Below are 65,659 nucleotides of genomic sequence, written 5' to 3'. Positions count from 1 at the left end.
ACTTGGGATTTTAGCTCCATAACACACCTATTTGAGCTGACTCAGCTGCAACAACCACAGTCTCTAAGACAGCGGTTCCCAAACTTTTTAGGCCGCGCACCCCCTTCTACATCCCGACTGGGTTCGCGCACCCCCCCCCCCCCTTAATAAAAATCAGAACAAAGCAAACGAACTGAAGGTGTGAAAACGCCCTGAAACACTGCAACAAAGTTTCAATAACTTTCAGTGACACAAGGCGTCACTTTTAAAGGGCAATACGGATCGCGAGCACACACGCACAGGCTCAGAGGCAGATTATCACATTTAATTTACAATTAATGAGCGACTAATGTAGCCAGGATGTCTTCGGACAAAGCATCGATGCGGCGACACAGTGTTGTTGGACACCGGGATCATGTCCAACTTTTTTGCTTCTTTCTCCCCAATCATACATTCCACCATCTCTCTGGCAGCTGGTGAGCTCACGTCTTCGGCGATTGTGTGCGGTAGCCCCTTTCTCGCTATTCTGTAACAGATATGAAGCCCGTAGTGCGTCATTTATAGACCCAACACATGAATGAGACTGCAGTTGTTTTTGGCTGTTTTGTAACTCCTCCAATTTGGATATAAAGAATGTAAGGGGCTTTTGACTTGCACTGGCATGCTTGGTGTTCAGGTGGCGACGTAAATAAGAGCTTCAGACTGTTAGCCAGAACCTCACTGCACACCACGCACTGTGGCTTTGGGGAATCTGTGTTGCCAATCCAAGTGAAGCCCAGACACACATACTTTTCATCATATTTCCTCTTTTTTTTCCCAGTCTGATGCTCACTCTCGTTTCCTCTTTTTCACCTTGACTCCGCGATGGGCCGATGTGCTCCCGATTTGTCTGTGCTGCACCTCTCCGTTCCCCTCGCCTCCGATTCCTCTCTCTCTCTCTGTCCCTCTCCTCTTTTACGACTGATAGCTTCACATGTCCCACCTGACAGTTTTTAAATTAAAATTACATTTTTTTTAAATATTTAATATTATTACACCATCAGACCGCCATTACACTTTTCCTCTCGCGCACCCCCTAGAGGCAGCTCGCGCACCCCCAGGGGTGCGCGCACCCCACTTTGGGAATCCCTGCTCTAAGACACAGGCTGCGGTCGAAAAGTCCAAAAATGACGACCTAACGTCTATGAACCACTTTTCCTTGACCTCTATGGAAAACGTCATGGGGTCAAGGAAAGATGTGAAGGAGAATTCATGAGGAGTTAGGAAAAGACAATTGTAATAGCTGGTGAGTGCAACTGTCAAAGAAAGTTAAAAGGAATATTGGACCATACTCTTTTCCAAATAAGTTTTGGGAGAATGAATAGTTCGTTCATGTTTTAATAAATGGACAAATAAATAGATCTCACTCTACATGAACATACTGTACATGAGACTGTGCACAATATACTGTCGAAATATCTGCATCACTCCTCTGTTCATGCTCTCTGTGGACAGATGCTAACAGATGACTGAAATAAACACCAACTTTGTCCTGGTAGATTTAGCAGAGTAAACACCACCAAACAACCACACCTCCATAGAGCTACCAGAATTTGGCTTCAAATATTTGAACAAGTCTGAGGTGTGTTCGACTCCCTCAGCCAGACTCAACTGACTGAACACAACCTGTCTTCAAATCAGCTCAAAGGATAAGGCAGGTGTTACTCCATATTCTTCTTTTTGTGTCCAGTAATCCCACGAACAGACCAAACCAACAAAGACTTAGTGCGTCTCTCAATACTTTCTGACTTCCCTTTGCTCCACAAGCGCATTACTTCTTACCAGTGGCGGCTGGTGGAAAATGTTCTCGGTAGGACCATCCTATCAATTTCAGCAAACATCCCAGTATGATTTAATGCAAAAAAATGTAAGTATCAAACACGCATTATTACTTGGCAGTTAAATATTTAACATGTATTCCAACTAATAATTCCAAAAATTATCAGTAAATAACACTTATATAATATAATATAACATGTTTATTTATTGAGATGCCCCTATGGACCTTGTTATAGGAGGTAAAGATCAGGAGAAGTAAACATGAAGTGTAATTATGAATACTGATGTTAAACTAGAAAATGCATTTCCTGCTGAAAATGCGTTGGAATGCTGAAAGCTGAAATGAATCTCAAAAACATTGCTGAAAATAGATATCCAATTTTTTTTTAAATTGCAAAAAGCTGAATAATTCAAAAAGTTGAAAGATTACAAATATGAAGTTATGTCACCCCTCTCCTGAAAGCTGAATATTTTGATATTCGAACAGTTTCTGTAGCTTAAAAGAATTCCAGCAGTAGTGATATTTGTTGTAGTAGTAGTAGAAGTATTATTCGCAGTATAAGTATGAGTAGCATTTGAATAAGTACTAGTTGTAACAGTCGTGATATTTGTAGTAGCAGTAGTAGTAGAAGTTGTCGTCGAAGTATTTGTAATTAGAAGAAGTAGTAGAAGTAGTAATATCAGCAGTCGTACTAATAGCTGTAGTAGTATTAGTACTGGTTATTAGTACTGGTAGTAGCAGGAATAGCAGTATTAGCAGTTGTGGTATCAGTAATAATAGTAGTGGTAGTAATAGCAGTAGTGGTAGTAATAATATTTATGGTAGCAGTAATAGCAGTAGCAGTAGTAGTAATAGTAGCAACAGCAAAAGTTGTAGTAGTAGTGGTAATACTAGAAATATTAGCAGTAGCAGTAGTTGTCGCAGTATTAGTAAGAGCATTCATTATTTCAAACAAAAAAGCCAAATTTTGAGCAAAACGTTTAAATACAGTGAATCCATGAGGCTTTTATTTTGAAAGGGTGGTACTGTGTGGGGGAGGGAGGTAGAGAGGAGACATAATCATCATGTTTGACACATAAACAGAGGTTATTAAATGACAGGCTTCATCACAAGCAGTTCAGTTAGAATTCACTCTCTGGGGCTTTTATTTTTAAATGGGGTGTGGGGGAGAAGGGGAGAGGAGACAGAATCATAATGTTAGATAAACACAAACCGGTTATTAAATGACAGGCTCATCACAAGCATTTCAGTTAGGATTCATTCTGTGGGGCTTTTATTTTAAAATGGCGTGTGTGTGTGTGGGTGTATGGGGGGGGGGGGGGGAGGAGGGGGGAAAGACCTCTAAAGATCCCTAAGACCTGAATGTATGAGACACACATAGAGAGAGAAGGAGAGGAGTGTATGTGCACGTGTGTCTGTGAGTCTGTGTGTTTATCAACATCACTAATTGGCTCAATCGCGAACACCTGTGTGCCTGAAGCCATTTCATGGAGATGAAACAGGGAAACACCTCTCAAACAAATCATCAAAACTCCCATAACCGTATATCCTATTGCTCCGATATTAATAGTTGAGAGGGAGGATGACTTGAGAAACAGATCTTGTAAAAATTGTGTCTGTAGTGTAAAAAATGTGGCTTAACTGGCGATCTAGAAATGGGGTACCGTGTTCTGTGGAAGATGTTTTTGAAGCAAAATTTAACATTGATCTCTTTGGAGCAGAAAGTTGGTTTTCCTCTCAATTAACGGCTTCCGTGTCAAATGTGGAAATCTGTGGGATTCCACAGTAATTTTTCTACGACAAGGACAATATTAGCTACTTCTACATCCAGAAATTATGCATGAAGAGTGAAGATTGTGGACACAATGGAAAAATACAAATGTTTTTTTTCTCAGGAATCTCAAGCTGCTCTTCACTCTAGCGGTGACATCACGCACTCTAAGCTGCGCAATACACACCCATTATAAAGTCAGAAAAGGGCTGAAAAATCATAAAAGTTAAATTGCTGCAGTTCAAAAAGTTTAAAAGATATCAAAAAGCTGTTTTCTCAACATTTGAAAGTTGAAATGGTGTCTGTAGCTGAAAGTATGAGGAAGTTGAAGGATTTGAAAGTTGAAGAAGTTTAAGAGGATTTGTAAATATTCTCCATAGAGATCCCATTGAAAATAAAAAGCTTAATCATTCAAAAAGTTTAAAGGTTAGAAATATAAAAAGTCATAGCAGACCTCTGGTGAAAGAGCTGAACATTTTAATAGTTGAACGGTTTCTGTAGCTTAAAAAATGAAGGAGAAGAAGAGGTGCGATGGAAGAAATAGAAGTTGAATAAAGAAACAGGATTGTTTATTGTTGAATTGAATTGTTGGAATGCTTAACAGCACTCCAACAATTAAGCTATGATGAGTTTTCACTGTTAATTGAACATCTCTATTACATGTTGATGCCTCCATGACCAAGTTAAGCAGATGAGACTGAGGACATCTATGTAGAAGAAAAGATGTTCACTTTGTCTAATATGTAGCTTGACAGAGTTCTCATGTGTGTCCTGGTGTTCTCATGTTTCCTTACCTCCTCATCCCTCACTCCCTACCCTGGTGTTCGCATGTTTCCTTACCTCCTCATTCCTCACTCCCGTAACTGTCCGTGCTGGATCCGTCCCCGTTGTTTTAAAAAGCTAAATAAATGATTAGCATGACGTCATCCAGCTAGCCAAACCTGTCTGGTGTACAGCTAGTACAGAAGCTCCGCATGTACTGCTTCCCTTTCCCGCGAGTCTGCTGTCTGATTGTGAGGTCAGGCTGATCTGATATCAGCTCTTTGGCTGCAGAATCTCCGCCAAAGTTCTCCTCTCAAACGGGTCTTGGAGGAGGAGTGCTCGCGCTGGCGCCTGTAGAGACTTCTCCTGACGAGAACGCGCAGCGAGGGAGGCCTGATCGTTCTGGCCCCACGCTGAATCTATTTGAGGGCGCTGATTGGCTAAATTGTATGTCACTCATTTATATCTTGAATCAGCGATTGGCTAAACTGCTTCATAGACCCGCCTCTTTTGGGCCAAAACGATCAGGCCCCCCAAGCTGCCGTTCTCAGAGTGTCGTGCACACAGACAGAGAGCACGAGCAGACAGCACACCGACGGAGAGGACGAGCAGGAAAAGCATATATTTTGCGCAGATATCATATTTTACACACATTACTGGGTACATTCCATAATTTAAAAACACAAATATTGACAATTTGTATAATTTATGATTATTATAATTTTTTTTTGTTTTTTGTGTGGCTCATGGTGGGGGCCATGCCCCATGGCCCTCTATTGACCATCCGCCACTGCTTCTTACTGAAGACATACATCTTTAAATACAGCTCACAAATGGATCATTTCATTTTTAAAGAAGGCTCAGCAATTTCCCAAAACAACGGGGGCACTGTAGTTTTTATCAATTGTCATTGTTGTTCAAGTCCAGTTCAGACGTTGCTGTGGTGTTGTGAGTTTATGAAAGCATGCCGGCAAACTGGTGACCTCACAGACCCAGAGCAGATCTGAGCCGGTGAGTTGACCCAGAACAAATGAAAAAGAAACATTTTATACAGGGGGCGAGAGCAGTGTGTTTATGTAAATACTGAAAAACAAAGGTAAGGGGAGACGATGACAAAGGGCAGGAAGGGGGGCATTCACATTCAGACCTGCAGGAAGGACACACAGTTGGCATTTGGTCATTCAAGGGGCCGACACAGCTGGGAGCCTGAAGTAGCACCTAGGCGTCATTTGGTTAGAAAGTCTTCAAATTATTCAAACAGGAGGAATTGGTGCGTTTGTTGGGGACTATTTTCAGCGACGGATTAATCCGCATTTGGTGCTAGTTCATGGTAATGAATACAATACTTGGTAGAAGGATACATTAATGATTAACAACAATAAAAACATAGAATATGATCAGAAATAATGATTGATTCTGTTTCTTTTGGTTCACAAGTAGAAAAAAAACTCCATTCGTTGTTTTTAGTAAGTCAGTGTTGTAGTTTATTGTTGCTTTACAGTAACAGGCATCAATTCTCACAGTTTATTTCAGCTCAGTATGTACCTTAAATATTGGCCCATTCACACCTGGTATTAAAATGTGTTCTTTTTTATCTTGTTTGTGGCCGCATTGTGATCAAATGGATGTAGTTTATGTCTGAATCACTTTTGCTAGCTACTGCTACTTGTAGCTTCTACTGGGCTTTTTTTCCCATAAACTGTAGAACATGTGGACTTGGTCTCCATGACGTCACCCACAGGTTTCTGAGGAGCCGTTGTGAAGCTCAAAGTATAGCTCAACAAATGGACAAACGGGTGGATCGTCGGTGGAGCTGAGGCGGCCCTAGTGTCACGGCTAGCAGCCTGAAACGGCACCACCCTGTCACTCAAAGCAGCCACGCCCTCAATTATGCCCAACTTTAAACCTTTGTGTAATTTAAACAGATGAGTTTTATAAAAATTCACTCCCATGTCATGAACATGGAAGTTATCTATAGAGAACAAAACAGTTTTTTGTACCAGGCTGTAAACATGTTTACTGTAAACGTGTCTACAGCCTGGTAGTGCCTGAGTGATGTAGAGACGCTGGCCGCGTCTGGTAGCAGCAGCGACCTGTCAATCACAGTGAGCCCGTCCTAAAGCATACCCTGCTTTATGGTCTATTTGACTCTAAATGGACCATAATTTACGAAATGAACATCATGCTGTATTGAAGAAGACTTAAACTAGAGATTGAGACCATAAACTCATGTTTACAATGTTTACTGAGGTAATAAATCAAGAGAGAAGTAGAGTCATTTTCTCATAGACTTCTATACAACCAGAATCTTTGCAACAGGAGGAGTCACCCCCTGCTGGTCAGCAGAGAGAATGCAAGACACTTACGCATTGGTTTCACTCAGCAGAACTGGAGGTTGCCGCCTGTTATTAACATGGAGGTCTGCGGGGATTGACTCTCTTTTGGAGCCTCAAGTGGCCATTTGAGGGATTCACACTTTTTGACTTAATTTATCAGCACCAGAGGGTACTGCTTGGTTTTTCCTTATCCAGAAAACGTTGTCCAGAATCAGATCACATTATAATGCCAGGTGGGAATGGGGTAATATAACCTACACACACACACACACACACACACACACACAAAAGCAGTGCTTGTAACCCTCCCCGCTACTGAAACAATACGAAGGGGGTGACGAGAGTAGTGTTCGATTGATGTCAATGCCATTTAAAGCTGCTATTAGTCCAACGTTTGTGAAGAACTGTTTTTATTTAAAAAAGGAGAAAAGTGTTCAATACTACATTCTTAAGACAATAAACTGGCTCAGGGACTATCAACACTGTCATGGAGAATCTGGAGGGGGAGCCTAGAGGATAAAGCCACTAAAAAGACACCAGTTTGAACAGATGTCCGGTGGACTAGTCTTTACATACTTATCGCCAATGATGAGAACAGCACGAGGTAAGCGGGTGAGGTAAGTGTGAAATATGAGAGTTTGAAGGACTTCATTACCCCGAGGACACGTAATGTAATGTGAGTTTGGCTGAATAAAGCTGTTGTGTGCGGTGAGATGAAGATGTGGAGGAGCTGGAGTTAGATCTCACACACCAGAATACAACCTAACCGAGCAGTCTTATCAAGCTAATTAAGAGGTATCGATTACACCTTATTGGACGCGTTAAAGGAGCAGTGTGTAGGATTTAGTGGTAACTGGTGGTGAGGTTGGCAAAATGGCTTAAAAAGGGGGAAAAGTATGACATACTGTATGTTATATAACTTTTCAAACCAAGGTCAGCGCTTATATGCAGTTTGTATTTTACGCAGGAAAACCAGCAAAAATTGGCGACAGACTCCTTTCTATTCTTTTTCTGGTGCCACGTTCAATGACACAAAACAGGGTTAGTAAATAGTGAAAATGTTAGTTGTTACTTATTCAGTCTCTCTTTCAAACTAATTTGGGACAATGTTTGAGTGCTGATTGAACGAAGATGAACGTAATTTTCCGGCACATTAATGGCAATTTTGTGGACTATAACTATGATTCGTAAATGTATTTTAATATAAACACGTTTCCCTTTCATCGAAACAAAATATTCAGATTAGAAAAACAGTGTGTAAACTGTGTGTTGTAGCAGCTTTACTGCAACACATTTAGTCTGGAGCACATAGCGACAGCCTGGTGGATCCACGTAACGTGGATGCAGCTGAGCAGGTGTGTTAGTCTGTCTCACGGTACATTGAGTTTTTGAATGTGTGTGTGTGTGTGTGTGTTCAGATACATCTGTGGTTCATGCTTCCTCTTGTTTTGACAGCAGAGATGGCTGTAAAGCCTCCTATCATCTAATCAGGACACACCGAGACACATAGGGAGGATGTTACACATATACAGTAAGAATAAGAGGGGGAGAGAGGTGATGCAGAAAAGGACACACACACAAAAGTCAATCAATAGTTTCTTTGTCCACCTTCAGTCTCCCTCTAGTTCCATTCCTCTCCTCACATCTCGTCTTCCTGCTCCCCTGTAGTGAAAGGGAAATATGGATCAGATCAAAAGAAAACAGGGAGAGAAACCAGATGTGCTCCACAGCTGAGTGAAACCTCTTTTATTGCTCTTGGGTTTTGTTAAATATGTAGTTTTTCAACTTTCACACTTACTTCAGACTGGTGGGAAAGAAAAGAGTTCAAAGCTCCTCAAGAGAAACGTGTTCAAAACTATGAAAGTTGATGATATTTCCATCTGCAGCGCTATATATGAAGTCACTCGACCACCAGTCAAATGAAGTGTGATATACTGTATACGTATATACATCCTAACTAAGGTTCCACTATCTTCTCAGCCTCAGTGAAATTACTGTAATATTATATATTGCATATTAGCCTGGTGCCTATGAATTGAGACCACTTACAGGAATTATTCTACGGGACTGGATGGTTGACAAAACAATGAACGGTTGTCCCTCAAAAAGCCTGAATTAGCCCTAAAACTGACGTAAATAATGTTCTATAAAGTTGTACAACCTTGCAGTGAAAGCTTCACACAGAAAAAGTATTTATGGAATGTATTTTTGGTTGAGAAACGTCAACGTATCCCGTGGTTTTTAAAAATGTACAATGCCAACATGTTTTCTGGGGTGTCACATGCTGAGCTGGGCCAGCTCTCTTAGAAGATGTCTGCTGATAGTGTAGCAAGACTTTTAGACTCAATGTTGCTCTGGTCTGTCAATCAATGGATCTCCACCTTGATCCAGACTGAAATGTTTCAACAACTATTGAGTCTATTGACATTTTGTACAGATATCCATGGTCCTCTGAAGACATATCCAACTGAATTAGGTGATTGCTGGACATTTTTCTTCTAGCGCCAGCATGAGGTTAACATTTGAGGCTTTTGGTAAAATATCTCAACAAGTATAGGATGGATTGCCATGAAATCTGGTAGAGACATTCATGTTCCCCTCAGGATGATTTATCGTAACTTTTTATCCAGAGCCATCATCGGGTTAAAGTTTCAATTTGCCGAATACTATGACCAAACAGAGTGGTGCAGGGGTGATGTATTTTTGTAGGCCAACCCTGGAAGTTAGCATCGCATTGGTTCCGTTTCGACAAAAAGTCAATGGGATCTTGGATCATTGCAGAAAATAAACTGTGTGGCGAACAAATGGCAATGATACTTGCACTTTTTGTTTAGCAAGATAATCTTCACAAATGAACACCACATTTGTGATTTTTTGAATCGGCAGAAGTTGAAAGCTAACGTTAAAGTTTCTTAAGCTTGTGTTAACCCCACACCTTATTTGAAGACCAAAAACAAATTTAAAAAAAACATTGACTTCGAGACAAGGGAACCGGACGTGTAAAAATGCTGAGTCATTTCTAGGGTTCAGGTCTCATTCCTGCACCACACTATACCATTAAAAACTAATGACTAATGCCTCAGCTGTAATGTGTATTTATTGCTAATTGGCTAATGTTAGCATGCTAACACACTTATGAACATGGTAAACAGTATACCTACTTTGCATTAGCATTTAACCTTGCTATTGTCAGCATTCTACTATTAGCATTTAGCTTAAACCACATTTAGGGCAGCCAGATGGACAAGCACAGTTGCAAGACAGGTTATTTTATTTCCACAACAACATTTGCTCTTTTCAGCTGGTGATAGTCGTTTTTTACTCCTTTTTTAATGCTAGTTTTCTGTCCGACCTCCAGCTTCCTCTCCTCTCTGCTTGTCTTCGTCCTCTCTCTCCTTCACAGGTCTTGTCTCAGGTGGGTTTGTGCTGGTGGGACCAGATCGGTATCCGTTTACACTATATACAATAGTCCTCTGTCTCCTCCTCTTTCATCCCTCTGGCATTCTCACCTCCCCTTCACCACAGCGCCCCTATTCCTCCCTCCTCTCAACACACTTCTTCCCTCACTTTTCCCTCTTTCCCCAAAAGCTTCCTGTTACTCTGGCCCTTTACTATGAGCTGCGTTGAGGTCAGCTCAGATATTCACTCGCATCACGTCATAAAAACGATGTCGGCCTGCTCTTCATGGATATAGTTAGTTAGTATAGTGGACATCATAATGTTTGCAATGAGGTTGGCGAACCTCTAAGTGAAGGGGTCATTTGTTTAAAGAAGCAAGAAGCATGAAGTTTACTCCTGACTTGTATTTCCATTTAATCCTCCCTGGCAGCATCTGACTACTTCGCCCGTCCTGTTCCTTCAACGTGACCTCTACAGGTACAAGTGGTATTACGAGGCAGGACGGGCCGGGGCTAGCTGGTTAGCATACTCATTTCAGTACAAATCTCTGCAACACAATACACAGACGTCTTTGACATAACGCCTACACTGTAATCATGTTCTGTTGACACCAAAAACATTTTTTAATAAAGTTCTCGCTTTACACATTGCACCTTTTAATGTCCTCAACAACAGAAGATGCCACTGAGTTAAATTACGGTAAATAGAGTTGTTTTTGGAGCTTGACCCATAGTAAGGATTAAAATATCTCCGCTCCTGCTAATTCGATTTTTGGACTCCCTTTTTTTCGTCTGTCTCTTGCAAGCCTGCCAACATTTAGGAAGTGCAATACTAAATTTAGATCACCTTTTAAAGAAAGCGGACATGGTTTGTTGAAGTCAGTTGCTACAGCAAGGTCAAATGAGATGATTTACTGCATGAAAAATACTGTGTTCCTCCTGTCGCTGATGATGTTGTGTACCGAGGCCAACTGATAGTAATGTGAAAGCGTCACACTGTGAAGAAGAATAAGCGATAAAAACAACACCAGCATTTCTTTGCAGGCTCATCTGTTTTTATACATCTTACCATGCTGACATGTAGAAATAACCACAAAGTTTTACGATCTGCAAAAGTTCAGAAAGTCTTTTCTGTCTCTGAGCTCCAAACGTTCTGCTCTGTCTTCCTGCCGCAGTGCTGCTGAGCTGAATCTGGGACCCGTCCGTACACTACACACTGTATATAGGCTTGTCCCAGATTAGTAACTGAACCGGGTTAGTTCTTCCAGGGCTTGACCCACTCCACTGTAGTTTCAGAGGACCCAGATACCTCAGGGACAGAATGCCTAGTTCCATTAAAAGACTGTCCCTTGAGAGGAAATGTGCTGAACTAACTAAAATCACAGAAAACAGTGTTTTTTATTCATCATACATTTATTTTACTCGTATCTTAAGATTTAGTCTCATGTAGGTGGTGAATTAAAGCTGCACTAATACGTGCTTTATATTAACAATGGACTAAGTGACTGCTGTGTCGACCTTTATGAGAGAGTGCAGTCGCTTTGCTGCTTGCTCTTGCCTCTGCTTGCATTTTCTTGCATTTTCTTGCTTCAATTTGCCAGATATATCACATATATCTTGCCAGATATATCACATATATCACTCTTCAACATTTGAGTGAAGACAAATCCAGAAAGTCGTCGAGCTATTTGGATTGTTGGCTAATGCTAACTAGCAGCTAAGTTAAAGCTAAGTAGCAGCAAGATGCCTCCCTCCACGGATGACTACTACAAACTCCTACAGAAGATTGCAGTCTTGGAAACAAAAATCTACCGACTAGAAGTAAACGCGGAAGTAAATGGACTGTGTGGGAATGATACCACTCTACCATGGATTCAAAACACTGGACAAATGCAAGCTAAGACACAGCTAACTAGCATAACCAGGCCTACCAAGAAACAGGAGGAGAGAGCAGATAATGAATCTTATGCGACTGACTGGCCTGCACTAGCACACGGGCAGAATTCCTCCTCAACCCCTGCACCCAGACGGACAAAGCCAAGGACAGCTAAGGAAAGTAAAACCTGCAAAATACCTCCACAACAACCAAGCCTACAACTCCAAAACAGATTTGCTCCATTGTCGCAGGATCATAAATCTCCATCTGATGACCTGGATAAGCAGCTATCAAAGCAGGGTAAGAACTGAGAGTAAATGTGAGAAAAGGCCGCAGGCAAAGCTAATGACTGGGCCTGAGACTCTGATTGTTGGCGACTATGCTGTAAAAGATGTCAGAAAACTGTGCAGCAAGAACACCAAAATACTCTCCTTTCCGAAAGATATGGTCTCTGACATGAGAGACAAATTCCTGGACATCGTGGCTGACTATCCCACAGCGAAAAACATCATCGTGCATACAGGAAGCTGTGATATTGTGAAACGACAGTCTGAAGTTCTAAAGCGAGACTTTATTGATCTGTTAAACACAGTCAGCTCTGTCAAGGCTGAGGTGTTTATCAGTGGCCCTCTTCCACCAGTCAGAGGAGGAGATGAAGGATTCAGCAGGCTGTTTGCACTGAACAGATGGCTGTCAACTGCATGTGCTGACCATTCAGTACATTTTATCAACAATTTCTACCTTTTCTGGGAGCGCAGACATCTTTTTGCAGCGCATGGAATTTGCCTGAACACGTCAGGGGTAAAACTGTTTACCTCTAACCTGTTTTTCTCCCTGCGTCACCCGTCTGTCCCTACTGCCAAGGACAAGATACAAGAGGAGTCTAAACAAGAGATAACCACACAGCATCGCCATGGAGACCTTACGGGAAGGATGCCCGCGCCTAATGACAGTCAAAAGGAGGAGTCTCCAACCTCATCATCAGGGACCGCCTTCGCCTCCGATCTCCCACTTTCCCCACCCTTCCTAGACAAGGAGTCTTTACCTCCCTCCCCAGCACCTACTTCCACCCCCCAAATTCCATCCAGGTCCCTTTCCTCTCTCACACTCTCCCCATCCTCCCCCCACCTGGAGTTCACTGACCACATGGAAAAGCTGGTCATTGCTGGGACCAAACACACTCCTCGCCACACTCCTCGACGGTTCCACAACCATCTTCTGTCTCCCCTACATGATAACGGAAATAATTGATATCTTCTGGGTCCAGGCTACAAGGCTAATGACACCAATGACTCTCTCCAGGAAAAGTCGGGGCCCTGTATGCAGCTAGCCGCTTCAATTCCTGTCCTGCAAGTTTATAGAAAAAGAAAGGTGAGGCTGCGAAGAAACAATAGTAAACATGCTAACTTATCAAACTTAGCATACATTCCTCATCAGCCTGTCCAAATAAATTGGGCAAAGAAAGCTTTAACCACATTAAACTTAGCTTTATTAAATGTCAGGTCTCTGTCAGGAAAAACATTTTAAATTAATGATTTTATTGTTGGGCACAAACTGGACATTTTGTTTTTAACTGAAACTTGGTTAAATCAAGATAACAGTGCAGCTGTTCTTATTGAATCAACACCTCCCAACTTCAGTTTCATGAGTGAAACAAGAGCGCATAAGAAAGGAGGTGGAGTTGCTGTTTTATTTAATGATTCTCTTCAATGCAAGCAGATGTCCTTTGGTCATTTTGGTTCTTTTGAATATGTGGCTCTGAATTCCACTCAAGCTTTATTCCTAAACATTTACAGACTGCCTAAATACTGTGCAACCTTCTTTTATGAGTTTACTGAACTGCTGTCTGTAATCTGTATTGATTTTGACTGTGTTGTTATTGTTGGTGATTTTAATATCCATGTTGATAATCCCCAGGACAGAGAGTCTATAGAACTATGTGGTGTCCTTGATAACTATGATCTGACTCAGCATGTGACAGGACCCACCCACAACAAGGGGCACACTCTGGACCTAATCATCACCAAAGGTGTAAACATTTCCAAGGTTGCTGTGACTGATGTTGCACTCTCTGATCATTTCTGTGTTTCCTTTGAGAGTGCAATCTCCTTGCACACAAATGTCCAAACCAAGGTTGTGACAAAGCGTTACATCTCTGAAAACACCAGTGAACTATTTATTCAGAAGTTCTCCTCCACACCAGCCCTCTCTTGACTCTCAGTCAATGAGCTTGTAGATGGCTTCAATTTTAAAGTTAAAAATATTATTGATGCCATTACACCCAATAAAGTGAAGGTTGTCTCGGGTAAGCAAAGATCTCCTTGGAGAAATGCTACGCTGGTCAAAATAGAGAAACGAGAGTGTCGGAAAGCTGAGCGCAGGTGGCGAAAACCTAATCTCCAGGTTCACTGTGACATCTATAAAGAGAGACTTTGGAACTTAGAAATGCAAGGCAGTCATTCTTCTCTGACATCATAACCAAAAACAAGAACAATACACGCGCCTTATTTGCTACCGTCGACAGGCTAACAAACCCTCCAGTGTCGGTAGCTGCTGAGCTCCAATCCACCTGGGCATGCAATCAATTTGCCTCCTTTTTTACTGACAAAATTCAGAAAATTAGACAAGCAGTCAGTGCCTCCACACCAACCACAGGATATGTGTTGTCCCGATCTCTGAATAACATCCATTCAAATATCATGACACAATTTCATTCAATCGACCGTAGAAGCCTAGAAGACATTATACAACATCTGAAGTCATCCTCCTGCTGCTTGGATATTCTACCAACACACTTTTTCAAAAATATTTCAAACTGCATGACCACTGATCTCTTACATATTGTAAACACATCCCTTCTCTCAGGTGTATTCCCACAAGCCCTAAAAACTGCAGTTATTAAACCGCTCCTAAAGAAGGCTAGTTTAGACTCCGCAACGATGAAAAATTATAGGCCAATATCAAACCTCCCATTTTTAAGTAAAATAATTGAAAAAGCGGTTTTCCAACAGCTGACCAACTTCTTGGCCGTAAATAACTGCTTTGATGTTTTCCAGTCAGGCTTTCGATAGCACCACAGTACTGAAACTGCTCTTGTTAAGGTTTTCAACGACATCCACTTAAACATAGACAATGGCAGAAGTTCAGTCTTAGTGTTACTAGATCTCAGTGCTGCATTCGACACGGTCGACCATGCCATACTCCTAGAAAGACTAAACATCTGGGTGGGACTCTCTGGCACAGCACTTAACTGGTTTGAATCCTACTTGAAGGACTGAGAATACTTTGTGTCTGTGGCTGATTACACATCAGAGCTGACTAAAATGACATGTGGTGTTCCCCAAGGTTCAATACTGGGGCCTCTTCTGTTCAACATCTACATGCTTCCACTAGCTCAGATTATGGAAAGCAACAAAGTGTGTTATCATAATTATGCAGACGACACACAAATCTACATAACTATGTCACCAGGGGACTATCATCCCATACAAGGGCTGGGTAACTGCATTGAACAAATCAACATCTGGATGTGCCAGAATTTTCTTCAATTAAACAAAGATAAAACAGAAGTAATTATTTTTGGTACCAAGGATGAACAATTGAAAATCACCGCTCAGCTTCAGTCACTGATGTTAAAACCCACAAACCAAGCCAGAAATCTAGGTGTAGTTATGGATTCAGACCTCAACCTGAACAGCCATATCAAGACAATTACAAAATCAGCCTACTATCACCTGAAGAATATATCAAGGATTAGAGGACTTATGTCTCAACAGGATTTGGAAAAACTTGTCCACGCATTTATCTTCAGCAGACTGGACTACTGTAATGGTGTGTTTACAGGTCTCTGTAAAAAGTCTGTCAGAAAGCTGCAGCTGAGTTAGAACGCTGCAGCTCGAGTCCTCACTAAGACCAGGAGGGTGGATCATATCACCCCAGTTCTGATGTCTTTGCACTGGCTTCCTGTCCAACAAAGAATTGACTTTAAAATCCTACCGTTGGTTTACAAAGCACTGAATGGTTTAGGGCCAAAATACATCTCTGATCTGCTGCTACCTTACGAACCATCCCGACCCCTCAGGTCGTCTGGGACCGGTCTACTATCTGTTCCCAGAGTCAGAACTAAACATGGAGAAGCAGCATTCAGTTTTTCTGCTCCACATATCTGGAACAAAGTCCCAGAAAGCTGCAGGTCTGCTGAGACCCTCAGCTCATTTAAATCAAGATTGAAGACCTTTCTGTTTGCTGCTGCCTTTAATTGAACCACATTCAATTAATATATTAATCAATTTCCTGCATTTCTGCATTTTACTACTGTATTTTATTTCTTACACTGTTCTTAATTGCTGTTAAATCTCCTTTTCTTTTGTCTTATGTTTTGATGCTTTTAATGGTTTTAAAAGGACTGCACAATATATCGCCATTTCCTCCGGGATCGAGTTCGTGCAAGGCGTACACTATAAAACGCAGATCGGCAGAGATCTTTTCCAGACGTGGTTTGTGTGCGAGTAATTGCAGAATTGCGGCAGTGTATGGTTGATTGCGTGCAGCGCAATGTCTCAGGGAGACATCGATTCAAATTTAGAAAGTGTACAATATGTCGCCATTTCCTCCGGGACCGAGTTCGTGCAAGGCGTACACTATAAAACGCAGATCGGCAGAGATCTTTTCCAGACGTGGTTTGTGTGCGAGTAATTGCAGAATTGCGGCAGTGTATGGTTGATTGCGTGCAGCATAATGTCTCAGGGAGACATCAATTATTGTTTCAATGTATGTTTTAAATCTCCTTTACTTTTTACTACTGAATTTTATTTCTTACACTGTTTCTTTAATTGTTTTTAAATCTCGAGCAATCAGTGCGCAGGATCTGTTTAGGCAACAAAATTACTTGGTGAAGTTAAGAAAAAGATGTTTGGGTTAAAAACAGGATGTTTGCTTCTTAGCTAACACCACATACGTACGTTACGTAAGAAAAGTGAGTTGAAATGAATCAACATTGACTTCGTTTTGTGCGGGACTCAAACAGCAATCTCCTTGATGACAGTTCTGTGTTGGTTTGACCCGTCCATCCACCCAACCTTGCCCTTTAGCAGACTTCTACACTCTTTATACTACCTCACCTGACTTCCACAGAGGCAGCCCTGCAGATCATGTGCGTTGGACCTTATCCTCAGGATACTTTTTTGTCAAAGTGGGCTGAAGCTACTCCAGCTGATGCACTGCATGTTAAAAACAGCACAGAGCAGAACTCATTGTGACACTGTTACCTTCTGTACTTGTATTTCTAGGTGCCACAGTTCTTCTGAGTCAGCAGTGGGAAGCGAAGATCACTGGAAGGCAGCACGAACCGTCCGGTCACTGAGCGGCTGGGTGGGACGGAAGTTGTCCCCCAACATCCCATCGTTCCCTTCTAGTAGCTCCGCCCCTTTGTAATGGGACCGCAGCCTCCGAAACTCCTCGATCTGCAGAGGAGGAAAGATTTTATTTGAGAGGCCGAACTATTGGTGGCAGCTCCATATGTCAAGGCTCCACACATACAGTATCAGGATTGATGTGGTGATTACTGATATCCCTGGACTGGATTTATTCACTAGTTTGCTTCAAACTTCAAACATCCAGTGCACCCTGTGTGCACCCCGGCAGAGTGAGGAGGTGTCTGAAACTTGTGGAGTAATTTCAAATACAGTCTGGTCCCTAAATAAGCCTGTTTGCACTCCCAAATACGGCAACTTAGTCAATGGCCCTCCTCGTCACACTGAGTCTCTACGTGGCCGTAGTTATGGCAGGAATAAATGAGGAAGTCAGTGGTATTAGGAGTTTTAGGACGTTTCTCTCGTTTTTTGTGTCCTGTGTGAAACTAACCTTATTTGGTTTGGTTTGAAGGGAACTTATGCTCATCAGGTTCGTAGTTGTGTTTTGGGCTTCTAATACCTCTTGCACACAACGCCCCCAAATTTGGGGGCTCTCGGGCTTAGGGGAGGTAGAAAATATCGTCCAAAAATTGGTCATATTGATAGCGAATATTGTGCATGTGTACATTTTATATACCGGATTAAACATCAACGTATGGGCAACACTATCATATAAGTGACTTTTTACACACTCCAAACACAACTATACACTACTAATATAAGCAACTATAAAATGTGTCATAATACCACGTATTTCTGGCCAAGAATCTGCATTTAATTTACTGCGCTTCGATATTTGAACAACAAGCTAACGACTACACGGCTAATCAATACATCGCCAAGGATTAGAATTCGACGCAGAACCCATAAATGCCTTCGGTTTTTCTCTCCGTGAAACCATTACAAAGCTGTGAGCCAACAACGCCAACACAACACTTCCCTTCACCGGAAAAAATCAGAGACATCTGCTTACCTTTATGAAGAATCACGGAAAGGACAGCGATAATTATCCGGTTCAAAGCTAGAAACATTGTTGGCAACTACATCCTGTCTGTTTCCTGTAGAAGGGGGGTCAATCTGGACCCGAGGGTGGGTGGTCAGACTTTTGGCGAATGGAATATTACGTTCGGGGATGCGCGGCAGTTTTTGCATCTTTTTACTCGCTGAAAGTTCTGTCAATCAGCACCCGGCTTTGACGACCGCCTTCCTGAGACTCTGACGCGTCGAAGGCGGCTCATTGACTGAAATCGACCGATGATAGGCTGAGCTAGACTCCCATACACACACAGCAACTGGAATTCAGATGAGAAAATCCCATGGATGAGAGCCAGAAACAGGCTCTGAGAGGACCCTGGCTCTCAAAATGATGCCAAAGAGCTGTATTTGGATGTATTGAATAATATGAGTGATAAAAAAAGTGAAGTATATAATTATATAGTATCTAAAAGTTCAATGTAAGAGCTGCAACAGCTGGTTCCAAAATGCCGACCTTGCATGACCTCTCTGTACTAAAAGCCTCTATAACCTTCTTGTTCTTCACTTTATCCCAGCCAAACTTTATTCTAGGACTACTGATCGGTTGTGCTATGATTTGGGGGAGTTTTTAGGCTCTCATCTGCATTATTTCAAAAACACAATATTAATAAAAGTGCTTTTTTTTCAGGTGAACCTGAATATTTTCAATTTGAGCTGGGTAATATCTTCATGTACTACATTAACCAGCAACATATACACAATATTTACCCATCTGAACAATCTCACAAGTGTTATCTGAATTATAGCATCAAAACTTATTGAAATAGACCTTGTAGTTACAGAATTGAAGTCTCTTTAGTATGGGTATGCCATTTTCGAGCAGAGGCCTAAAAATAGGGCTAGAGTTTAAAAGGTCTTGGATCTATTAGATTGAATGGACTCCTGGTGTTTTTAATACCCTGTTTAAAATATTTGATGTAATAAGTTTTGTAATCTTGGGGGAATCCTGTCTCAGGCCATCATTTACCGCCACATGTACCAATAGAGGCTCTGTGGGCTTTTAGTTGGTTTGAGCCAGTATAAAGGGTCGGTGTACCCTAAAAATTGTAAACCAAAGCCGGGCCTTGCCGTGGTCGCATATAGATACACAGGATCATTCAAGTCCTCCGTATGACTTCAAACATTTGCTCTACACTCAGGGTTTCCTCGGGCTGTCAAAAGGAACCTGCATGGGGGAGAATTAGCAGACTAGGACCCATGTGGAGTCTCTCATGGCGGATAAAGACCCTTTAATGATATAATGATAGTGTGGGAAAGAAATGTGAGAATGTGACAGCTTTCAGAGCTGTGAAAGCTCAGTGAATGTGTTGTCAGTCTATTATTTCTGGTGATTTCAGCTCCTGATGTTTGCCTAAAGAAAGCGTGGCAGATGGCTGAGCAAGCAGCCTATATTTACCCAGCGCTACAAGAAACAACTCTTGTTTTCATACTCACACCAGAATGTTGTGATCAGAACTGTGACGGAAAGGATTCACTATCTGACTTCCCGTTCACGTGTAAACCACCGCTGATACTAGTGGCTGGCCAAGACAAACGACAGTTCCTGTGCTGTCGGGCTGTTGGCTTACAGAAACCAGATTTATAGCCCGCTGTCAAAGTGCAAAAGCCTGTTGGCATAGAAACACTTGAATACCTGCATGCACTGTGCACACACACACACACACACACACACACTCTTTTAGCAGCCAATGATAGCCGGATGTTTGGAGACGTGTATTCTAGGTAAGCAGGACCTGCTGTTTTACAACTCTTCTGCTGTTTGTGTTCATTCAGCAGCTGGTGCTCCGATTAAACAAATGATGTATTTTATAATTTGACATGCTGCAGTGACATAGCTCAAAGAGGCAATTAATGTATTAATGAATAACTCTGAACATACAGACATGATGCACATACTTTAAGTTTAATTCTGACTTGCGCTTCCTGATTATATCAGATTCATCACAAATAAAAGTCCATAAAGCCAGAACTTGCCTGAAAATCATTCTGTTTTTAAGTTTACTTTAGTATTGAAGTAATCCAGTGATAGTTGTCTGTACTTCCATGGGTACACTGCAAACAGGAACTGCCAATAGCGAATTCTATGTACTAAATGGTGCCAGTTTGACAAAATAAAGGCTAAGAAACGGGCTCAAGTTGTTGCCAGCAGTGGAACTCACTGCCTGCATGGCCACATGGTGCTTCCTGTTTACATCCCCTAAAGTCCTCAGGTTAAGAGGGAGTAGATGTTGGGTGTCTGGGGGTTGCAGATGTCTCAGTTTTGTCCGAGGAGTGTCAGACTTTGACGTAGAAAAATGCAAAAAACTTTCTTGCTGAAGTAGTTTTTCTCTACTTTGGGCCTCTCAAGTGGTTTCAACTCAACAATTATGTTGTTGAAATAATTTTTTTAATAATTGAGCGGCTAACCTGTAACCTGTGACCATGACAATTAGCATCTCAACCGTTTTAATCAAAAATAATTCTCATGGCTAAAGCTTGCCGATGATGTGCATCATCTCCGTACAAAACCTTGTGGAATGTTGTAAAGTCCTCCACATTTGAATGGACACAGCCTGAGGCAGGAGGACAGCCGGGAGTCATTGTCCCTGTTAGCATTTCAAAGGGTCAGCGTGCCAGAGGGCAGCACGGATGAAAGACTGAAATAAATGTCAGAGGATTAACCATCATCATCCTCGAAGAGAACCATGAGTCAGGCAGAGGCTGAATCCAAGGCAGTGTGACAGGCTCATTGATTGTCGGTGGGTGTAGAGGCTTCATGTTCTGTGTTGAATGCTAGAGGGCTTCAGGTCAGCGCTCCTGTGTTTTATGAAGGCCACTAACGGGCCCGGCATTGATCACATGTACAGCCTGTTGATAAAAACTAGCTTATATGCAGCTTTAATCAGCAACTAGCTTATATACAGCTTAATCAGCAACTAGCTTATATACAGTTTAATTAATCACCAGCATATTTGTAGTTTTAATAACCATTAGCTTATGCAGCTATATTAACCACTCATACAGTGCCCACAGCACACACTAGGGCCAGGAAGAAGCAGGAGGGAGATTACTGACTTAACTGCGCCACAAGGAACAGGCAGCCATCTTTTGAGAAGATAAGGAAGGAACAATAGATAGTGAGATGCAGGGACAACGCCCTAAGTAGTCTCTCCTCTCTTCACAACTTGCTTCACAGGTCCGCTCTCATGCAACATTTCACTCACACTGATAGAAGAAACGCCTTCTGGGAGGGGCCAAGTTGAACGGACGTTCAAGGTCTCCACCCAGGTGTCATACACATACAAATGTGCCACGCCTGCATCTTTGATTTTGACAAATGGACATCAAGGGGAGGAGCCCTATATTAAGCTTCACACTGCCGTGTTCAAGTGTGTCTCATGGTGAATCTCTGCGAGGTTCAACCATTAGAACCCATGCATGTTTAATTGTTTGGGCTGAATAACTCTGTTGATAAATAAATCTATTGCTTTGATATAACTATACGCCTCTTGAGAGCTTCTGTTTCATTCTTAAATCCGCTCTAAGTGTGAAAGATAGCTTTATTTTCACAACAAGCCTGAACTGAGGAAAAAGAGAGAGCAGCGCTCAAGCCAGGCTGACTGCTGCATGCTTGTATAAAATAGTCATGTGAGTGACGACCTTACTGTTGCTATGGTGAGCAGTTATGATCCTTGATTACGTCACTTTTACTGCTCGCTACTTTTTCCCTCAGGGATATTGGAAAAGACAACTATATCTTCATCTCACTGTACACAGCTGATGTAGTATATATGTTGGCATGTACTGTACTTTTGTACAAATTTGAAGAATTTATACTTGTTTCTATTTTCTGTTACTTTCTATTCCTACTCCAAATCTCGGAGGCAGATATTGTACTTTTTACTGCACTAACATCTTTAGTTACTTTACAGATCTTCGATCAAAACTATATTATAAACTATTCTAAATGATATCAATAAGGCTTTATTGGTCTTAAGTGGGGGATTGGTAAGCTACCCAGCAGTATGTAAAGTAATATATAAAATATGTTCGTTCATTCAAATTACCGGTAGCTCCACTTTAACCATCTGCAACAGTAAAGTGCTGAACACATTAATGGATCAATAATAATTTACTTCATGTACTTTGAGTATATCTTGTGCAAATGCTATTTTTTATTAGAGTAAGATTTGTAAGGCAGGACTTTTACGTGTAACAGAGTATTTCTAGTGTCACATTACTACTTCTAATTAAGTAAAAGATCTGACTACTGTGCAAGTGTGTGTCCACCTGATGAACGTCTCCTTTCAGCTGCTAAATGCTGCACTTTGTTCACCAGCTGGTCTATAACCTGGTCTGTCTGTCTGTTTGCTGCTGAGCAGGTGGAGCACAGTGGTTCTATCAGAGCTTCATCACTGAACACAGAGAACCAACACAATGAGTTTAGAGACGCTCAAATACCAAAGGCTGAGGTGAACAGAGTCTGTTGCAACAATGGGTCATTTAAACCCATTGTTAATGAAATATATATTAATTAGGTAGGAATGAAAGACAGGATGCAGTCATGAGTAACCCCTTTACAAGCTGATTATAACACTCCTAATACGGGAAGAGGAACCAAAGAGTACTTTTGTAACTTTAACATAGCTGGTAGTAATATCAGCATTGATGCCGTCAAACCAGAGATATGGCCTTTTTCATGTGTCATGCAGCATGCTAGCAGCAGCTACATCTAGCCTCAGCCAGAGATGAGCAGCAGGCTAATACAGAGGTCTGGTAACTACCGGTAGCTCACTTCTCTCTGACTCAAGACATTTATCAGATTTCACACAGCTCCTTCTGGAACCACAAAATGCTTAATACATACAACTTTAAAAAAAATATGTACAGTGTTGTGGAAAAAAAAAAGTGTCTGCTTTCACAACTTGAAACAGCAAACGCTGTGAATTTAAGAACTAACCCTCTTCCCACAAAAGGCTGGGAACCTGGCCCTGGGGGGTGCAGCGGCCGACGGAGGACGACATGTGTCTGTTCATTCAATATGTTTTTATATTTTAAGAAGTTTCCATCGCGACTATTTCTCACAGGGAGGCTAAAAAGATTTTTCTCCACCACATACAGCAGTACTTTGTTTTGTATTTATGTTTACCTGTAACTGTGAGATGGTGAGAGGGTAGCGGTAGAGGATCCAGGTCACAGTTTCGCTACAAGGTGGTGTGGTCAGAGATCCTTCATACACCCAGTAGTCTCTCAGTAAAGGGTCTGGAGGCAGATTAAACAACTTATGTCAAATAAAACGCTTCAAAAATCAGTTGGTGGTAGCAGCTTTTATTCTCCAGATGTGCATTTTAATAAACAATCCAATTTTCTGAAATGGTGAGACTAGCTTACATGTTAGCACTGATACAATTGGAAATTAAAAGGTGGGTAGAGTAGGTGCTCCACTTAGCACAATGTACAGAAATGATCAAATGTCCAGAAATGCACCATTTTGTTGTACTATGTTTGGGGATTCTGGCGATTCGGGAACCCCTTTTCTTGAAATTAGCCACCGTCCTTCAAAATGTGGTGTTGGCATAATGACTAGGGATGGACTCTACTCGCAGGTTCTGTTTTAAATTCGGTAAAATACCTAGATTCATTAATGTGGCTAATTTAGAAACTCAGAGGATATCTATGATTAAGGGATTGCTTCCATGTGACTCTCAATATGTCAATGGCTGAGCCAGCGGCTAGCAGTGAACTGTGCTAACAGTGAAAACAATGGCAACAGTACTGACAGAGCCAACACTGTTTACCTGGTGCAGGTCGGCGTTATGTGTGGATGCACTTCGCCAAACAACTGCCGAATGCAATATTTGCAGGAGGGTTCTCACGAAAAAGGGAGGAACAACAAGTCCCTGCTTAAATATCTACCGTTCATCATTTTAAAGTCATAACCGTTTAATGTGATGGACGGAGGTGAGTTTTCATTACTTGATGAGGACGTTTGTGCTGTCTCACGGTTCTACTCCTTGTTCTGTGACACGTCAGAATCACGTTGTAAAAACTGGCATTAAGGATGAATGAATTGATGAGAGGATGATTGAGACCCAGCAGGCTGCCAGCTTGGGTCAACTATGGCGGTATAATCTAAAACGTCTGTTTATATATTCATTATGCATTTGAAATAAAAAACGGTTTTCTGCTCACCAGGTAACAGAGTGTTGGGGTTGAAGCAGGGGATTATCTTGCTCTTTCCCTGATGGTGTGACAGCAACACAACAGAAATGATTGTATTAATGTATCATGCATGTTTAACAGTGGCGTTATTCATCTGATGTAAAAACGTGTCCTTGTTTTTTCAGGTTTAATCTCACCTTGTACTGCAGGTCCTGTAGAACTTCAGTGATGGCCTTCAGACCCAGGTGCTCCTTACCGATCTGATAAAAACAAAGCGTTACGGGTTTCAGTGGGCGGACTTTGCGACGTATCTTATCAGTAACAGCCTAAAAGACGTCAACAGAGTTTTAAGAAGATCTTAGTTTGTATCTGCCGTATCCGTACAGGAAGTAAGCAGGAAGTAGAAACTAAAGGAGCTGTCAAAAACAGGACGTGTGCGGTTGACTGTGGCATCGGGAGGTCAGGGCCGTCTGGGGTGAAACCAGACGGTGACTTCTGGAAGGTGTCTTCTCACTGGGCTGGTGCCTCAGATCTCTCTCAAAGTGATGTTGTTCTCTGAGGTTTGATGGAGTTAAAGTTCCCATCTTGTTTAAAGAAGTTTTTCCGAGCAGAGAAACTAAGGATCATTTCAACAGCAAAGTCCTCATTTCATAGGAATATTACAGGAGGTGTTTTGCAACTCCTTTCACAGACCGACTTATATTATCACACTGGATGGTTCAAGTTCATCTGGAATAAACCTGTTTGCTCATTTAGCAAAACAACTCTTACAATCCCAGGAAGGAAAAACACTTAAAGGCCACACTGACGTGCTGAAAGAGTCAATCTTTTTAAAACTGAGGGACATGGAGGGGGAAAAGCCTGCAGATAGGCCTACTTTCAAAAAGTTCAAAATCTTTTTACAACGACATTGTGTCAAGCACAGATGGGTGGTTCTTCTCAAATATATTCCACTCAGTGGCAGTTGTATTTACATTGATTCTACCCTCCTTGATAAAAACAGGGTAGGAAATAGAAATGTTCATGATATTAAATGTCATATATATAATACAATATATGGTAATATTCATCATGATTAATTGCTGGACTGTTGTATTGAACTGCTTTAGTTACAGTTAGTTGTACCTAATGAAATCACAATCACAATTGGAGGCTACATTACACTGACATTGAATAAATGTAGCGTTAGTTCTTTTCTTCAAATTAGTTTGTCTCGAATGTATTCTGATGATAAACTGTAGTGAAATGTATCTTATGTAGAGAGGGTCGTCTGGTAACCGCAAGGTTGGCAGTTCGATCCTTGGCTACCACGTGTCCTGTGCTGAAGTGTCCCTGAGCAAGACACTGAAGCCCTAACTGCTCCCCGGGCGCTTCTCAGCACCCCACTGCTCCCTATATATACTAGGGATGGGTTGAATGCAGAGAACTTCCCCACTGCGGGACTAATAAAGGATTATAAAAAAATGTTTTAAAGTAAATTACATTACAGTCATTTAGCAGACGCTTTTATCCAAAGCGACTTACAATTCAGAGTCTATCACATTTCTACACCGTAGGCAAAACTACAGGAACAACTTTGGGGTTAAGTGTCTTGCTCAAGGACACATCGACATGCGACTAGCAGAGCCAGAGCCGGGGATTGAAAGGCGGCCCTGCTATCCACTTAGCCAGAGCCATCCCCAAATAAATATCTTAATTTATTTCGGGATATATTAATATATTGTTTCAACACTTTTCTTATTCTCATGACAATTTCTTTAACCTTTTTTCCCTGTCAAACTGAAGGATTTTGACACATGTATGTTGTAGATAAACATATGTTTAATATTAAGTAGCTTACATTTAAAGTGTTTCAGGCATTGTCAGAATTTGTTTTTTTTTACTTTTTTATGACCTGGTATGAAAATAATCGAGGAAAAATGTAAGACCCAATAAACACTGATGCTTGCATCACTTCAATACTGTTGATAAAATTAGCTTATATTAGCTTATATACAGCTTTACTCAGCAATTAGCTTATATGCAGCTTTAAGTAGCAATTGACTTATATACAGTTTAATTAATCACTAGCATATTTGTAGTTTTAATAACCATTAGCTTATGCAGCTCTATTAACCACTTATACAGTGCTCACAGCATACACTAAGGCCAGAGAGAAGCAGGAGGAAGGTTACTTATTTAACTGCGTCACAAGGAACAGGCAGCCATCTTCAGATAGATAAGACAGTGAGATTCAAGCGAGGGCCAACGCCCCAGCTGAGCCCGGCTTCTTCCCACACTCTTTCTGTAGGTCCTCTCTCATGCAACACCTCACTCACACTGATGGAAACCAACGCCTATTGGGAGGGGCCAAGGTGAATGGACATTCACGGCCTCCATCCAGGCGCCATAACGTACAAACGTGCCACGCCTGCATCTTTGACTTTGGCCAATGTGTATCAAGGGGCGGACCCCCTATATTAAGATTCACGCTGATGTGTTCAAGCGTGTCTCATGGTGAATCTCTGCGAAGTTCATCCATTAGCACCCAAGCTTGTTTGATGGCTGGGCTGAATAACTCTGTTGATAAATAAATCTATTGCTTTGATTTAACTATACGCCTCTGAGAGCTTCTGTTTCATTCTTAAACCTGCTCTAAGTGTGAAAGACAGCTACACATTTTTTCACAACAATACAAACTACACTCAAATAATACCAACGACAATTCAATTCCTAAAAAGCAAGTGAAGGCAGCATGCTAGTCAGCTTAACATGTTGTTAGCTGTTATTAGCTCGTAACATTAGACAGCTGTGTGTGCTTTGTTCATTGGTAAGATGAGGTAGCTCTATTTGTTGGCTCAGGCAGCATGCTAGTTAGCTGAACTGTTCTTGGCTGTTTCTTTTGTTGGCTAGCATGTTGTTAGCTGACGTGTAGACAGGATGCTTTGTAGCTTTCTAAGGTGGAGTAGCAAAGGATAATTGTGTGGTTTGTTGATTGGTGGGTTGAGCAGAGTGCTCCTCGTGGTAGCAACATGCTAGCTAGCTTATGTCGTTAGCAGGTGGACATTAACCAGCATACTGTAGCTTGTGATGTTATAAATACAATAGAAAGAAATGAATAGCTTGCTATAGAGGAGGGTGGTTCTGGGACACATATACATAGACAATACATTCTCAGTACATTCTCGCACAAATTTATATTGAAACAATATTACTTTTTTCTATGCAAGACAGGTGTAGGCTACATTATTACATACATTTACTGTATATTGGTAAAGATATATATATTTATATATATATTGGGGAAAGAAATCTAGGACCCAATATGCGCACATTCAGGTTACATGTGTATATTTTGTCAAATGTGAATTTTGATCTGGCAGTGTTTAACTGTGTTAAAACCAACCCCTTATCTGGTTACTATGCCAGCCTACTGGTTCTTGATGTGGATGTTTTACCTGCACGAAAAGAGCTATGATGAGGACTCCGTTCTTCTTCCCAAGAGCGTCCTCCAAAGTGTTGAACAGAGTGCTGTTCCAGTGAATCAGATGTAGCTAAAGATGGACACAGAGACAACAGAACACAAGCTGTGTTTGAGAGGCCATTGTTATTAACAGGTGTATAGAACAGTGGTAAGTGAGGAGAGTGAGAGACCATCAGCTGGGGGTGAATGACGGCTTTGTATGTGGACTCTTATGTCAAGTTAATGTGACCGTGGAGAATCGATTGGAAAACTTCTACCCTGAAACACATTATCAGACCAGACCACAGAGCTATACTTGATTAGACTGAAAGCTGCCTTGGGACTTATCTTAAAATATATATATATATATATATATATATATATATATATATATATACAATCTCAGCAATCGCTGAGCTGTCAGCCTCTTTGTCAGTAGTTTAAGCACAGACTTTCTGTTGAACTCTGGTTTTGTGGTTTGCGAAAGAGGTCAAAAGCTGTCTTGCTCTTTAAATATATCATGATTGAAATACTACGAAATTTGTATCCTTGAATTTTCAAGCAAATTCAACCCACTTTTAAATAATAAGGCTGGTGATATTTTAAAAGGACTAGAACTACAGTGTCTGTGGCTCTCAGCTCCAAATCACTCAAAAATGTTTTCCACTGAAGATGGTTCGCGAATACATTGTTTAATTTTTCTTAAAAAAAAGACTACCGGTAAATCGTTTTCTGAAACAGTTGGACACTGTCATTTTACATAACAAAAGTAACTCATACAGCAGGAAGTTTGACTGTACTTGTTAAGAGGATAGATTAATTTTTTGGTTAAAATGTCGCCAGACTTCTCCTTTGATCTAGATGTCTTAAACAGTACTCCAACCTAAACGACAAAATGTATTGTTTGTCATTGCCCTAACAGTCTGATGCTTCGTATGTCCAACCATCCACCCTGACCTCATCCCTAACAGGGATTTTTGCATAATCCCGAAATACGTTTAATGAACCAAAATACATTCAATGACAATATGGTTGTTTTGTATGTCCAATGCACAATCTGCACATAACATCTACAAAATGGTTAATACCAGGGAAAGATCATGGTTATGGATCTTGTTAAGGTTTGTCAACTGAACTACCTGTAACATGCACACCCATCCACCACTTTAACCTCCACCCCTTTACTTTACAAAGTAAGCACAAAATAACACAGAGAAGAGTCATAAAGTCAGCAAGCTGACTCAGTAAAATCACATATTTTAAGTTTAGTTAATTGAGCAAGGGTAATTTATATTTATCCGATTGTGTTAATTATTCTTTCAAAAGTTACATAATCTCGCTCTAGGCTTAAGAACTGTATGGTTGACATGTTAAGCTGACCCCATGACTGAAGCAATGAGGAGGATCAGGAGGTTAGTGCCAGGACATGCGGTCTGACAGATGGCAGCTCTGTTAATCATTTTTACTTTTAAAGAAAGTCTTGTTCACTTTCCCTCTGAGAAAGAGTGAGATGAGGATATCGATACTGTGCTCATTTTAGTGCTATAAGAACTTCTCCTCACTGTGTTGTTGCCAGGTTTGGTACTTGGTATACTAAACTCAGTGCGTCTGAGTGCACTGAACTGTGGTTCCTCAAGAAATAGTTACGTAAACCACAAAATGTAACTTTAACATTTCTGTTTGTGTATTAAAAACTAACTAGATACACTGTTCATTTTTGTGAACTTTAGAGACTTCAACTTCAGTTGATACTATGTGTCGTTTTACATTTTTGAGAGAGCAGGCTAGCTTTTCCCCTCTGCTCCCAGTGTTTATGCTAAGCTAGGCTAATCGCCTCCCACCTCCATACTAGCTGCACAGACATGAGAGCGGTATTGATTTTTTCATTTAACTCTCGGTCAGAAAGTTAACAAGTGTATCTCCCTCAAATGTTGAGCAACGTATTTAAGGACAGCTGGCTTTGCATAGCAAGTTATGTGTTAGTGGGACCTAAAGAGTTCGCCTTCAAAAATGTCTTTCATCCAATTTTAACGTAACGTAATTTTACCTAATTTATTTGAGCTTTTTTTTCGAGGCTATAGGTGTAAAGTTTTCAGACATATAGATGGGTACAACCTAGGGCTGGGCGATAAATCGATTTAATCGATTAATTCGAATGTGTGCTTTAAGGCGATGTGTTTTATTGAAAATCGAGAAAATCGCCCCCACCCCTTTTTCCCGTAGTAGAGTGCGCGCGCATTGTTTACAAACTAAAACAATGGCGGCCAGCAGCTTCACTGCTGCCGCCGCCACCTCACAAAAACAACCCAGCATTTTGGAGACATTCACCAACTGTACTCCGCATGAGAAGAAGAGTGCCCGGTGGAAAGCCATCACGGATGCAGTCGCGATGTATATCGCAAAAGATATGGTGCCCATATACACCGTGGAAAAGCCGGGGTTTATTCACCGTCTCAAAGCTTTGGACCCCAGGTACGTGCTACCAAGCCGTAAACATTTTTCTGACGTTGCCTTGCCTCGGCTGTACAATAGTACACGCCAAAGGATCTCTGCGGAGCTGGAGGGGATGTCATTCTACTCCGCAACAACTGACCTGTGGTCCAGCAGGTTGACCCAGACACCGATCCACTTGACTGGTGGAAGCGTCACCAACTTAACTTTCCAAGGCTAAGTACTTTAGCAAAGAAATACCTCTCTGTGCCAGCTACAAGTGCCCCCTCTGAGAGGCTTTTCAGTGTGTGGGGGGGGCATTGTTACATGCCACCGTGCATGCCTGAAGCCAGAGGTAGTAGACAGGCTTGTCTTCCTGGCAAAAAATATTTAGAAAAAACATGCACTACTGTTTAATACTGTTGGTTATGTTGTGAATGCACTTGATTTTGTTTACATGCACTTATTTACTGTGCAAAATATGTTATGTTGATGTTAGATCAGATGTTGCACTTTTGAAAATGTGAATGTTAAAGGGTCATATACATTTTATTTCATGCTGTGTTTGTATCAGTGTATTCAGTTAGAAAAGCTTACTGTAAAAAGTTACATTTGCACAGTTGTTTACAATGGAAGGCTACTATTTAATGCCATTTAATGTTATGTTTAATTTAATTTTATATTTAAATGATTCAGGCAAACAAAAGAGTGACCAAATACTTTTTGTATACTACAGGCACCTTTCTACAATGTTCAGGTTTTGTTTGCACTTTATTTTTATCAACCTACTTGGGAAAATCATCACAAAATAAAAGAAAAAATTGTTTTCAACAGCTTCTGTCATCTGCAAAAAATTTTGGGGGAAAAAAATCGATTTAAATCGTGAATCGGATTTTTTGTAAAAAAATCGGAGATTTTTTTTTTAGGCCATATCGCCCAGCCCTAGTACAACCCCAATCTAAATGTTCCCTAGACACATATAAAGACATTGATTTCAGCCTGTGAAAAACAGTAGAATCAAAAGTGTTACTTGTTAGAGAAGATTAAACAGGTTCTGTGTACAAGGACTCAACAAGCTACGATGTTATCTGAAGGACAAATGTCAATGCCACAAGGCCAAACATGTGAACACTGTATTCCTTTCGTCTCTAAGAGGCTGTTGGTCTGCTTTCAATGTACGTGAGGCCCACTCAACGGGCATGGCCTTAATTGTGTGTGTGTGTGTGTGTGTGTGTGTGTGTGTGTGTGTGTGTGTGCGCGTGTCCTTGCTCTACCTCCATAGGGAAAGCCTTGAAGTTGACAGTGTGCTCTGATCCTCTCTGGTTCTCCTTGCCCCAGTGGAACCGAACCTCGTGAAGCTCGTATTCATGATCACTAGGCAACGGACCGCCGGTAACCACTGACAATGGCACAGAAAACCCAGAGCATTGTGGGCAAGCATACACAGGAAGTAGAACAGAAATCAATTCTCGGTCATTACATCTCTTAACAGAGATGAGAAGGAAGCGAGATGGCTCACTCGTCAGCTACTTCCATCATCAGCTCCGGGAAAAACAATGTGTTTAATTCAGAATGTTAATGATTGGACACAGTTGGAAATGGTCTATAATGTGTGTTCATGTATGTCTCGCACATATATGCTTGTAGATGTGATGTACATAGAAGTAACCATAAATACTCATATCATACTGTACCTCATCAGACTACATCGAGAAGACATTAAAACTTAACAAGTATAATCAACATTCTAAAGAGGGTTGTTGACAGTGGGCTAAATTCATTCTTGTTTTCACACATCACATAAAAATGGATGAATGTGTCTCCAACCAATAACCCACAATGACTGACGGCAAAAACTAAGTATCATCTCATCACTTTTTAAACAATAAGTAGAGTTTTGACAGGTCGTCTCCTGGAAGTTACCTGACTTGGACTTGAGAATGATGTGGACAGTGTGTCCGTCATTGATGACCTCACAGTCTCGACACACCACGTAGTTTGGTGATAAGCCCACATCCAGGAGAGACGGGTCATACTGAGCCTCCCTGGAGTTTAAGTTAATGGGAGACTGGTACTCGCCGTTGGCTGATGGGAAATGGAGTCCCCATTCTACACCTATAAGTGAAAACAGGCACACGAACAAACACATTACATGGACCATATCTATCAAGGTCATCGGTGAAAGTATGTAAGTATTATCAAAAAATATCCTGACAGTATCAAAAGTAAATGTCCTCAATGCAGAGCAAGTCTACCTGTGAGTGTTTATATACTACATATATTATCTATATACATATACTGTATATATTATATTATACTAGAAGTATATCATCATTAGATTATTACTCTGACGTAAAAGTAGCATTTCACTCTTGTAGTTGGTTGAAGTGAAGCAAATATTTGACTGCTTAATTTTGGGCTGTAATTTATGATTAATATTTCTGTCAGGAGGATCATGCGATTGCTCACGTGTGAATGTGTGTGTGTGTGTGTGTGTGTGTGTGTGTGTGTGTGTGTGTGTGTGTGTGTGTGTGTGTGTGTGTGTGTCCCAGAGTGAGTGTCCACCTCTGTGTCCGTCTTTGGCTGATCTCGCATTCTGCTGCAGCAGACTGCATAATATTTTGGCTGGCCGGTTATGGCTCCATGCTCAAGGACCTCTCGTAGTTGCGCTGACTCACACTTTCTGAAAACAACTTTATTGCTTGTTTTATACTGCCATTGACTGCCTGTTGACTCCTCACTCACTACTCTTAACAAGCCCCTCGGCCCACTGTTTGTCTGAAAACAGTGTGCTCACTTTTAGTGTTTTGTACAGAGGGTTTGGCTAACAGCTAACAGAACTACCAGTTCATAATACTAAATTAATAATGTAGTATCTGTGTGTTTAATAGAGAAATAGCTCTGTGAGTTTGTTGTGTTTTAGGTCTGTAGCTTACCAGAAAGACATGCAGGTGGAAACAGCTTGCTTCTGTCAAAAGTGAGAAAGAGGATGTTCTAAGGAAAGCTAACCAACTAGCTAACAGCTCTAAAACTGCCTCAATTATGTTGCATCATGTTAGCAAGAACACCTGTCAGGCTACAATGACAACAGTCACCTGGGTCACGAAGGTACACATGGCCCAGTTATTGCTAGCTTAATAACGGTTTACCGCTTGTTAAAGCACTGTCTCATTTTGTATTTCTAAATAAATGTTAAATACACACAATGTCTACATTCAGTGACAACGTTTTGTAGTCGCTAACAAGCCAGCTGGCTATTTCCACCTGCCTCAAGTCTGTGTGTTAAGCTAGTCTAAACATATCACAGAGCCATGCTGCTGCATTAAACACACGGATTAGATTGATATTGTTTCTATGATTTTACTCAGAAAAACAGGAAAGTTAGTCAAGTGTTGAGTTTCTGCAAACACAGGGTTTCTTTGTTTAACTATGTTGTGTAGTGCTGCAGAGGTTCCTCCTCTATTTAATCTTTAAAATAAGAAGTACACCATTATCTGTCCTGTTCCATGACCTGGATGATGAATCAATAAATGTGATATGTGAGTACTTGACAACAACAGAGTTGAATTATTGTTGTGCATTTAAGTTTCCTGTGAAGTAAAGGTGAAAGCGGTTTATTCGTGACCTTTGAGAAATTATTTTTGGCATAGCCTAATGGAAAAGGCCGAGAAGGAAAAGAAGCAAGTTGAAAGTGCTTGAAAACAAATGTAAACAGGTTGTGGTTGCAGAAAGAGGGTCAGCCTGTCTAACTGGGACAGTTAGTTGCATGTATATTTGTATGAGAGATTGAGATATTGCAATATCTTTTTAAATAATGGGTGAACACCGTCTCGGTTTATGAGTCTAGAATGGTTGCTATCAACTTAAAGTCTGTTGCGCTGGCAGAGTGAAGAAGCACAGCAGAGTAGAGAAAGTGATACTATGTGACGCCTCAGGTGTCCACTGGTCTAGATTCCCTTCAGCTTTTTGCTGACCACAATCAGCACAATGAGAACATTGTGAGGTGTGTGGTGTCTTTAAAAAGAGGAAGCGAACACTTTTGGTATCGCGTTCAAGAAAGCCCAGTACACCAGTAAATCCGAAAATGTACTCGACTCCTCCCGGTAGGCCTCTCTACTGCAGACAGGCTGACTACTCTCTCCATAGCAGAGAGGGGTGAGGGGGCCTCTTTCCTCAGCAACTAGAGCCATGACAACACTTGACTCAAAGCAGTGAGGGGTTCAGTGCAGCTACAGTACTGTGCTGTGTGTGTACGTGCTTGTAGGGACATAGAAATTAGTTTTATTTGGGATGGTGCTAGATCACATTGCTAAACCATATACAGCTACTGACTACCTGGTTGACTGATTGTGAGTCAGTTAATGTACTTGCCAGCATGATGGTGTGACATCACAAAAAACATGATTTAATACTGCATTTAGCAAATGAAGTCAGGTTGTTGAGACGTAGCCCCAACCTACATCAGGTATGTTTCTGTTCCGTAGCTTTTGATTCTTCATGTATTTGTGCATCTACAAGTCTTCGCCATAGGAGTGCTGAAAAAACCTCATTGGATGTCAGGTTTTATAGACCTTTCCTTTATCTTTTTCATTCATATTAGCACAAATTGCCAAAATCCTAGATAACCTTATTGTCACATGAAAAATATATTTTGTTTGCCTCCTAGCAAGAATGTCATCACCCTGAGATAGCTGCGAGACAAACCAACCAGCAAAGGACGACTGACCTGCAATTGAAAAATAAATAAACTGTGTGTTTTTGACCTTTATCCTATGACTACAATAACTGGTCTTCTAAAAATGACGTTCCCATAAAACTAAAATGACATTGTCAATTATTTTTCGAGATAAACGTATTTTTGTCCAATTTTAGATATATTTCTTATTATTGTATAACCTTTTAAAGTCTGCGTAGGGAGGAAGACTCTCACCCAGGAGACCACTCTTTGTATCCCATGTGGAACCAAAAGACAACATTGACTGATTTAACTTACGTCTGTAACTTAAACAACGTAACAAACGTGCTTATTTTAAGCCAAACCCTGATCTTTTACTAAACCTAACCAAGTACTTTTGGTGTCGAAACATAGCCAAGTAACTTTTTTGCTTTGTTTCGTTTTAATCTACACGTTAATTATGTGTTTAAAACTGCGACTGTAATCCGGAAGAAAATATGTTGTCCTCAAAACTGAGAATATCGTATGGGAAGATAAAGTCATTTTGTAGGAGACAGGGTTGCACAGTGTCCAATATGCAAAACACTGAAATAAATGGACTCCTCTGCCCTGCTGTTATTACAGACATGTTGGAGGTTTTCGGTTAGCTTGTGTTAGTTCTGGTCCACACAGTTTTGTAGGAGTGGCTTTGTTCCAGCTTTGTTGTTGGTCCAGAGAACCAAAACAATGAACTGAGTTTGCAGTCACGGCTATTTCATTCAGTTAATAGCCATATTATTCATCCATACATCTTAAAAAAAAAAGAAGGAAAAATACATTTTCGAAATGATACCAATGCAATGAGTAAAGTGGGGACTTAAATACCAGACTAACTTTGGACAACACTGACTCATGCCCTGTGGCCACATCAAACCAACGCAGCTGACTGAGCAACCTTTGTCATGTTCGTTTGTCTGTTGGTTAGCAGTATACCTGAAGAGGACAGCACTTGACGGGCACGAGTCAATTCTATTCATATATTCCAATGTCACAAATCAATAATTCAGGGGGCAGAAGCAAAATTCTGTTTTCAGTCAGTCAGTGGTCAGATTCGCTTGAAGTTTCAGCGTGAAACTCGGATACTTACAGGATTTAGACATTCTCCAAAAAATCAACATGACTTTTCCATCACGAAGTATTTTGTTGCAGATCCAGTTTCACATGCAGATTACTGCAAAAGCTTCCAAATACTTTTTTTTATAAAAAGAGAAAGAAACATTGTCCAGCCTTGGTGGAGCTGTGTCGTCTCACTGAACTTTAGTTGATAATTCATATCATATCATTGTGTGGAGTTTTTACGATTACTTAACGATTGCCACAGGAATTTGTTTTATTAGGAATTTAAATGCACAACTTTAACATGTATTCCAAATTTATTTCCATAAATAGTATGTATGGTCTTTTCAAAAAATCATAAATTATTCATTGTGTTCTGTCATTATTTGCTTTTATCTTCAATGGCAACTCATTGTTTGTAAGTCAGTTCTTCCAACATTCTAATGAAGACCTTGTAATATCAAGTGTCCTGCAGAAAGCTTTTAACCTCCCACGCACAATATGACTCTCTGCACAATAGCATGTAAGGAGTAACCAATTCAAATCATTTAAAAACTTTAAACATATTATCTGTGTCAATGGAACATCCCATTACTTTCCCCTGTAGTTAGGATATAGATTTCTTTCCGTACAAAAGGTTTCCACAGGACACGGATGTGATATTTGCAAGCCATACATGAGTGTCTATCTTATGCCTACAAAGTATACTCACAGTGAGAATGTCATAGCTCAATATCACAGTGCATCCCTCCATGCTCAGTAAATGCAGCAGCAGAAAGAAGACAGAACAAACCAGCACAATGTATATTTACTCATCACTTTGAACTTTCACATGTACTTATGTGTCAGTGAACATCTTGGAACCCAGATTATCTTTCCCTGTGTGGAAAAGTTGAATTTGACGAAGGCTGGCCACTACTGGACGTGTCTCCTTTCACTCTGATCTTGTATCTCGTAAAGATAAGCTTATGTGTCATGTGGAGTATTACTCAGCCTGTGAAAACAGTTGAAAAATGTCTTCTGTGGTTCTGGAGGAGCTTTTAGAGCTGTCTAAGAAAGAGCGTGGCGTTTGAACGACATGACAGCGAGGTCCTTACAGAGTCACAAAGTGAGAGGAGCTGTTTCAGAAAGCCTTGGTCCCACAGGTAAAGGTCCCACAATGTCATGTGACTGATGGGGAGCATTGCCACGGCTTGGATGGGCATGAAGCTCTCCTGGCTGAATAATCAGCACAAGAGATGTGTTAAAAAATATCTGGCTCTTGGACGGAAAAGGGTAGAAGCCTGGGTAAATGTAAAGTGAGAAGGTAACTACCACTCCGGCACGAAACTCCCAATCACGGAGCTTAAACTTTGACACTATCCTCAACCAGAATCTACTGGCAGTCTGTGATACCATCGGAGTTCTGGGGGTTACCGTCCACATTCACTTGCGTTGGGTCAGTCAAGAGGACCGCATGCTGACTTTAGGAAGCTTTTTGCTCTGCGTCGCCTGGATTTATTTGGTGTTGGAGACCCTGAACTGGCCTGTATACCTCAACAGGCTTTACGCGTGTCCAGTGCTGCAGGCTGAGGTCTGTCTGGCACACTTCCTTGACTGTAAAACAGGCTAAACGGCTGGAGAGTAAGCAGAAGCAGGCTTACCCTGAGACTCTGTGTTCTCTCTGATTCTGCTGAGATGCAGTCAATTATACCCAGAAAGCTCCAGAAAGCTGCTTCAGTCCAACTTCAGTGACTTGCTTTTTCTGTTGTGTTTGCCACTAATGGCGGAGGGAAGCTAAGGAAGCATCAATTTGTCTCTTTTGGATTCAATTGTGGATTAAATCCGTAACTATGGCGCAGCGTTTAGTTCACTGCAATGACGAAATGAGCAAATCAGCAACGATGGATAAGGCTTGTGGGAACTGGAGTACATAAAGCCGTCCCCATGCCAAACGTACAGAGCAAAAACAATAATTCTGAGGAACTATGGAAATGATTAAAAATATGGTATCAATTTTGTATTTCATCGACCTTTATATTTATTCCAAACAAACTAATGCAGCTGCTTTTATGTAAATCTGTACAGCAGAGGAACACAACGGTTTAAAACAGCAAAACGTTACATGTTTTAGAGTAATTAGAGTATTAGAGTAAGCTTTAAGAAAGGCCAGCAAAACAGACAAAACTCCACCTGTAGAATGAACAGGCGGACACAGTAAGAAAAGATGACATAACGTTTTTGCTTAAGACCCCTTTTAAACCCATCTGGACCCTGAACTTTTTTACAACACCCCATATTTCCCAGCATCCCTGCACATGCTGATGAAGACCAGCACCGGCCTACCTTCCTCGTAGCCCCAGTCCAGCTCATCTTTCCCCGGGTTATAGTCCGACTCCTCGTTCACACTGTCAGCCATGGTGTTTGTCAGTCTGCTCACTGCGGGTAGGAACCAGTCCGTCCTCCCAGTAGACGCACAGTCACACTGGTTTGGTCCGTTCACTTGGACACAAACTGAAGTCTCTGAACTGACTGAACTGCAGCCTGCTGGATGGGTTACCAACTGAGCAACAACTCCCTCGGCCTTTCACTTTCTTCTTTAAATCTTTTTCTGTTCTTTAGATTATTTTCTTTCTTCTATTCTTTGCGTCTTCTTATCCCTGTACGTCCTCTCTCTCTCACAGCTGCACACTGATGTGTGTGGAGCTCTCTGCCTCTGTGTTTCTCTTTATTCTGTTGCTCCTCCTCTTTCTCTCTCTCTCTCTCTGCTGTTATCTCGCCCCCTCTCTCTGTCTTCCTCTCTGTCTTACTTCCTTTCTCTCTCTCTCTCTTACTCTGCAGACCGCAGGTGTGCTTGCCCAAATAATCACCACCTTACCTCCTTGCTTTTAGTGTATTCACTTTCGTGATTCTCCTTTCTATCATATTATGAATGTTTCTCAGTTGTAGTTTGACTTGTATGATTTTGTCTGTTGACCTTTCTGCTGTTTTGGGTAGCCTGGTGATGTGTGTGTGTGTGTGTGTGTGTGTGTTGGCATGCTGGCAGGAAGGTCATGCTGGTGTTTCGGTTGGAGGCCATGCACAGACCCACCCTTGGGTGTAGGAAACAGCAGTGGTTGAGAAAACAGTATGTGGACACTGTTACACTTTAGACTTCTTGAATTCGCACCAGGTTGGATTATAAAAACATGGCTGGACAAGATGTAATCTGTTGTTTGGGTTCTTTGTACAAAAGCGTGTGCGAAAAGTCAAGAGGGATAAATTCATGTTCTTCCCTGCTTCATTTCTTTTTTTCTTTATCCATGTCCTCCAGGCTGCTGCTGTTAATTGCCCTACATTCCTTATCAGGAAATTGTCCTCGGAGCCATCTAAATGTAGCCGAGCTCCCCTGTTTCCACTCTGTGGCACTCAAAGCAGGACCTTGACTGCACTTCATTCGTATAGGGACGAGTAAATGGTCTTACAAACGCTGATGTCAGGATTATCTAATCATTCTGACCCATTCATACACAGGCACAGCCTACGGGAGCATTTTGGGGTGAAGTGTTTTGCCCAAGGACACATCGACATGACTAGAGGAGCCAGGGTTTGAACCGCTGATCTTCTGATTGAACGACCCGCTCTACCACTGAGCCACAGTCGCCCACAGTTGATGGGTGGGCCCGTGGTGCCTAATTTGTGCCACCCATTTGAAAGATGCATGAATTAATAAAGTGTAAAAATAAAGTGCAAGCGAAAGCTCAGAGGGCGCCAGCGACCAATAACAGGTCTCATCAAGTCAAACAATTCAAAAAATAGACTGAGGTGTAGATGTGTTGGTGTGTGAATGCAAAGTGTCCACACACTTCCCATGTTTACATTGTGAACCAGAGCTCTACTTATAGTTTGCTGAAGCAGCTGCACTTGGAAGAAATTTAGGGGCCGGTCAGAAGAGGTAGACTCAGGCTGTCGAGTGGCAGGGCCAGCAAAACAAATAAAAAAGGCACCAGCTGCGCAGAAAATGTTCAGCCTATATGACACTACATCTTGTTTCCTCCACTGGAGGGCACCCCATAGGGCCCTTTATCATGTTGTATCTGTAGGGACATCCCTCATCGTGTTTTCTCCAATGGAAGACCATCATAGAGGGCCTTTTATCATGTTTCCTCCACTAGAAGGTCCACCAAGAGGATACTTTTCCATGTTGTATCTACCGTAGGGGCATCTAAAAATGCATTTCATGTTTTATCCACTGGAAGGGTACCTTAGAGTGCACATTATCGTGTTTTCTTCACCAGAAGAGCAGCCCAGAGGACAGTTGATCATGTTTTATCTACCATACAATTATCCAAGAAGGCCCTTCATCATGTTTTCTCGATTGGAAGTACACCCTAGAGACCCTTTGTGTTGATACCTGCAATATGAGTGAGAATAAAGCTATTTACGTCTGACATCTGACTTTATTATCGAGACCACAAAGCTAGTCACAGAGCTGTAATATGTGCTGTGGGATATTGGCAGTTAGCATTTTACTGCACACTTCTTTTTCAAACGGCAGTCGAGGTAAAGAAGCGTTCCTGATGAATCGTCTCGAGTGTTGCACTGTTGCACAGCGTTGTTGAGGTGTTTTGTCGAGCAGCCCGGCGATTGGAAATGATTTTGCCGTCTGGTTTCACAGGAGCTGTCTGACATGTATTGAGCCGACAATCAGCACCAAGCACCAGAGCTTCCAACTCTTCGGATTTGAGTTCATGGTGGACGAGAGCTTCAAAGTGTGGCTCATTGAGATCGACGGAGCTCCGGCCTGTGCGCAGTCAGCTGATCGTTTGTGTTCAAAATGTTTCTTTCACTTCTATTTTTTACAGTTTTTTCCCCCCGTCCAGGAATCTTACAGCCTTGTTCTCTGTCTCCTCTTCACATCTATACCTGCAGTCTGCATGTAGACTTCTCTTGGCCTCCGTTTACAGTATGGAGAAAACAAGCTTTGAATCCATTTCCCTTGTTGTGTAAAAAATGTGTTTGTTTGTTGTTTTTCTTCCTTGGGGGGTCAGAGTCAGAAATAGGAAAGTTTTGAAAGCATTATCATCGTTTCAAAGATAAACAGTAGAATTTTGCTCCTGACTGAACTTTTATTTTTGGAACTTTGACTGGTCGGTGAACTTGACGCTATTCAATGCAAACATGCCGTGACAGTTATTTCCCTCTGCTAGATATTAAATCAGTCAACCTTCCCCTCCAGGAAACTGCATCCGGAGCTATGTCAAGGCATCGTGGATGTGGCCGTTTCCAGTGTCTTCGCCCTGAACAGCGGCGGTGACTCCTCATCTGCATCCTCATCCCCTTATTCTTCCTCCCCGTCCTCCACCTCCATCTTCACCACCACTGAGAGGGCCCTTTCACTCGACTGTAAGCACACGCGAGTCCTCCCCCTTCGTCTCCTCCGTACGGCTTCTTCACGCGCCGTCCTCACTCCTGAACTCGACCTGAGAAGTAGCACGTGCCGGCGAGCGTGGAGAGGGAAGTCAGCGAGCTGCAGAGAGGATCTCTGCTCTCCTGATATGAATGTTACGAATGTGAAGACGGTGACGAACGGATTCGGGGAGTTTCTGAATTGAGGACGGACGTCCTTCCATCTCGGTCCCACCACCAGACTGTCGGGCCTTACATTTCCAGCCCGCTCCCTTACAGACTGCCAGCCAGCTGCTCTGTTGCTGTGAGTCCGCCTTGTTCTATAAGCCTTTGCACTGCTGCCCAGAGAAGTCAATGCGGTCACGATCAGTCCACAAGAATGAACTTAAGACGAGACACTTGACATTTCACATCTTAGTGAATTTGTGTAATTCTGAATGCTATTTTTCTCATCAGACATCGTTTTTTTGTTGTAGCTTGTCTGCAGCTATCTGAAGCCCTTAGTTTCATTTGGGAATGTGAGCAGCGATCAATAGTTTCAACTTAAAAAGACTAAAATACGAACCCAACTGTCTGAGCTGAACAATCAAGCCGTCAAGGTCAACATTCCTCTCAACATCACCAGCTGGGTGAGCTCACTGAACAGGGAGACCGTCCTTCATCTAAACCCAGGTTTAAGTCCGTCCTAACGAGTGTCCCTGACCTCTGACCCCCCCCCCCCTACGGCAGAGACGAAAGACAAAAGAGAACTCCCATGAAGTATTTTGTTCTCAACTGCAGTCCAGCTGAAGATGTTTCTTTAGATTTCTCATGTGAAGAGAGCATGTTTGTGTGAAAGCATGTAGTAGAATGCGTCCTCATTCAGGCCCCCGCATCAGCAGCTTTTAGCCCAGTTTGTAAAAAGAGCTGCCCTGAGGTCTGTTTCATTTCTGCTGTATGAAGAGCTAGACTGTCATCGTGAGGTGTTGTTAATAAGTGTCTGGATGATGGGTTTTTTAAACCGTCGGCATAAAAGTAGAGTAGCTTGTAGGAAGAGTGTTAACGAGCCCAAACCGACAGGACGCGAGAACATACGACGCTACTTCACGCTTTCTACACCGGTCTTCTTCAACACACTGCGTCAGATGTGTTGTTACCAAGGAGACGGTTCTTCATCCCATCAATGCCTCTTCTTCAGTTACTGTTAGTGTTAGATCAAGTTGTTCTACACTTGTTTTTATTGTTCTTATGTGATTATTCCTTTACTTTTCTTTTGATGAATCTACTGAGTTAGCCAGGTACGAGGAACGAGGCCCAGGTGTGTGTGTGTGTGTGTGTGTGCTGTCCTCCTCCTTCAGCCAGAGAAGAGTTCCAGCAGCAGCACAAGTTTGATGAGATTGAGTTGTTTCTTTGTTTGATTCATAAGGCTTCATAAAACTCTTCTTAAGGTTATAAAGAATAAAACATTGTGGAAATAGTGTTTTATAAGTTCAGCGTTCATGATGCTTTATACCTCCATGTCAAAGTGACAACGGTGTTTGTGTGTGTGTGTGTGTGTGTGTGTGTGTGTGTGTGTGTGTGTGTGTGTGTGTGTGTGTGTGTGTGTGTGTGTGTGTGTGTGTGTGTGTGTCTGCTTATCTTTCTCTTTGCCTTGTTGTCAACAAATTATGAATATAATGGTTTATGGGCAGATGGGAGTTTGTCAGTGTTGGGGAAGTTGTGGATGATTGTTTACAAGTTTTTGATAATGATGACAATCACAATAATACTGTTAATATTCGTAGTAATAATGAGAACACACCAAGAAGAAGAATATGAGTCCTGTGTTACACAGCACATTATAACCATAACTTTATCCAGTTATTCAGACACACAGAGAACTGCTCCAACGTGTCAGAACAGATTATAATTTCTACGTTTCTGAAATGAAATAATGTGTTACAAACATCAATAACACGTGATAGCATAACTTTATGAGTTTTAAGTGAAGTGGCAGCACTGTAAGTTATTAGCTATTGTATGAAAGCTACTATCACACTCTTATAAGGACTTATGAACAGTATTTGATGGCTGTGAGTGAAGTGTGAGACCAAATACAAATTCACAACGATGATCAGAGACATGTCAAGTCTTTATTTTACAATAGTCGTATGAATATGAATAAGCTGTGTATAAATTGATTCAACGTTCATCTTTCTGGTGAAGTAAAGACACAGCTGATGGAATATGAACCATTTCAAATTGCAGAAACTCTGTTTTGGTCAGATTCATTATTAATGAAGGAATCCATGAAAAACTAGGTGTGATTTGAGACCTCGTGTTTCAGGAGTTCTCAGCCAAAACAGGAAGTGTTTTATAAAAGTCCTCATGGTGGCGCTCTCCCATCAAAAAGCATGTGCTCTCTTGTTCATGGCCCAACTTTGCACCGAATGTCATTGAAGTGTGTTATGTTGTTTTTGAGATATCCTGGTAAACAACAGACAAACAAACGGGACCAAATAGCCTTCACACTGTCTGTGACTTATAGTATTGTCTTCATACAATGTGTTCAGTTTATGGGGAGCAGCTCTGTGTGTTGTGTTTGTTTTGATTTGGTCTGATAGAAATAATAAATGATAAATTCAAGGCAACGCTTTGGTCTGTTTGCCACAATATGAAGAAAAGAAATGAAAGTCTCTGATGTCAAATTAAAATAATATTTGAATACAGGCTGAAGTTGGTTGAACAACTTATAAGAAAAGCGATAAAAGAAGAGGCAGATGTTCAGGAGCTTGGTGTAACTTCCATGTGATGTTCTGCTGATGAACTCACATAATGAACACGGACTTTTGACTTATCACGACATCGTTTTCATTTAGTGAAGAAACTTTCTAATTTAAATGTAGCTTTTTGGTGAGACCGTATTTAATCGATGTAGGCTACACCTGCTGTTATTATTATTCCAATAAACTCAATTCTGCATTTAAGAAAAGAAATCCACCAAAAATTATTTTTAGACTTACATTAAAGCTGACTTGATTTTTTTAATTCATCTCGTCTACATATTATTTAATGAGGTTTGGTAAAATAACGTTTGTACTTGTCTTTACAAATCGTAAGGCTTTTATTAAAAGCTGGTGATTTGAATTATTGTTCTGATGAAAATAATCTGTTGGTGAAGTCATTTACACAGAAACCTGCAAATATGCCTTTTATTTGTAACCATATTGTGTTCCCAAACATTTCAAATGTATGACAGTCTAACATGAGTGTGTGTCGTTGCAGTGTGACGTTCCCGTCCACCTGCAGGACGAGCAGAGAGGAAGGAGAGTCTCCGCTCGCAGACAGTGTCCATGCTGCAGGGACGAGGTGACACATTTAGATCCTCGTTTTCAATATTGTGTGACCGATATTATGTGTTTTAAAATGTTAGTGTCTCGCTTTCTTTTATATGATGATTTTAATGTAAAGTGTCTTTGAGAATCATGAAAAGCGCTCAATAAATAAAATGTATTATTATTATTATTATTCAATGAGTCACAGTGTAAACCCGATTAGACAGCTTTTAGTTTGACATCCTCTCATGTGCTGCTCACCAGCTGCAGATGTTGACCCGCAAGCGCCGGCTCTCTGCTGCTGCAGGCCGTCCCAGAAGAGGAGGAGGAGCTCCGTGGCCCGTCCGAAACCTGCTGAGACTGCAGAGGTGTTGAACCGGGTCCCCTCTCCCTGCACCACAGACTCTCCTGTCTCTTTGTCTTTTCTTACAAAGCCTCGGGCCACCATCCTGCCTGCAGACCTGCCGGTTGCCTCCAGCAGGGCCCCCGGCCGCCTCGACTCCACTGCACCACGACGGCCCTCTGATCCACGACCGCTCTGACGAAGAGTACCAGCAACTCCACCACCAAGTTGTGGACGATATGCTGAAAATCGATCTGATGATTTTCACATTTTCCAATCACTTTAGTTGTTCACGCAATTTATTCCATGTATAAACTTTTTAATCTCATGTCTTCATCTCCTCACAGGTTCAAGGACGGCCGTCTGCGTCCGCACACCTTAGATCTGGGACGTCTCATCAAGCAGAAGCTGGGAGAGACTGGACCGTCCCACGTTAACAGAGACGGTAGACAAAGACGGACGGGTGCACGTGGACATCTCATACGGGGTCGGTGTTCATCCTCCACATTGTTTTGTGGACACTTCGGAAGAAACAAAGAACTAAAACCAAATAATGATCAAATAAGATCATAACTGTAAATATTATTGTAGTAAATGTTTAAATGTAATAGTTTAAGTTAAGTTAAGTAATGTTAAGTTCAATTGAAGTAATCTTCTTCAAAGCTGAAGAATCCTCTTTTTGTTTGAGTCGGTGAATGCAGCCTTTGTCAACAATGTTTTTATTCAGCTTCAGCCTCAATAGTTCCTGAAATCATCTTCCAGAACACAAACAGCCTCTGAAAACCAGCTAAAGCACCTTCCTCCACCCTCAACCTACAACCTCCACCATCATCCGAAAAAACAAACCATCTTAACCTGCTGCCTCCGAAGACACGCACCCACCTCCACCTGCATCCTCTGCCAGCAACCTGCATATGCCGCCTCCGCCTGCAGATTCTGGTCGACGGCTGAGGTCAAATCTCCACCTTCAACCTCTGCCAGCAGATTCTGACTGACAGCTGAGGTCGAACATCCACCTAGGAGGTACTTCATCATGTTTTCCCCACTCAAAGAGGACCCCAGTGTTTTTTATATATCAAAGGCACCCTTTAAAGTAATTCCCTATAGTGCACATGCCCATCTGTACATTTGAAAGCGTCACTGGTTGCTTTAGTTGTTCCTCCTGTCCTTCATGAGCAGATCCCTTACTCATGTTATTCCAATGCAAGAGATAAAAGGAATAAATCCACAGTCCTCATTCTGTGTCAAAAAGTGTTCTCAAGTTCAGCTGAAGTTAAAATGAGGCTGAGTTATTCAATTTAGATTGGTATCATAATAAATTCAAAGTTATCTTAAGCAATGTAAAACCTTATCTAATTCGGGCCACTTGTTTGGGCTTATGGGGTCCCGTGGGATCAGCCAATAAAACAACATCCATTTTACAAACTCATCTCTGATAGACGGACCTCCAGGGGCTTTGTCTCTGCTTTCACTTAACTTCTTCAATGCTCTTATAAGGACCTTCCCCTGGATGATTCGATTGATATTCTGTGTGGGTTAATGGTCTGCTGGCCTCTCGTGATCGCCAACAAATCCACCTGAACTGTAATCATAGAATTCACCTTACTCCCAGAAGGCTGCACTCAAATGGAACGTGGGAGCTCGTGGTTACGACACGTTCATCTGTGGACATGATTTGATTGGCGTTCAACGTGGTTAGGTCACATGAACACCGCTGCTAGGCAACAGCAACATAGAAGGTATTGTCAGCATCTAGAAGACACAGAGGCTAATCATTTAGCAAGCTAGCACACAGATAATGTAATGCAGGAAATGCAAAGGTTCCTTGGCTGATAAACGTAAAACGTAGAGGATAGTTTGTGCTGGTCACCCATTGCCTCACTTTACTGTCATTTTTTTCTATTGTTGTGATCCATAATTCCCCGATTCTTTGAATCAGTTATTTCATAAACTCGGCAAGTAAGATGGCAGCATGCAGTCAGACCTCACTGTTTAGTTCTTATTTTCTGTTTTTTATCATTGTGAATGATTATACGTCCTGTGTGCATACAATGAATGGCAACAACTGGCCTGTGGTTGAGTTTTATTTTAAGGAGTCGAGAAAGATTCTCCTATAAAACCTTTTTTTCACCTTTTCTTAAGTCATATAAACACAGGAGAGAAAAAAAACACACAGATCAGACGTTAACAAAAATGAACCAGAAAAGAAAAAAGAAGTTCTTTATTGTATGCTTTTGTGTTGCATGTTTTATTTGTGTAATGGTGTCCTGTACAATATCTACTAACAATAATAACGTTGGTTTTTTTCACTATTGCTCTTAATGCTTATAGTTGATTTCAATAACTTTTGTCATTTTAATGTTTTAGTTTTTTTTCTTGGCGGTAACATTCTTTGTAAGATGAACCACTCAATAAAAAGAATAAACACGCACAAAGAAGAACACACAGACAAAGAAGTTACCTTTAACATACAGCATTGTGCTTCCTCCTGCAGGACATATTGAGCCACTACAGCTCAGCTGCTTTTAGACGGCTCAAACTGTTGCCAGTTGTCATAATTGACTCATTTCACTGTGGTTGTGTAGTTTGTTTGTTGTTGTTTGTTTGTTGTTTTTTTAAACTCTGAACGACCTAAGTTGCAATAACTTAACACTGTATCCTTGCTAGAGGCAAGGAAAAGAAAGCTTTATTAAATGTCAGGTCTCTGTTAGGAAAAACATTTTTAATCAATGATTTTATTGTTAGGCACAAACTGGACATTTTGTTTTTAACTGAAACTTGGTTAAATCAAGATAATAGTGCAGCTGTTCTTATTGAATCAACACCTCCCAACTTCAGTTTCATGAGTGAAACAAGAGCGCATAAGAAAGGAGGTGGAGTTGCTGTTTTATTTAATGATTCTCTTCAATGCAAGCAGATATCCTTTGGTCATTTTAGTTCTTTTGAATATGTGGCTCTGAATTCCTCTCAAGCTTTATTCCTAAACATTTACAGACCGCCTAAATACTGTGCGACCTTCTTTGATGAGTTTACTGAACTGCTGTCTGTAATGTGTATTGATTTTGACTGTGTTGTTATTGTTGGTGATTTTAATATCCATGTTGATAATCCCCAGGACAGAGAGTCTATAGAACTATGTGGTGTCCTTGATAACTATGATCTGACTCAGCATGTGACAGGACCCACCCACAACAGGGGGCACACTCTGACCTAATCATCACCAAAGGTGTAAACATTTCCAAGGTTGCTGTGACTGATGTTGCACTCTCTGACCATTTCTGTGTTTTCTTTGAGAGTGCAATCTCCTTGCACACAAATGTCCAAACCAAGGTTGTGACAAAGCGTTACATCTCTGAAAACACCAGTGAACTATTTATTCAGAAGTTCTCCTCCACACCAGCCCTCTCTTGCCTCTCAGTCAATGAGCTTGTAGATGGCTTCAATTTTAAAGTAAAAAATATTATTGATGCCATTGCACCCACTAAAGTGAAGGTTGTCTCGGGTAAGCAAAGATCTCCTTGGAGAAATGCTACGCTGGTCAAAATAGAGAAACGAGAGTGTCGGAAAGCTGAGCGCAGGTGGCGAAAAACTAATCTCCAGGTTCACTGTGACATCTATAAAGAGAGACTTCGCAATTATAATTTGGAACTTAGAAATGCAAGGCAGTCATTCTTCTCTGACATCATAACCAAAAACAAGAACAATACACGCGCCTTATTTGCTACCGTCGACAGGCTAACAAACCCTCCAGTGTCGGTAGCTGCTGAGCTCCAATCCACCTGGGCATGCAATCAATTTGCCTCCTTTTTTACTGACAAAATTCAGAAAATTAGACAAGCAGTCAGTGCCTCCACACCAACCACAGGATATGTGTTGTCCCGATCTCTGAATAACATCCATTCAAATATCATGACACAATTTCATTCAATCGACCGTAGAAGCCTAGAAGACATTATACAACATCTGAAGTCATCCTCCTGCTGCTTGGATATTCTACCAACACACTTTTTCAAAAATATTTCAAACTGCATGACTACTGATCTTTTACAAATTGTAAACACATCCCTTCTCTCAGGTGTCTTCCCACAAGCCCTAACAACTGCAGTTATTAAACCACTCCTAAAGAAGGTTAGTTTAGACTCCGCAACGATGAAAAATTATAGGCCAATATCAAACCTCCCATTTTTAAGTAAAATAATTGAAAAAGCGGTTTTCCAACAGCTGACCAACTTCTTGACCGTAAATAACTGCTTTGATGTTTTCCAGTCAGGCTTTCGACAGCACCACAGCACTGAAACTGCTCTTGTTAAGGTTTTCAACGACATCCACTTAAACATAGACAATGGCAGAAGTTCAGTCTTAGTCTTACTAGATCTCAGTGCTGCATTCGACACGGTCGACCATGCCATACTCCTAGAAAGACTAAAAATCTGGGTGGGACTCTCTGGCACAGCACTTAACTGGTTTGAATCCTACTTGCAGGGCCGAGAATACTTTGTGTCTGTGGCTCATTACACATCGGAGCTGACTAAAATGACATGTGGTGTTCCCCAAGGTTCAATACTGGGGCCTCCTCTGTTCAACATCTACATGCTTCCACTAGCTCAGATTATGGAAAACAACAAAGTGTGTTATCATAATTATGCAGACGACACACAAATCTGCATAACCATGTCACCAGGGGACTATAATCCCATACAAGGGCTGGGTAACTGCATTGAACAAATCAACATCTGGATGTGCCAGAATTTTCTTCAATTAAACAAAGATAAAACAGAAGTAATTGTTTTTGGTACCAAGGATGAACAATTGAAAATCACCGCTCAGCTTCAGTCACTGATGTTAAAACCCACAAACCAAGCCAGAAATCTAGGTGTAGTTATGGATTCAGATCTCAACCTGAACAGCCATATCAAGACAATTACAAAATCAGCCTACTATCACCTGAAGAATATATCAAGGATTAGAGGATTTATGTCTCAACAGGATTTGGAAAAACTTGTCCACGCATTTATCTTCAGCAGACTGGACTACTGTAACGGTGTGTTTACAGGTCTCTGTAAAAAGTCTGTCAGAAAGCTGCAGCTGATTCAGAACGCTGCAGCTCGAGTCCTCACTAAGACCAGGAGGGTGGACCACATCACTCCATTTCTGATGTCTTTGCACTGGCTTCCTGTCCAACAAAGAATTGACTTTAAAATCCTGCTGTTGGTTTACAAAGCACTGAATGGTTTAGGGCCAAAATACATCTCTGATCTGCTGCTACCTTATGAACCATCCCGACCCCTCAGGTCGTCTGGGACCGGTCTACTTTCTGTTCCCAGAGTCAGAACTAAACATGGAGAAGCAGCGTTCAGTTTTTCTGCTCCACATATCTGGAACAAAGTCCCAGAAAGCTGCAGGTCTGCTGAGACCCTCAGCTCATTTAAAGCAAGATTGAAGACTTTTCTGTTTGCTGCTGCCTTTAATTGAACCACATTCAATTCATATATTAATCAATTTCCTGCATTTCTGCATTTTATTTCTTGCACTGTTTTTTAATGTTTTAATGAATGTTCTTAATTGTTTTTAAATCTCCTTTTCTTTTGCCTTATGTTTGATGCTTTTAATGGTTTTATGTGAAGCACGTTGTTCTATTTCATCCTTACTGACCGCCAGAGGCAGTGCTTAACACTGGATGTATCCCGTCTCGCGCATGCGCAGGTCGAATATTTATATCAACAAAGTCACGTGTGACCTCGGATGACCACCGTCATCTATAAGTTCCGGTGTCATCCTGAGCTCAGTCCTTTTTTCTTCTCGCGTCGCAGGTTAGCTACCATGGTAGCTTAAACAAGGATGTGTCTACGATCAAGACATATTAGAGCTCGTCGCTGTAGCCTTGTGACTACCGGTCGGAGTTGCGGTTCTCTCGCCCTCCAAAGGCTGCGACGAGCTGTCCCTCTTCGGAGGGAACGGTGTGTTCGCCGTTCGGACATCGAGCCCCGGACTGGTGGACGCCTCTATCATCGGTCGTCACCAGTCTGATAAGGGTCAGCTAAGTCGTGATGACAGCAATCGGTAAGATCGATTAACATTGTTTTCTATAACAGTTGTTTGTTCCACGGTTGGCAGAGCGCTTCCGCTCTAGTAATCGAGTGGCGCGCTAACGAGAGCGTAGAATTACGCTGTCGGCCCGCCCTTCACAGTGTTACGGCTATCACAGTTAGCAGAGTGTTCCTGCTCAGGCAAACTTTGTGAGACACTAGTCCGCATTGGCGTTGTGTACATGGAGATTTAATCTTACATCTGACGTAATTCGCAGTTAGCAGTGTCTTCACTCAGGCTAACTTGGATGCTAGCTGGGACTGCGTCCATCAACTTTGTAAACCTTACGGCTGTCACAGTTAACAGAGCGTCCTCGCTCAGGTCAACTCAGTGGGAAACTAGCTAAACAAAGCTGATACTGGGGCTGTAGCCATCAACTTTGTATCCTTACAGCTGTCACAGTTAACAGAGCGTCCCCGCTCAGGTTAACTCAGTGGAAAACTAGCTAAACAAAGCTGATACTGGGGCGGTAGCCATCAACTTTGTATCCTTACAGCTGTCACAGTTAACAGAGCGTCCTCGCTCAGGTTAACTCAGTGGGAAACTAGCTAAACAAAAGCTGATACTGGGACTGCGTCCATCAACTTTGTATCCTGACGGCTGTCACAGTTAACAGAGCTGTCACAGTTAACAGAGCGTCCTCGCTCAGGTTAACTCAGTGGGAAACTAGCTAAACAAAGCTGGTACTGGGGCTGTGGCCATCAACTTTGTAGCATTACAACGATCACAGTTAGCGGAATGTGCTCGCTCAGGCTAACTCGGTGAATGCTAGTTATACTAAATCAACATTGAGGTTGTGCCCATTGATGGTTTTTACGCATTACGGCTGTCGAGTTCGCTCCGGCTAACTAGACTAAGCTAATACTCGGTGTGTCCATTGATTGTTGTAAACATTATGGACGTATCGGTAGCGGATATCAGTTAGCAGAGTGCTCTCGCTCAAGCTAACTGGTGGGACACCAATATCTGCAGCAGCTGTCTTAGTGAAGAGTGTCCTCGCTCCCCTCTCACTGTAAGGACTGTGTTCTTTTTGTCAGTTTTTCACAGTAGCAGAGTGCTCTCGCTCAAGCTAACTGGTGGGACACCAATATCTGCAGCAACTAGCTTAGTGAAGAGTGTCCTCGCTCCCCTCTCACTATAAGGACTTGCCTGGCCTGTTTCCACAGTGGCAGAGTGCTCTCGCTCAAGCTAACTGGTGGGACACCAATATCTGCAGCAATTAGTTTAGTGAAGAGTGTCCTCGCCCCTCTCACTATAAGGACTTTGCCTGACCTGTTTCCACAGTGGCAGAGTGCTCTCGCTCAAGCTAACTGGTGGGACACCAATATCGGCAGCAACTATCTTAGTGAAGAGTGGCCTCGCTCCCCTCTCACTGTACGGACTGTGTTCTGTTTTGTCCGTTTTTTACGGTAACAGAGTGCTCTCGCTCAAGCTAACTGGGGGGACACTAATATCTGCAGCAACTATCTTAGTGAAGAGAGTGGGCTTAGAGAGTGCCCTCGCCCCTCTCACTATAAGGACTTTGCCTGACCTGTTTCCACAGTTGCAGAGTGCTCTCGCTCAGGCTAACTGGTGGGTCACCAATATCTGCAGCGGCTGGCTAAGGGAAGAGTGTCCGAAGGATCACTCGCCACTGACTGCCCCCTGCCTGTTCTCTTAACATTCAGCAGAGCGCTCCCGCTCGGACTGATTTGGAATTCCGCATAAACTAGTGGGACAAGGGTTCCACCAGAATCGCGGCCATGTTAAACTCTCCCGGCTGTAGGACCTGTATAGCTCCTGTTCAGCCGGAGGACGGCCCTGACCTCTTGCCCTAGCAGGGAGAACCCAGGCAGGACCTGCGGCATCACGCCTTGAGCAGTAAGGTCTGCTAGGCTGGCCGAAGTGGAACACCTGATGCGGGAGGGCTACCTCCCCCTGTCAGGGCAGCTGAATCCAGACCAACCTACCCTGGTCATTTGTATGGCGCTTGCACGCCGGGCATACACAGCAGCTGGAACATCCACCTGTGAGTGCCTTCTTCAGGCACCTTCCCGCCCTCACCACCTTTTCTGTTCCTCCCTCCGAGGAATATCTGAGGGAGTTGCGTGCATGGTGGAGACACCAGGGCTCTCTCCCGCCTTACATCAGACCATGCAGGAGGTGGCAAATCTGGCCTTGCACGTATGCCAGCCAGTTAGACGACTATGGCGTCCATCAGTTTCCCCTGAGGAGACTCTGAGGCCCGATGCCAGGTGCCCTCGACCCAATGTCGGGTCAAAGATGACCTGCTATCCAGGGCTTGGGGCACAGCAGCGCTGTGCACCGTATCGACAACTCCCTCTCCCACCTCATGCTTTCCCTCGCAGATTCTCTGCAGCGGGCTACTTCGACGCTTCTGCTCAGTGATGCTTCATTGCAGGCGTTTGCGCTCATATCGAGGGAACGTGGATGTATGATGTCCACCCTGGTTCAGACTCGCCGCCAGGTTTGGCTGGCGCAGTCACCCCTATCTGAGACATGTAGGAGGACCCTCCATACTGTCCCAGTGGAGCCTGGTGAGCTGTTCGAGTCAGCTGCTGTACAGGCGCTTCAGCGGACTGTTAGAGCTAGCCAGACCTGGCAGCAGTTCTCTGGTCTTTGCAGGGACCTGCCTGCACCCCCAGACCTAGGGGTCCCATTTTTGGCCCACAAGGCCGTTTCTCAGCCTCCAGCTTACCCTAGTAGCGCAACAGGCCTCGGCGTCCTGCTGAGAGGCCGGACCGCTACCTATACAACCCAACTTACGTCCCCGTCCCCCCCGGCAGGGGTGCCAGGAGATGTCTCCAGGCCGGCTGTCGGGGTTCTTTCTCCCATCAGCGGATTTCCAAGGGAGAGTGGTTCACGTCTATCGACGCCTGTTCCCATGGTGCATCACCACAACTTTCAGTCCTGGGTGCTTCCATTCGGACTCTCCCATCTCCCCATGGGTGTCCACAGTGTGTTACTGCTGTCCTTTCCCCCTGCAATCGCAGGGCGTGAACATACTGCCGTACTTAGACGACTGGCTGACCTAGGCGCCGTCCCGGCTTCAGGCGCCACAGGACACTGCTCGCCTTCTCTCATGTGGCCCGGTAGGCCTCAAGGTGAACATGGAGAGGAGCTACCTGAGCCCTTCTCAGAGCATAACCTTCATTAGGGTGGCCCTATGAGGGCCTGTCTGTCGCCCCAGTGCGGATGGCTGAACAGCCTTCACTTGGATGCCAAGTGGCACAGATACAGGGCAATAATATTATCGAAACAGTGTCTATTCATCTATTCACTATCCCCATGGAGGGAGTGCATATCTGGCGAACAGTGTCCCAGGAACCGAGCCCCAGGGGCTCGGTTCCATTCCACCAGGAGATTGTCACAACAGTTACCTGCCTCTCAAGGCGGGTGCAGGGTGACAGAACGGGACAGCCTGGGGGCAGTTGTCTGCTGAAAGACCGCAGGTCCAGGTTCTAGAGCTAGCGCTCGAGCACTCCCTTCCATGTTTGAAGGGAAAGCATGTGCTTGTCCGGTGGACAGCACCTCTGCTGTGATTTCCCATGAACTATCGATGGGGCACCAGATCTGCAGAAGTTGCTACGGGGATCACCGTGGCCTTCTGACTTGGGAGGCCCCTTGCCTGACCAGCCTGTGGGCAATGTACCCACCAGGAGAATGGAACAAGGTTGTGGTTTTCCTGTTCCGTTACAAGCCTCCACCGGGAGAGTGGCGGCTGCATCCAGACGTGTCGACCCACTGCCCCCACTGGGTCTCCCTGACGGAGAGGACCAGCCCTCTGGGTCAAGATGCCCTGGCTCACACGTGGCCAGAGGATCTTCTTTATGCCTTTCCACCAGTCCCTCTGCTTTTGCTATAAGCTTGTCAGAGTTCTTCCCCGACAGGAGGGATCTCCTGTCGCAACTAGAGGGTCGGATTTGGCATTCCAATCCCTGCCGCCTTCAATTAGGGGTCACGGGAGGGCCCGACCGGATGCTGAGTGGCGGCATAGAACCAGTCTGATGGACTATTCTGAATGCCAGTGCGCGGTCTACCTGCCTGCAGTACAAGAAACAGGTGGAAGCTGTTCTCCGACTAGTGTGCGGCTCAGAACAAGGTCCCAGTACAGCGCCCCGTGCCTGCTGTACTGAGTTTCTACAGTCCCTCCTGGATAAGGGCCGGTCTCCCCTGCATGGGACCTACCCTTGGTACTGGACAGCTTATGCTTGTCCTTTTGAACCCCTGGCACAGGCGGAGCCTAGATGGCTATCAGCAAGACGGTTTTCTCCTTGCTGTCAATTCAGCTCAATGTGGGGGCGAGCTGCATGCCCTATCAGTGGAAGAATCATGTCTGAGGTGGAACTCAGATGGCTTGGGTGTCACTTTCTGGCCTAAGGCAGTGTTTCTCCCAAGGGGGTGGATACGTTCACATATAAACCGGCCTATCCAGCTGGCAAAGTTGACCCCCCCCCCTCCCCCATCGGGAGAGGAGAGGTCAAGGCTGCTGTGCCCAGTGTGGGCCCTCAGAGCTTATATGGAAGCCACCGCCTGCATAGTCAGTTATGGTGAGCCTAAGAAGGGCTGTGCTCCTTTTTAAAAAAAAAAGGAAAAACGGCACCTGTCCCACTGGATAGTGGAGGCCATTGCCGATACATACAAGGCGAGCGGCTGCGCTCGGCCATCCGGGGTGAAGGGTCACTACCAAGAGTGTCTCCACACCGAGGGCAAGCCTGAGTGGTGTGCCTGTGGGGGATACATGTGCGGCGGCCTCATGGGCATCACCGAGCACATTCACCAAACACTACAGAGTTAACGTTGCCACCCCTCACCCACTGGGGAGGGTTCTTGGCCAATTTTCTCTGCCGGAGCTATAAGGGGTAGTTACTGTGCTTCCTCGTGACTCTTTTGGTACAAGTCATCCAGTGTTAAGCACTGCCTCTGGCGGTCAGTAAGGATGAAATAGAACGAAAGTTACGAACGTAACTACGGTTCTATGAATCCTGGATGACCGCCAGAGTTCTTGGTCACTCGGAATCCCGTGAACTCGCGAGAAGATTCCATAGGACTGAGCTCAGGATGACACCGGAACTTATAGATGACGGTGGTCATCCGAGGTCACACGTGACTTTGTTGATATAAATATTCGACCTGCGCATGCGCGAGACGGGATACATCCAGTGTTAAGCACTGCCTCTGGCGGTCATCCAGGATTCATAGAACCGTAGTTACGTTCGTAACTTTCGAATTACCTTGTTGTTGAAATGTGCTATACAAATAAACTTGCCTTGCCTTGCCTTACCATTAATTGGCTGTTTTATAGGTTACAACAGTAATATGGATCATCTTCACATTGGCTTCATGAATGAATGAATGAATGAATTTTATTTATATAGCGCTTTTCACAGACAGTACTATCACAAAGTGCTTAACAGAGCAGACATTTAAAAGCATAAAAAACACAATGTGACCCAAGGGTCAATACATTATCTACACAGAGTGAATAAAAAATGTTAAAGAATAAAATTAAAATAAAATAAAAATGTAAAACATATTTTAAGAGCAGGTCTAGGACATGAGTTTACTTTTACACAAACGCCGCCTAAACAGGTGGGTTTTGAGCTGGCTTTTAAAAGTATCCACAGTATCTGCGAGGCGCAGAGTTGCAGGCAGAGCATTCCAGAGCCTCGGGGCCACTGCCTCAAAGGCTCGGTCACCACGGGTCTTAAATCGTGTGCGTGGGACTGACAGAAGACCTAGAGCGTTTGACCTGAGAGTGCGGGCGGGTGAATAGGGGCTAAGTAGATCAGCTACATAAGCCGGAGCCTGACCGTGAAGTGCTCTGTAAGTGATGGTGAGAATTTTAAAGTGTATCCTAGATGCTACAGGAAGCCAGTGGAGAGATCGGAGTACGGGGGTGATGTGAGACCGCCGATGTAAGCAAACAGTCAACAGCAGTTGTTTCTTCTTTTAAACATGAACATCACAGGAACAGTAACATACAGTTATTTTCTTTGTATTTTTGCAGCCATTGTTATACCTTTTATCCTTATTGTTTCCTTAACACATTCACAACATAAAGATTCATTTGCATAATTTATCGCGAACCCACGTTTTATTGAAATTACTGTTCATTATTTGTTTTTAACGATAATTAATGTAGTTACAGGTGCGTATTGTAGTTTACTATTCTGACTTATCATACTGGGATATACGTAGTAGTAGAAAGTAACTAAGTACATTTACTCAAGAACTGCATTGCACTGAATACTACATTGACTTGACAGCTGAGTATACAAAGTTACTTTACAAAGATTTTTGCATACAAACATATAAAGAGCCTTTGTTAAGGATTAGACCACGCATACAAGTTAAGCTGAAACGATTAGTCAATTAATCGTACAGACAAATGAATCGTCAGCTGTTATGATAATTATTCAAGTAATTTTTCCAGCTTCTCAAATGAGGATTTGCTGCTTCTCCTTTTAGTAATTTTGATTCTTTTCGTTTTGTCAGACAAGCACTGTGAAGGTGTCCCTTGGGGTTCTGGGTAATTGTGGCAGAATTGTTTTACAATATTTTTATAAAAACCAAAAAAATCAATCAATTCATCAAGAAAATTATCTCCACATGAAACTGTCTCTACCTCGACCACCTACAACACATCCTACTGAACCGTATGAGGTATGATCCTGTGGTATTTATTGGTGTTTCTAGTCAGATGTGAGAGAATACGTACATTTCTTATTTTGCAATTAACATTGACTGTGTACAACTCACATTTATGCTACAAATCTCAGAGGACGTAAGTGGTTTACATTCTATGTAATACAAGAAAGAGTTGTCTTCATTATTTAGGCAGCTTAGATACAGGATCAATACATGAAATGACAGGAAGGTGTGTATATCTGCAGACATCACACACAGCTCTGCTAGCTAATTAATGCAATTAGGTGTCAAGAATTGTTCTTCATTCAGCATTGCTGCAGTTCCTGCTTAAGGAAACAGCTGCTCACTAAATTACAGAGAAATAAATCTGTACCCAAAAGGGAGAAATGCATATTTTGTATATTTTTTCCTCATACTCGTTTTTCTCAGGCTTTTTGTTATCTATGTAGACAGAAGAGTTTTTGTATTTAAACTGTATTTGCATGAGCTATAATGTTATGGGGGGCAACCAAATAGTAACCTGTGACACAACACATAAATAGTTGTTTTTTTAAATCATGAAAAGAGTGATGACTTTTGTAAATGTCAGCTCTGTCCATCAAATTCAGGTTGATGGTTGCATTTGTGTGAGCAATGTAGCCACTAGGGGCAAGACTTGTCTTGTAACATTTTTTAACAGTTTTATTACAATTTGTGAGAAGAGTTTTGTCTCTTACAATAAAATATTTACACATGTTGACTTAGCCATTGGCTTACGTGTGAAAAGTGTCGCGCCAACTGACTTCCATTCAATTATTTAACTAAAAAACGGAGTAACCACACTATCAAAAACACATCACGAGTTTTCCGAGCACACCCTGAATACATCATACTGTAGCGTGGCGAGGGCGGACTGTGTGACGTAGAGCTGAGGCTCTGGCTGTTTATTGTTCCTTCCTCAACACCGACAGAGAAAACAGGCTAACAAGCTGTCAGCCACCTTCTTCACACGGTTCACACTTGGTTTGACGAAGGTGTAACGCGCGAGACAGCTGACTGCACAAACCAGGGACCATGGCGTATGCGTACCTCTTCAAATACATCATCATCGGAGACACGGGTAAGCCGCAGCAAATGCCAGCTAGACTGCCAGTTAGCATCCAGCTAGCTCTTAGCTATTGGTGTATTTCCGCAGTGTTGGATAGTCCAATGACGTGGTAAAAGCAGAGAGGCAAGGGGTGGGATGACAGCTCCAATTCTTCAACGTTAACATACTTATATAATGTAATAAACACCCTGACAGTGACAGGAAATAAGACACAGACACTCTAACACAATATTTTCCTAAACTACTTTCGCGTAGCAGTTGTTGACAGAGTTGGGCCTATTGTCCGTTTGCGTCGAGGGTGGGGGTGTTAGCCACACAGCTAGACTAGCTCACTGCCTAGCTAGCATTAGCGGTTTCACTAAATATTTAGCGAACAGCTGTCCCAGTGGCATTTAACGGGTCATTCATCTTGTTCATGGACAAAATAATAATGATAATCGTTTATTTTTGTCGTGGACGTATCATTAAATGACACATTTCACATTAGCTTAGCTTCTTGTCGCAGAAGGCCAATACGTCAAGCTAAAGCCTATAATATTCCCTAAAATGGCGTAGAGCTCTTTCGTTATTTCTGACCAAATGTTATCGTTAGCTGTCTGCACAGTTAGCTCGCAGACTGGCAGCAGGTGCATTGGTGGTACTGCTGCATTATATTGATGCTGCGCTGTGTTTAAACACAACAGTCAGGGTTAACTGCAGCTCTCAGGTAGAGGGAGACATGTATGAGGATTATTCAAAACAGGAAACAGAACCAAAGACATGAGCTGAACATACAGTCAAGATCCAAACAGGTTTTTCCACTCAAGGTAATTACGTTTTTATGGAATATTGTTATTCATGCACTTACTTACATTGTTAGTATAGACGTTCATACCAAGACCGTTATTCTAGTGGAAGTTATTTAAACACAGTTGGGAAAGATTCATAATGTGCACATGTGTTGACTTATTTTAGATCACTGTGGTGGGCTGGATGTTTACGACAGTGATGTTGTGAAACTTGTTTTTGCCTGCTGCTGTTGTTTATCTCTAATAGTGAGTACTGAAGAGAGATGCAGCTTAGCTTGATTACATGCACGTCTACACCAGAAATACTCTGCAGTCCTGTGTGCAGTGCACGTATGTAAAGCAGTGTGTGTTTTTCTAATTTGGTCGAGTGTGGTCCAGGTTCTTTTAAGGGATTTCAAAATCCGACATGAGAGGGTACAAATGATCATTGCGACAACAGGTTTCCGTTTCACAGGTATTCGCTTTAAACATCGTGTGATATTGTAACCTGGGGGAAAATAATATGAAATGTCTGTTTTGGTAGTTCAGAGCCACCCTAATGTGTATGTGTGTTTACGCTTTGAGATAGTTTTTACTGCAGAGCTGATGTCTTCAATTGCATTTGATTGTACAGGTGTGCATGTTATTTTGTGCACCTCCAACAGATACGCACTGAAACATTACACCTGCTCCTAAATGTCATTGTGGGTTGCCAGAAAATCCCAAATACTTCTCTCCTGTACTGAAGCCCTTCCACAAAACAACACAAGTTCTTTAAACAGTGCAGACATTGCGTACGTCCACGTTTAGCTCTAACATCATAGGTCCTGTTGTCCCGTTTGATTGGAAAGAAAGAAAGGAACGGAAGACTGAATATTTCGTGGACCTTCAGCTGTTTGCTTTCACAAACATATTTGACATAAATGAGTTATGGAACAGCAAAGCTAAATGTCCTGGACAAAAGATTCAGTCTCCTCCTAACAACGACGAGAAACACTTTTTTTCAAAGCAGTAACAATCTTTCCAATCACATTTGTGAAATAATATTTATTTTTCACGAACAGTCCGCGTCTCGGCATATTAAAAGTCAGTCCGGTTCTGTTAAACATTGATCTGATTGTTTCATTTAATCAGAGTTAAAATACAACCTGACACAAGCCACACATTGTAGTCAGTAAGATGGAGAAGGAGATTTGGAGGTTGTTTTTACGAAGGTTAAAGCTAAGTTGACACCAACCCCAAAAAAACATCAGTTGGAAAATATATGCTCGAGTAATTGTTGTTTTTTTCATGTATTAATCTCTTATTAGGTTATTTTTGCTCAGCATCTTTGAAGCTGTAACCAACGATTTACTTTATAATTGATTAAAAAGATGAGAATGGGTCATTTTATTCATGATAGTTGTACTCATAGTTTACTAATGATTCACTTAGAAGCAATTGTTTCAGCATGATTGTCATTCATAGACGGAAGTGATTCTTTTGTTAACCTAATAGCCTCTTACCTTTTTAGAGGTGCGACTGCAGAAATGTTCGGAGGATTATCAATTTATTTAAATTTAAATTAGTTTTTATTTTTAGCCTAATTACCCATAATGCACCTCTACATTTTAATAATACCTGTCAGGTCCTCATCTCGTCTTCCTGCAGGTTGATGGAGATTTACTGGTTGTTGCTCAGTACAGCCAGGTGTTATCTGACCTTCAGCATCCGAGGCTAGTCGTGGTTCCTACCCGAAGTCAGTGTGTGCACAGCAGCAGAGAGTTGGAAATGAAGAGGAAAATTCCACCATTTGACTGATCCAGGTGGTAGATCTGTGATAAGCTTTACCACTGCCCTCCGAGAATGAGGAAGACACCAGTCAGTTAAAGTAGATAAACCTTTTAATGGTTTGCACGGACAACATTTTGGGGCGGAAGAAAAAAAAACTTGTTGGCTAACACCCTAATGCTGCGTTCACACCGGTCGCGTTGATTTTTTGACGCACTGCAAAATCGCGTCTAACGCACTGCACAATCGCGTCCAACGCGCCACCGGTCGTGTTCACACCAAACGCCGCAAAATCTCGTAGCGCCGGAGAGGGGGTGTGGTTTATCGTCCTGGAAGCCGTTCACCTGGCCGCCATTTCTTTCCGCCGTCAACCATGAAAGGAATAAGGACAATTGCTGCTTTGTACGTGTTGTGGAAGTCCCTCAAACATCGGAATGCCAAACGCCGTCATGTCTGGTTCATAATATTGTTCAGAGGAGCTCCGTGGATTGTATCGAGCTGTATTCATTGTGTCTAGCAAGCCACCGGTCGCTGTTTACTACAACTGTAGGAACACAAAATAAACTGATTTGGCTGTGATTCAACGGCAATAAACCGACAAAAAGGGACTCCGAAATAACTACGTAATGATGCCGATTTGTACTTCTCTTTGTTTTCAGTGGAGCTTTGTACCCTACATCAGAGGTCCCCAACCTTTTTTGCACCACGGACCAGTTTCATGTAAGACAATATTTTCACGGACCGGCCTTCAAGGTGTGGCGGAAAAACATGGAGAAATAAAATGACTACTTTGTTTCGTTTTGATTGCTGTCACTGCAGAACATCCTGCTTTTTTCATGGAAGTTGTAGGCTCTTCTTCTGTCTCCTTAGTGGGCATTTTCCCCTTTGCAAAGAAGCTCTCCAAAAGTTATTTACTAATTTTCGCTAGTTTGCGGGCTTCATTTTTGAGATAACGTATCACGTGACCGAGACGAGCGTCTTGGCGTGTATCAAGAGCCACAAGCGGATGAAATTGCGAGAGAATCCGGTCATTTTTCAAAATAAAACTTCTTTCAGACTCTGATAATCAATACAACGGAAATAATATATTTATTCTTTCTGTGCGGCCCGGTACCAAATGATCCACGGCCCGGTACCGGTCCGTGGTTGGGGACCACTGCCCTAAATCTCTGACGCGTATTCAGACTTTCTTTTTCTAATCATTAGTTGCACGCAGTTTTGTTCCTAGTTGCCGATCCTTATCTAGTTCTTGTAGCTCTTTACCTTTTGAGGTATACCTCGGGTATTTTAGGAGGTCCTTTGACTTAAAAGAGTCTGTGTGACACAGTCTGGAAGGTTCTAATCTATAATATTCCTTTTCACGTCACTGTGTTCTGGTTACTTTAAACATATTCCTTTCAAACAAAAGGAGCTTATAGTGCGGCTATGATTTTTTTAATTTAAATTTTGTAATAGAAACACTGATTCTCGGTGTTTCATTGATCCTTTCTGAAATGTGTGAAGTTTGTTCAAAGCAGCACTGACCTGATGCTGTTTAATCACCATATGATTGTAACGCCCTCGTTTCGAGTCCGTCTGCCCCCCCCCCTCTTCTCCTGGCAGCTCTCTACTGTAGGCTGTCTAATAAAACAGGCAGAAATTCCCCAAATAATACTTAAAGAAAATCCAACCCCTTCATTAGTGGTGCTTTGCAGCCATAAGAGCAAGACTTTCCTCTTTGATGACATGATGAGGCAGCGGCCTGCAGCTATAAGAAGTAAGTCGTCATTGATTGAGCTGTCCTGGTCAATAGAACGTGAAGATGTGAATTGTGTTTTAGGTCGGGCTTTCTTTCTCTTGGCCAGTGGCTTCCAGCCAGCCTGTCCACAGATCTGGTTGGCAGAAAGACGGACTGACTGAAAGAAAATTCTAGTCTCTGTACATGTTAAAACCTCCAAAATTAGACTCTGGAACACTGCCCATTGTAGATCTGCAAATTTCCAGAGACTACTTTTTTTTTAAAGAGGTCCGACCCGTTTTCAGAGTTTTGAGGTGCATTTAGGATTACTGTTGCTAAAATCTGTTTAAAATCTCTGCCTAATATCTACTTATTATATTGTTACACTTCCACCAAATGTTTGACTATGTACACATGCTCATGTATTCTGTACTTAAGTTACAACATATATTTTGAGTGCCTTTGTAGTGTCACCGTAGTAATGTGTATGTCAATTCAAATAAAACTACAACTAAAATTAGACCTTGTCCTTAAAATGAAAACCCAAACTGTTACAGTAACTTGAAAAATACATTTTAAAGTAGATTTGTTTGAAAGCCTGGTTAAGCGTCCCTTGCTTTATTTTGATAATTCATTTTTATTTACATCTACCAAACAAGTGTCTTGGAAGCCCCTCTTGGCTTCATTATAGCTTCTGTCCTTGGCACATTGAGGGTCTAGCTATAGCTGTGTGAGTAGTGTATGGGCTTAGCTGAGCGCACTGCACTAGTAAACAGCATCAGGAATCCTAACGGAGAGTCTTGTGTGGTTCAATGGCTGTCATATGACCTGACTCACACGGATCAACTCTGCTCACAGTATCACAGACATGGTGGTATTCTGAGATTGAACATTGTGTTACTGTGCGTTTGAATGGTGTTTCACAGTGAGAGAGGAAGAAATGCAACAAGAGTCCCCTGACGGGCTTTGACCGGGAACATTGTGATTACGTGGCCAACGTCGTAGACCCTCGGATCGCTGGAAGCCCCGTATGGACGCATTTTAAGACTGGAAGTTCAGCTACCACAGGGACGACTCATCAGGCAGATCCAGTATAGTAGTAGTACAGTATGAACCATGTCACAATACCAGACATGTAGTAGTCGATACCAGTACCAGTGAAATTCCATGATTGTCAAAACCTAATTTGATACCACAGTAAAAAACAAAACAATAAGCAGTTAGAGCTTGTGCCCCTTATATCTGTTTTATATCGCTGTTGAAACATCTCTGTCAAACAACTGTTTATTCAACTTTCTCACCTAAAACTACATTTTACAAGATTACATTTGAACATGTCACGATGACGTTATAATATACCTTCGCTTAGGGCTGGGCGATAAATCGATTTAATCGATTAATTCGAATGTGTGCTTTAAGGCGATGTGTTTTATTGAAAATCGAGAAAATCGCCCCCACTCCTCCCCCCCGTTGGGTTCCCGTAGTTGAGTGCGCGCGCATTGTTTACAAACGAAAACAATGGCGGCCAGCAGTGAAGCTCTCGTTCTTAAGAGAGGGAAGAATGTGTCTTCGGTGGTCTGGAAATGGTTCGGGTTTGTGTCATCTGACACAGAACAAACAGCACCACGATGTAAGGTCTGTCTAAAAGCTATTGCTACAAAATCAAGCAGCACAACAAATTTAATGCAGCACCTCAAACAGAGGCATGCCGCCGAGTGGGAGAAGCGTTGCGCCCTGAGCAGGGAGCAGGACCGCGGGAGCACAAGCGATGCCGTCTTCCTGGCAAAAAATATTTAGAAAAAACATGCACTACTGTTTAATACTGTTGGTTATGTTGTGAATGCACTTGATTTTGTTTACATGCACTTATTTACTGTGCAAAATATGTTATGTTGATGTTAGATCAGATGTTGCACTTTTGAAAATGTGAATGTTAAAGGGTCACATACATTTTATTTCATGCTGTGTTTGTATCAGTGTATTCAGTTAGAAAAGCTTAGTGTAAAAAGTTACATTTGCACAGTTGTTTACAATGGAAGGCTACTATTTAATGCCATTTAATGTTATGTTTAATTTAATTTTATATTTAAATGATTCAGGGAAACAAAAGAGTGACCAAATACTTTTTGTATACTACAGGCACCTTTCTACAATGTTCAGGTTTTGTTTGCACTTTATTTTTATCAACCTACGAGGGAAAATCATCACAAAATAAAATAAAAAAATGTTTTCAACAGCTTCTGTCATCTGCAAAAATTTGTGGGGGAAAAAATCGATTTAAATCGTGAATCGGATTTTTTGTAAAAAAAATCGGAGATTTTTTTTTTAGGCCATATCGCCCAGCCCTACCTTCGCCCAATACTCTTCATAATCTAACTCAATGGACTCACAGGACTGTGCTGCCCAC

At 42.2% G+C, this 65,659-nt stretch overlaps 2 protein-coding genes across 2 annotated transcripts in view; one reads left to right on the top strand and one right to left on the bottom strand.

The window, feature by feature from the left end:
• Positions 1 to 7,715: 7,715 nt before the first annotated feature.
• Positions 7,716 to 38,796, bottom strand: ca8 (carbonic anhydrase VIII). Its single transcript, XM_079285322.1, has 9 exons — positions 38,496 to 38,796; positions 32,324 to 32,515; positions 31,675 to 31,799; positions 27,966 to 28,061; positions 24,726 to 24,788; positions 24,559 to 24,607; positions 23,516 to 23,628; positions 17,209 to 17,403; positions 7,716 to 8,329 (listed from the first exon to the last, which is right to left on the bottom strand). Exons 1-8 carry the CDS (start codon positions 38,566 to 38,568, stop codon positions 17,269 to 17,271), a joined length of 846 nt encoding a protein of 281 aa, XP_079141448.1. The 5' UTR covers positions 38,569 to 38,796; the 3' UTR covers positions 7,716 to 8,329; positions 17,209 to 17,268.
• A 20,010-nt stretch (positions 38,797 to 58,806) lies between these two features.
• The window catches only part of rab2a (RAB2A, member RAS oncogene family), a 28,909-nt gene continuing 22,056 nt past the window's right edge, over positions 58,807 to 65,659 (top strand). The window contains exon 1 of the mRNA XM_079285323.1: positions 58,807 to 59,010. Coding sequence (XP_079141449.1) covers positions 58,965 to 59,010 — 46 coding nt within the window. The 5' untranslated portion in view covers positions 58,807 to 58,964. The remainder of the gene's footprint in view (positions 59,011 to 65,659) is intronic.

The sequence above is a fragment of the Melanostigma gelatinosum genome (assembly GCF_949748355.1).
Source record: "Melanostigma gelatinosum genome assembly, chromosome: 15".
Taxonomy (NCBI): Eukaryota; Metazoa; Chordata; class Actinopteri; order Perciformes; family Zoarcidae; genus Melanostigma; species Melanostigma gelatinosum.
Note: the sequence above shows the minus strand (reverse complement) of the source record. Positions and strands in the feature narration are given on the sequence as shown.

Coding starts and splice junctions, on each gene's coding strand:
- ca8 (XM_079285322.1), bottom strand. CDS start 38,568: ATGGCTGACAGTGTGAACGAGGAGTCGGACTATAACCCGGGGAAAGAT. Junction 24,789..27,965: donor TCATAGCTCTTTTCGTGCAG/GTAAAACATCCA, acceptor TGTTTTTATCAG/ATCGGTAAGGAGCACCTGGG. Junction 23,629..24,558: donor CCCCAACACTCTGTTACCTG/GTGAGCAGAAAA, acceptor ATCTGCCTCCAG/ACCCTTTACTGAGAGACTAC.